The sequence below is a fragment of the Lissotriton vulgaris genome, chromosome 7 (assembly GCF_964263255.1).
Source record: "Lissotriton vulgaris chromosome 7, aLisVul1.2, whole genome shotgun sequence".
Lineage (NCBI taxonomy): Eukaryota > Metazoa > Chordata > Amphibia > Caudata > Salamandridae > Lissotriton > Lissotriton vulgaris.
In genome coordinates, this window is record NC_141695.1 from 1,668,691,481 (window position 1) to 1,668,763,569 (window position 72,089).

At 46.1% G+C, this 72,089-nt stretch overlaps 1 protein-coding gene across 2 annotated transcripts; it reads right to left on the bottom strand.

Moving 5' to 3' along the window:
* Nucleotides 1-2,638: 2,638 nt before the first annotated feature.
* LOC147706256 (targeting protein for Xklp2-B-like) lies at nt 2,639-56,795 on the bottom strand. Of its 2 annotated transcripts, XM_086929047.1 has the most exons (18): nt 56,745-56,789; nt 54,808-54,907; nt 46,899-47,012; nt 45,594-45,702; nt 45,324-45,500; nt 40,075-40,125; nt 39,574-39,696; nt 33,607-33,737; nt 33,374-33,522; nt 25,716-25,899; nt 20,210-20,348; nt 19,822-20,035; nt 19,631-19,726; nt 19,375-19,542; nt 19,100-19,246; nt 18,798-18,909; nt 16,286-16,455; nt 2,639-3,365 (listed from the first exon to the last, which is right to left on the bottom strand). In XM_086929047.1, exons 2-18 carry the CDS (start codon nt 54,830-54,832, stop codon nt 3,258-3,260), a joined length of 2,217 nt encoding a protein of 738 aa, XP_086785173.1. In that variant the 5' UTR covers nt 54,833-54,907; nt 56,745-56,789; the 3' UTR covers nt 2,639-3,257. The 2 variants fall into 2 exon arrangements, with proteins under 2 accessions (XP_086785173.1, XP_086785174.1); XM_086929048.1 differs by lacking the exon at nt 54,808-54,907 and having other exon boundaries at nt 56,745-56,795.
* Between the last annotated feature and the right edge of the window lie 15,294 nt (nt 56,796-72,089).

Below are 72,089 nucleotides of genomic sequence, written 5' to 3' on the forward strand. Positions count from 1 at the left end.
TTCCTGACCTAGAAACACTGCCATCTAAAAATATATATCCTGTAGCTTTAGGCACCATCATCCTGTTGTGCACCTCTTGGGTTTAGAAATTGTGTGCTCTCGGGTCCTGCTTTTGTACACCGATTACTCAGACTGTTAGACTATTAGGAAGGCTGTACTCTTGGTATGCAAGACGAACTGGATTAAGTCAGGTGAATACTTTGTGATCCACCAGTGACACCTCCATTGAAAGAACCCTGCAAAGCATAAGATACAATTTGCAGCACAAAATCATGCAGGGTTTTTCTCCCTGCAAACATCCAGTACTCACCCTCTCACTAAATTAGAGTCACATTTACTGGAGCTCCCTCATAGGCACCAAAAATGTCAGTCCTTTTTCCAAGACTGCTGAATACTGCTGGTAACTATGTAAGTAGGTTTGCCAAGTGTTTTAAGTCCCAAAGCAGAATAAAAAATTAAAAAACGAGCAATGGTAACGCCAATAGCTCTCCCTTATAAACCCAAGTGCTAAGCTATTGCCAATTATGGCTTTTTAGGAAAATATGTAAAATAATCAAAACATAAAGGAAAGTTTTCTAAAGGTATCTGGACTCCTTCATATTAAATTCAATGGTTTCCAATTGCTATAAAAGCTGTGTACTTTTCAAATTTCAAGCAGGAAAACCGAAAATCACTGCAAAAAGGGTTGAGGTTAAAATAGGGGACTCATTCCACGTACTTAACATAACAGCTGGCTGAAAATTGAAAACATTAAGAAAAATGGTTGCCATTTACTATTAGACTTGGAACTGGCACAAATGTTTTAACATTTTGCTGCTGTTCCATAGCCCCAGAAAGCTTCCGGCAGAAGAGACCTTTTTACAGTCGCTCCTCTCCCTTAAACTGTGGTAGAGTGAGGGCTTTCTGTGCCAGGTCCTTCGCTTTGGTGCAACATGGGGAAGATAGATTAAAAAAAAACATTATAACTTCTGATCTTTGGATAAACATGGCCCTGTTGCTGTGCTGAACAGAACAATTGGGTGGGGGTGGTGACAAACTGAAGGGTGGCAAGGATGTGAGGTATAAGCAGTATGCGTGGAGAGCAAGAAAACACTCCAATGGAATGCTAAAAGAAAATAAAGTAGTAAATTGATGTGAGCTATGGAAGGATGCAAGCCATCCATGGATGGTAAAGAAGCTTTTGTCTGGCAAAAGGGGGAGGACCTGAGGGTGACCATGGGGGAAAAAAACGCATTTTTAATGCAACAGGTCTCGCATTTGAAAATGCCTTCTATATATCTATTTTGATATAACAGAAATAAAATACTGTAATGTACAGTGCCATTTGCTCAAACTTGTAAATGCGAGACCGGTTTCATTTCAAAGCAGCTGCCACTGTCCCGGGCTGCTGGAAAATGAAAGCATGCATGGCGCGCTGAATGTGGCAGGAAAGCATGTCGTGCCTGCAGTAGGAGGAACTCTTTAAAGAAAAGTGCTTACAGACTAAGACATACCATGTAACGGAAGTAAAAGGGCCTGTCCTCGTGAGATTAAAAAGGGAGACAACAATACTAAGAAGGAACTAACAAACCTATTAACAAATCAGAATCCAGCATTTACAAAGGACAGTGACAAGCCAATGAAAAATATGGGCAGAAAGTGGGCGGAGCTTCAAGTCCATACTCCAATAAAGCATGCCTCGCAGAGCAGCGCATGTGCTGCCCAGGCTCGACCTAAAAAGCAATAAAGAAGCCAGCAACAGATTGGCAAGACAACAAAAAATAAAAGCAATGGCAGATCGAAAGCCTGCTTAAAGTGTTAATGCTGTGCACAGTAGGTCTTCAATATATAGCTAAAATACCTAAAGCTGCACTTCTGTCCAGACACTGTTCTGAGGTTACACAATATTATCCCACCTCATTACCAAAATCCACAGGTCTACGAAAAATAATTAGTTGGAGAACACCCATTCTAAAGGTGAGATTTGCAGAAAACCTTCAAAATTAACAGTATTTGCTTGACAAGATTTAAAAAAAAAAAAAAAATTAGACTCCACTCCATTCTACAAAAATGCTTGCACCTCAGGGCATGCTGGACTCGTGTCTTTGCAGCCCGATGGGGATTTGCAATGAAACCGCATCCTTCGGTCAGACAGTCAAATGGGATTGGTCCATGGAGCGATGCAGAACCCGTTAAGGAAAAAAAAGATGCCCCTGGGGGTAAGCCGAGATGCAAGGGTACCTGCTTTCAGTGTCTTTCGCCTCAATCAGAAGAATTAGCTGGCACCCCATTTTCTGGTCAAAAAGTAGCACATTTTTCCTTGCTTTTACCATTTGGATCAGGCCTTGCCTAAAAGAATGCATCCTTTCCGAAAAAAGGCATCCTTCTAGTATTTGTATTCAGTGAAGGGGAAAGCAGTAACCTTTAGAAATAAAAGTGGGCTGCCAGAAATGAGCCCCACTCTATTCAACGGGAGTAACTGCATGGAGTGCACAGAAAGTGCATGACGAGAAGGCCCATCTGAACCATAAATGGAGCGGTCATATGACTTAACCCCATTCAGACAAAAAACATCACCCAGCTGGGTAACATTACTAGTATAGCCTAAAAGGAAACAAAATATGATCATTTAAATACAAAGCACGACTCAACAGAAAGTAATGTGTATTTACTTTATTAGAAAAATACAAGATACTATGATACATTTCAATTTGAAATAAAATGTAGGGTTCGACGATCATGGTGCATTGTAAGTGTCCATGACATCAGAAAATATATATATATATATACAGAATTCTCAGGTACACTACAAATAACTATATACAAATTCACACAATATACAGATGCATGACGTGTGCTGGCAAGCAGAGCCCGCAAATTCTAGAAATCGAGCAGTTCGATAAGTGAGACGGTAACAGCATACACAATTGTACAAAAGCCTGCAGAATGTGCACGACGCTCCGTTCTATTCAGACCACACACATGGAAACTACACAGCAGTATACAACCTATGCAATTATATACAGTGCAAGCAGGTAGAATGTAAAACCTCCAACATAGCATGAATATCTTACACAGTGCAATACTATACGGAGTAAGCAGCCAGGATACATTACATATAACTCATGCAGGTGGTTACAGGAAGTGCAAGTATATTAAAGTGCAATCAGTACACAACATTACTAGTCCCATTGATTGGGCAGGAACATCAGAGCAACCCCAGATTGACCACCTGCAAGGTCCCAAGGATTTAGGAGTAGCTTAGAAGTTAGTGGTCTTCACTTAAAGCGATCTGAGAAGTTGGGCGACTTGGGGACGGTCACTTGCAACTCTCTGGTCTTCACCTCCACAGCCTTGTACTTCTTCACTGGTTGAGCTTTGTGAACCTGCAGTTACGAGGGCGGACAGCGAAACAAACACTGCATTAGACAACCACAGAGTGCAGCAGAGTGTAGTTTTAAAGCAGTGATTTGAATGCTCAAACTTCAACATTGGTCCCACAAAATAAACTCCACTCCCAAATTAAGTAACCCCAGAGTGCAGGTTGTATAGCTAGACGCGTACCACATGCACTGAAGCATGGACCACACAATACACCCCACAAGGGGGAATCATTCTGTTTACCATGGAGCCAAAGACCGGTTCACCAGTGGGAAGGCCAGGGCACCAGATGTGACCATGCCATCCAAATGCTGCTTTGGGAAGCCTATGTGATTGCTAGGCTGGTTTACTGGCACAACAGCAGATACTTACACTGAGTAGGTTACTTATTGGAATGTAAACAGTGAATCAATAAAAACAATTACACCGCCATGCGTTTATCCATCTGGTCGTTTTGCAGTTGACATTTCATGGCACATTCAGCATGGACAGGATTGCCAGTAACCTGGTCTTGGTGGAGCTAAAACTATTATATCAATTTGTATACAAACTCAGCTACTGCTCATCTAGATTCTTAAGAAAACTAACCTAGCACCCAACAGATGACATTACCCCTGAACTTAACCTGATAATTGCAACTGTGGTAGGATTTGACCCATTCCTGCTAAAAGCACGTTTGTATTGACGTGACCCAAGGAAAAGCCAGTGGTCTTGTTCTCTGCATGCACATGGACGTTCCTGCAGTCTCATAGCATTCTGGGTGCATAGTTTCAGTTTGGTCTATTTTGGGCCTGCACTGCAGCCGTTGTCAATTGCATTCACCTCATTCACTCCTGGATGTGAACATATGGACCCAATTCAAAAGTAAGAGACAAAGAACTTTTACCAACGGTTGGGTGGGACACCTTGCATGACTTTTACCCAGTGTCTGATTGGTAATGCGGGCACTCAGGCAATGCCAGAGGGGCCTCTATCCGAGCTCCAGCTGTGGGCTGCTTTTTCGAGCAGCCGGGGGTGGTGGGGGGGGGGGGGGGGATTTGGGTGGTTTCTGCGGTTGTTCGATGCCGCCAGCGGCCCAGTGGGTGCCTGAGCGGCCTTTCTGGAGGTAGATGGGGTCCATTACCCCCCTTTTTTTATCAACAGGCCAAAGGGTCACTCCCTTTCTTTCTTTGGGATGGCCCATTAATTTATGCATATTGATGGGGGCAGGGGGCCTGAGCAAAAGTAGCCTCACTTGTTTTAAGGTGTTTCACCAGTGTAAACCAATCTGTTCCTTTTAACCCCTATCCCTCCCCCTTTTAATAAACGTTCGCAAAAGCAGTGGTTTGTGGAATAGCAATAAGCAAACGTGGGCCACTTTTTTTTTTTTAACGTGTCCGGGACTATTTGTTATGCCAATCCAACCCTGCTTGTACCAGGATACATTTATCACCCTGGTGGATGCAGTGGGAACGTTTGCCTTGGGGACGGGCCAATTCTTGCGGTTTGCAGCGACTGCCTGTGGAAAATGGCCCTCCTTTCCTGCTGTCCCACAGGAATCACAGATGTTGAGAATGTAACTAAATATGGCTCAGGGCCGGAGACTGCGGCCAATCCTCCGCAGCGCTCTAAACAATCAGACAGACTTGTCGATGCACAACCAGTGACATGGGATTCTCGGGGTCCTCCTTTCTGCTAATGAATGGGAAGGAATGCACAAAGGGGTGAAGGGGGCCTCTAGTAATTCAAAGTTCAAGTTGCTCCAATACCATGTCGTGCAACAGGCGTACTTCACCCAGTCTAGGATACATGCAATTTACCACGTGTCCCTCCTCCTATCCCAGTTGCCAGGCAGGAAGCGTACTTTCTACACAAGATTGAGGTGTCCAGACTTGGATCATTTCTGACTGACCATTGGAGTCCTTAAATGCAGTCACAGGATGGTCCGTTCCTCGAGATGTGGGCCAGTGCCTGTTGGGAATGATACAGGTACCAAAGAAAGAAAAACAAAAACATGTTTTTCCTCCTGGGTTTGGTTCTCGCAAAAGGGGGTGGTTGTCTCCTATTGGCACCAAAGTGTCTGACTGGTTGCAAGATGTGGCTGAATGGGCAGTATCAGAGAAGTGCCATATGCGTTGCTACCAAAGGGACAAACTGGCAGATGACTTGCAAGCCTGGGTGGCAATGCTTGCTGAGCTGCAAGAGCCCCTAGATGTCCTGCCCCATGAGCTGCGGGTGGGTAGAGGGGGAGGGTCAGTTGATTGGTTGGCACTGTACTAAATAAATGCATATATTTTCTATTATACTGAGGTTCCATAATCTTGTCTCAGCTTTTAAATGGAACTGTTCTCTTTATGCTCTATAACCCCATTGTGTATTCGAGTGGAGCATGTTTTTTTCGTGGCGAATGTTAGTTTTTTATATATGCAAAGGATACAACATTATGATTAACTTGTCCTACTTAAATGCCAATAAATGTATTAAAAAAACAAAAAAAACTTATCATTGGCTTGATAGTCACAACTACACTATCAAGCTTAAGCCATAGTAGACTTTTCCTCCAGACTACTAGAAAACTTTAGACCTTCATCTGCCTTATACGATCTGCCAAAATGTCTGGTCTATATTTAGGCCTTCACTGTTTAGGCTAGAAAGTGCAGGTGTTGACGGAAGTCATGAGCATCCTGGACACAAATCAAGCACGTTCGTGCCCTTCAAACAACCAGTGGTACAGCCGTGCTCAATGACTTAAGTTGATCAGAAGGAGACGATGCCATCCATCTGTCACTTTAACTCGTTCTGCCCACGCTTGGACTGGCCTATAGGGCAATCGGGCAGTGCCCGACAGTTTGGTCTGAGCAGACAGGTCAGTGTGTGATTCGGTTTAGCAGTTTGTGTGGCTGTTTTTTCCTGTTGATTTCCCGGATATTACCACAAGCACGGCCTGCAGCAAGCTCAAATCCATGCAGTCTCCCATAACCTGCAAAACACTAAACAGCGCATCTATACAAGTTTAAAACTTGTCTGATTTCCTATCTGGTTTGTAAATTTGGACACTTATGTTTGGTGCTCTGGCCTACTTTATACTAGCCTGACCCTAGCTACCAAAGCACAATTACTTTTTTTTAAAAACCCTACATTTCAGTTTTACAATACTATAAGAGCAAAACAGCAGATAGCAGTTTACACAATGGCAGGTACAACACACAAGGCTGAAGACAATTTTTATGGTCACTGGGATAATGGGTGATCAAACAACTTCACAAGTAGAAACGGAGTTCTTCCCGCCAAGGGGTCATAAGCCACAACTGCTGCTCAGGCATTGGGGATCCCTATCTGGATATCACCCCCTCGATCATCCAAGTAATCACTGTCCAATGCAGTCTCATCCGAATCAGGATCTAGGAAAGTGTCAACCAGGGCTCTCCAGTCAGCTAGTGTGTCATTTAAATTCTCATCCCACCTACTGAGCTTCATGTGAATCTCCTTCGCTACGGCCCACTCTGATACATTGGGACCTCGGTGCCCTCTGCCCTATCAAGGTGATAGCGACCCTCTGTTGACCTACGACCAGTACAAACTAAGATTTTGCAGTGCATCTTTCTGCCTTTCAGCAGCCTCATGTAACAGAGAAAGCAGCATTGAGGGGATAGCGTTCTGTTCAAGTGCGTGGTCCTAGTGCTGCTGTCTACCAGTTTACAGAATTCCTGCACCAATCAGCACCGCCAGGTTAAGCGCAGGAAGCCTGCTCTACTCTTGCCACTTCACAGGCAACTATCTGGTCATGTCGGGGGTCATTCGGTGCATGTCCCTGGGGGTAGGCTTAAGTCCTATGAAGAAAATTGTAAAGTACAAATTTGTGGTGGGCATTACAAGAGTGTGGGTCAATTTGCTAACTTGTGTCCAATCCCTGTTGTCCAATGGGGTATCTTGAACCAGGTCCCAGACCACCCCCACATGTCCACCTGTACAGTAGCGAAATGAAGGGACGACCGTACCACAGCTAAGGAGGATCCCAAGGGTCAATGAAGGAATAGGTTCTACAGGGTAAGTAAGCCAGACCGCCCGGCCGTTTCAGCCAGGCCTGCATGATGAAGCCACTTTCATATCAGACTGCCTGCCCAGTATATCAAGCTGGGGCAGAAAGACCCACACGAGTCAGAAAGGCTGTAGAGCTGTACAGGCGTTTATTTACATGGTAAATCGGAGGGAGTGGCTGCTTACATTTATAAAGTAATAGAGAGGAACAAACTCTTCCCTTCTAAATTTGACACTTATTTTCCATCTGCTCCCCTCCAAGTGTATTCATTCGTGGTCTATAAACGATCTAACAGGTGACGGGTGCAACAAAAACCCCAAAAAAGTGTCCTTAAGCACCGGAAAAACACTTCCCCTGTCGTTTTTAGATTTCACCTACACAGCGTTTGAGAAAATCTATTGTTTGTAATATAATCAAGAGACTGTACATCCTGCCTCTTTCTTGGCTTCTCATTGGTTCCTGTGCGTGCCATTTACCTTTCCTCCATTTCTATTGGCTGAAGCATATTTTCCTGCATTTACCAATGTTTATTCCTAGTCTGCTTCTCTTATCAGTTAACCGCTGCCGAAATACTGTTAACATACGTCTTGGGGGAACTGTTTTTTCATAAAGTTTTGCCTTTTACTCTTGCAGTATATTTATATAACAATGTATCACCTGGAGAGATTAAGTGATTTGCATAGAAACATGAGATGTTGCGCGGCTCCGCCAAGACTAACCGCTCGAGTCAGTAGCTGTGGCTGCTGCGCCACATTCTCTCCACTCCAGTATTATCAGGGATCTCTTTCCTTATCCCAGAGGATTGATGAAAACCGCTCTATATTCATTACATAGGCGAAAGAGATGCATTGCCAATGCTTGTTTTATATGCCACAAAATATAGACCCTAATGACTTACATCTTTTGAGAACCCTGGAATACAAGAAAAAGCCAGATTGTCAAAGCCAATCTCTCGCCTTTTGGTTTTGCCTAAGGTTTCAGCATAGCAATAAAAACAAGCATTGGCATAGCTAATCAGTCTCTTGTTTGGGACCTTATAAGTATTTAGCCATGCAGCACACGTGCAGCCGACAACTCCCTTTAAGTGAAACAAACAGCTCCCTGAAGCAAAGATGGGGACAGGTTGCATGCACCCAGACCGTGCCATATTTGTGGGTTCAAAGGTCAAAAGAGCTGTAGAAAAATAAGCCTTGTTCCCAAAAACTACTTCAAGCAAATGACAGCTGGAGCATGCCATTTTGACGGTGGATACAGTTTGACAGCCAGCCACATACAGGCTGTCAATTTACCCCACTGTACCTGGTTAAGGAGCAGGGCCCGGTCTAGAAAGATTTTGCTGTTAGGAGTGTGACTTAAGTTTGTCCAGGAATAAACTTGAGCATTTAAATCACAGTGGTGAGCGGTAAGGTACGGGGGTGGCTTCCCTAACAAAAGCTGTGACTGGCTCTTCTCATGATATTAGTCCACATAAACACCAGGACTTCGCCAGCAGCTACGTCAACCACCACAGCAGGAACCAGAGTATCAACAACTGTAAACAGAGGCAACCCTGGCTGCCACCACATCAGGGGTGACGAGAGCAACAGTTGCTAACAGATGAGACAACAGCAGTGACCAATGAGCTACTATTGCAAGAACAACAAAAGTAGGGACCACAGTAGCAACAACCACCACCAAAGCAGTATCCGCTCCAAGTTCGGCAGGCAACTCAATAGTGACCACAGCATCAATGACAGACCACAAATGTCACCATATTAGGGAACAGAGCAACAACCCCAGCACGAACCAAAGGGATCGCCCATCAACTAAAACTGCTGCCAAATCTGCAACAATAATAGTGACAATAAATGTCAATCACATCAGCAACCATATGCTACACAGCAGGAAAAAAGAAGCAATCACAGAAGGAGGAAACACAGCAACAACTGTAGGAACCAGCAGTGCCCACAGCTGGCCACCATGAAGGGGCAAACAGCACATTGAGTGGCAACATTTAGTGTAAGAACAGAGACGACCGTTACAAACTGCTTTAACGGCAGGGGCTTCAGCAGAGACCACTTATTCACCCACTGAGGAAAACCGTTATGAGCAGATTGCTTAAACTAATCTCAACCACTAGTAATTCTCCTGGGTCACATTCCGGTCCCTTACTTTGCATCACTGTGCCAGTACATACAAGGCCCAACCATACATAAGCCAGTGTACTTTCTGCTCAAACAGGTGCGGTCAAGCCCAAGGTACACACCCGGTTCCCTTCGACAGACTAGTTTTAGTCTAGTTTGGGCCTTTTGAGGTGTAGAGTCAGCCCTACAGCAGTCAGCACTCGACCCACCTATGGGCGAACCCACGTTTTCTATTACTGGAAAATATGGTCAGTAAACAGATCAAAAAGGCTTCCGGTTTGGCAGGGTATTGCAGAAAGGTAAAGGGGTGGGACTGGGTATTTGAGAAGTACGCATCACTAGACTATGTATCTATGTTGCACGTGCCTATACCTCCGGATGATGTTGTGAGGATATTAAATCAACTGCTAAAAAGTATGCTGTACCCGTGTTGAAAAAACCCACACAAAAATATTTAATAAAAAAAAAAAAGGGTTGGTTTGAAAGTGCTAGCCATGCTGGTCGACAACCCATATGACCGACATCAGCAACCTCTACCCAAGTTGAGCATGCATTTACACAACCCCTGAATACAGTCCGGAGGCACAGCAGTCAGTGCGAACATGAGTGAAAGGCCTATGGGCTAACCGTTTATTGCTGTGGGAGCAAATCATTTTTTCTTATCTTCCAGGTGGCAATCAAAGATTTATACTCAAGATAAGTGGCCATCAAAACAAAGATCGATTGGTAAAAGAAAAAAGGGGAGGACAGGAGTGGGATATTTAGCAAATATGAACATACCAGGATGCCTGGGTTGTGCTGGTCAGAGACCGAGATTGATGGCTTGAAATGTGGCTTCTTCCGGACTGCCCGATAGGGTTTAAGGTTTTCAAACTAGATTGCAAGTTTGTTATGAAGGTTACATGCTACTAGAGTTCTTTGGCATAGCAAGCTTGGAACCAAATTCTGGGTATAAGCTTTGCACTAAAGTCCTTTTCCGGAGAAAAGCACTGGCCATACGAATAGTTCTTGCTTTAGTGTTAACATATGTAAATATATGCATGCTTATTACAGGCAAGCACAGACAATGGGAGGGGCTCAAATGGATTTACAGCTCTAAACCTACATTTATGGCCAACACTAGCTACATTTGTACCTGGCAGGTGTTCACAAAAGGATTCTAGCAGGCGTGAATAGTGCTGTGGAGACGTGTGTAGTAAGAGGTCCCAAGCAAAGGGTGGGATATGGGTTGTAGAAGAACTTTAGTATTGAGGGTTTATGTGAACAAACCTGTACATCTGCGGGCATTCACAATCTCCAACCAAAACCTTTCCCACCCTGAAAATGGTTGGTGATTAAATTAAACAGAGCTGAAGCAACTCCCCTCGAGGGGTGGGGTGGTAAGAAAACAGATTACCCCAAAACTTAGTTAAGGATTGGGCATTAAGAAAATGAGTTTCTACATAGTGAAGTGTTTTCTCAGGAAGAAAAGTAAATGACATGTGTACATCTGGCTGCATTTGAACATGGTTTAATTGTACTCAATGCAATTATGTACCACTGAAAATGAAAGACGTAAAAAATATCAATATTTCCTCAGAAGCAGACCTGAAGTCCTGTGCCTGGCAAAAAAGTGCAAGAGTACATTCAAATGGATGTTTACAGTTGTTTTATGTTATGAAAAAATTTCTTAAGCGCACTGTCACCGATTGGTTTCTTGGCGCTGCGACCAGCAGTGACAAACAGATGAGGAGAAATGAGTTATTGAAATGCTTGTCTGAAGAGCCAGGTCTTCAGGGCTTTCGGGAAGGACAGAAGGTCTTGACAGTTCCGGATCTCCAAAGGAAGGGAGTTCCACAAGCAGGAAGCAAGTGTGGCGAACCTACGGCCTCCGGCGCGCTTAAGTTTGAAAGAAGGCGTCTGCAGGAGGCTCAGGTGGAGTGAGCGTAGGTTTCGAGATAGAGTGTATCTGGAGATTACTTGATTAATAAATCTGGGGCTTTTACAGTAAAGGGATTTGAATATTATGCATCCGGTTTTAAAGGCACAGCGTTGGATGACTGGGAGCCAGTGCAGTTTCCTAAGTAGGGGGGTGGCTGCCTGTCGCCTTGGTTGGTTCAGAATTAGCCTCGAAGCATGGTTCTGTACCATCTGGAGTCGTTTGGATAGGTAGTTGGGAAGACCTAGGTAGATGGCATTCGCGTAGTCCAGATGGGACAGGACGGTAGAGATCACGACCTGGGTGATTGCCTCAGGCGTAAGTAGAAGACGGACCTTCCGGATTTTTTTTAGTTGGAAGAAACACTTGGAGACCACCTGACCTACCTGACCTACCTGTATTAGATCATCCATTTACTAACAAGGCTCATCCATAAATTCAGTTCAATGTCCCTCTGCAAGCATCCCACATGGATCTGGTGATATGGAGCTCTGCTGCAGCCAGTTAGCAAAGTTGGGAACTGGAAAAGCAGACAGGGGAGGAGTTGCATGGCACCATGCAGAAATAAAGGCGTATGTTGAAGTGCAGCCCTCACCTCCGCTTCAATTTAAAGTTTAAGTGGGGCCGGTAGAGATCACGACCTGGGTGATTGCCTCAGGCGTAAGTAGAAGACGGACCTTCCGGATTTTTTTTAGTTGGAAGAAACACTTGGAGACCACCTGACCTACCTGTGCTTTCAGTGACAGATCGCAGTCCACGGTGACTCCAAGTGTTTTGGCCGACACGGAGGGTGTTGGAGCTTGGCCCAGTTCAGAAGGCCAATAGTGTGGACCCCAATACTTGGCGCTGTCGCCGGTCAGGACTAACTCGGGTTTTTCCCGGGTTCAGTTTAAGCTGGTTCTGGTCCATCCATGTTTTAATAAAACTCATGGTGGACTGAAAATGCAGTATGGAGTCTTCGTGTTGTTGATGGTAAAAAGCAGTTGTAAATCATCGGCATAATTGAAGACTCTCACCTGTTTGTCTTAGAGTCTGAATCAGGGGAAGTATGTAAAGGTTAAATAAGTGAGGTGACAGGGAAGAACCTTGTGGAACTCCGCAAGTGATGGGTTGTTTGGCACCCACTAGGTCTCCAAGACGTAGTGATTGATTGCGGTTTGTCAGAAAGGACCTCAGCCAGCCGGCCGCTAGGTCCCGGATGCCGGCCTGTTCGACACGGTCGACCAAGATGTTATGGTCGACCGTGTCAAAAGCGGCAGATAGGTCCAGGAGCACCAGGGCCTGTGGGGAGCGTCTGTCAGCGCAGTCTCGCAGCGTTTCCAGGACTGCGGTGACTACTGCTTCTGTGGGGTGTGCCGGTCGAAAGCCTGCCTGGTGGGGGTCGAAGCAGGAAGACTCCTCAAGAAAGTTAGAGAGGCATTTAGCCACGTGAGCCTCCAGAACTTTTGCCAGGTAGGGCAATAGGGATATGGGCCGAAAGTTAGCTTTACAAGCTGGGTCTGCCCCGGGTTTTTTTTTTTTAACAGCGGAATGACTGTGGCCTCTTTAAACGCTGAGGGGACTATGCCGAGAGTCAAGGAATTGTTCAGGCGTGTGAGGGCAGGGGTTGGGTATATCGAGAAGCATTCTTTGTGTGACTGAGAAACCTGCCTCTATGTCCCCCAACTCTGCATTAAAATTTAGCAGGTTACACCATGACTATCCACAAAGCCAGTGCAGTATTGGCATATTTATATTGTAAAGCACTTACCTTAAAAAGGAATTACCCAGGTCTAATGCGAATAGGTGTCATAATTCCAATATTAAGAAAAGGAGACATGGCACTAATGTATTGTTATTGCATTTATATAGCACTTACTACCTGATTCGGCGTCACAGAGCTTTTTTTGCTATTAGAACCTGCTAGTGTGAAAGGAGCGACTTTTCTTCTAGTAAAGACTGGGGGTTGTAAAGTGCGGTCAAGGTTTTCCTCAGTCTGTAACCGGTGTGAGAAAAGTACCAGTTGTACAAGACAGCTTGCGCGAGTGCTGCCGGCGGTGAGACTGCTCTGAGGAGTTGGAGCGATGGTGAAGACTGAATCTTTACCAACTGCAAGTCGGAGCAAATTCAGTATTTAGTGCGGTGTGCAATGAGACACTGCGTGTGCGGTATGGTGTATGGTACATCTGTTTAGTGTTCAACTGTTACGGTGTGAGAAAGTGCTTGTACTTTGGTCCATCCTTCACACAAATTACACAGGAAACAAAGGCGCTGTTGATAGAACAAAGGTCACAGTGCTACACACCGCTGTGTACTTGCTCACATTTGAGAGAGAAAGACATTTTTTCCGAAAAATAATTCGGGTGTATGGAATTGCCCCATGTGCTTGAATTGAAGTGGGTGTTATTTTGTGAACATGTCAAATACAACCTTTTCTTGCTTTAAAACCTGGAGTCGCACTTTAAATAGGTGAGTTGACACACCCTGCCGAGGAATTCAACTGCTAAGTATGATAGAAATCCTGTATTAGATCCATTTACTAACAAGGATCATCCATAAATTCAGTTCAATGTCCCTCTGCAAGCATCCCACATTGATCTGGGGATATGGAGCTCTGCTGCAGCCAATTAGCAAAGTTGTGAACTGGAAAAGCAGACAGGGGAGGAGTTGCATGGCACCGTGCAGAAATAAAGGCGTATGTTGAAGTGCAGCCCTCACCTCCGCTTCAATTTAAAGTTTAAGTGGGGCCGTTTAAAAAGGCGTGCTTAAAGTCAAAGCAGCACCATTCATAAATAAAACGGCATCAAGCATGCTGCATTTGACTGAGCAACGAAAACCCCTGCAGTGAAGGGACAAAGGGCCGTTTGAATCATCTGTCCAAAACATGAAGCGTGGCGTCCGTGAAGCAGCCGTGATGGTACACAAGCCGAGGAAAAGCATGAAGTACATAGGAAGTAACAAGACCACTAACTGAGGCAGTCGCCTCGGAGGGTCCGAAACACCAAAGTGCGGGACTAATTAAACATAACCAAACAAAAGCAGGTATTTAAGAAGGGCTCTAATATGAGGCAATAGAAAAGATGGGAGGTGCTTCCAACCCCTATTCAGATACAGAAGGTGTCGCAGAACAGCGCATGCACATCTCATGCAGACCTAAAAATAGTTACTGTTGATGCTGAACCGCAGCATCAAAAAGGATGCCATGATGTATATGCATGCATATTTCATCAAACCAGCATCATGACATGCACACACGTGTGTGCCATTTCTTAAATTTACCATTCCAAAAAGGTAAGATGCCAATCTTGGTGCTGCAAGTTAAAATATAGCGGTACAAAAGGGGGTGGTGATGGACGGAGCATCTGAATCAAACTCACACCCAGTCAAAAGATCTGGGTTTAATCCATCACCGTTCTTTAGCCCACTCTACCACCCCAGTTCAGACATGGCTATATGCAATTCAGTCTGACCCTGTGCCTCATGGGAACAGTCCAGCCCGAACTGCCAAACCATGCCTTCCCTGGACCGGAAGCAAGCTTCCGAGGACCGGTTTCTGGCATTCCAGCCGTCTTCAGTACGGCTTGCTTGAATCCAGTGGCAAAGTGAGCAAGGGACTCACGTCTGAGCATACCCTATAACACTTATGGCAGAACGGTGATGGATCAAACCCAGATCTTTTGACTGGGTGTGAGTGTTTGATTGGTTCAGATGCTCCGTCCATCACCACCCCCTTTTGTACCGCTTTTGGCCGCCATACGTGTGGCAGGGTATGCTCAGACATGAGTCCCTTGCTCACTTTGCCACTGGATTCAAGCAAGCCGGGCTGAAGACGGCTGGATTGCCAGAAAACGGTCCTCGGAAGCTTGTTTCCAGTCCAGGGAAGGCATGGCTTGGCAGTTGGGGCTGGACTGTTCCCGTGAGGCACAGGGTCAGACTGATTTGCATACAGCCATGTCTGAACTGGGGTGGCAGAGTGGGCTAAAGAACGGTGATGGATCAAACCCAGATCTTTTGACTGGGTGTGAGTGTTTGATTGGTTCAGATGCTGCGTCCACCACCCCCTTTTGTACCGTCCGCAAGTTAAAATATAGGCATAAAAGCACATACAAAACGAAGTAGCCTGGTTCCAAATTGCAACTGCAGTACCTCCCAAAATGTTTAAATATATTTCTAAGAAAGCAATAAGGGGCGTTGCAGCAATGAAGGACTGGGTGGGGGAGGAAGTCCATGCTACTGAGACACAGGAGCTGCTTGTTGAAGAGAAGCAATAGGCATGGAAAAACTGCAAGATCAATGGTGGATGGGAAGTAACAAGGAAAGATCATGGTGAATATAAGGCGGAACCAGCACAGTAGAGAAAGCAACCCCCATAGAGTACTAAAAAGTTGCTCGGTATACTTAAGTAGTGAAACCACAGGTCATCCAATGGAAATGTCGCACAGGAATGCCCCAGACGTGGGAAAACAAAGTTCTTAACTTGATAATTCAACCAACACGTGTTTATGGGGCCCAGGAGTGTTGGGCTTCTTTAAGGCAAGGTGGTCCTGGAGTGCCATTCTAAGAGGAAGATAGTGAAGAACATCTGGATTCCATCATTGAGAGGATGCTAAATGGTCAGGTAGATCGCAGCATGATATCTGTAGATTGTTTTCTGAACCAGTGTGCATTTTACGATCATATGAGAAGGTCACATCGCATCCCAGATTGGATTCTCTTGACTTCAGCAATATTTCTGGTTAGCACTGCATGGATTCCATTAGAACAAATTATCTTTGACACTCCAAGGGATAATATTGCATTTTAGCATAGTCATTTGGGCTTTTATCATTAAAATATTGATCACCAAGCAGGCATTGCTGTTACCCTAATTTTTTTGTCTAGACTTACCAGGTCATGTTTCCTCATTCGGGCCAGCTCTTGCTTCTCTTGCTCTTCTTTCCGAATTCGATCCTCTTCTTCCATCTTCTGCTTCATGGCCTCCAGCTCAGCCATCCGCTTCTCAAATTCCTGTCTCTCCTTTGCACGTTTCTCAGTTGCCAGCTCAAAGTCATCTTGAACTATGGAACCAGAAAGAAGCAGGGACACCACATTAAGCAACCGGCCACTTCCAGAGACCACATGGCCATCATTCAGCTTGAAATGGAAAAGTTCCTACAAGTGAAAGCTATCGCAAGATGAATGGCGTAAGTGATCATGCAGACAACCCCCGCATAGGACACAATACTGGTCTAGGCTACATAAAGGGAGCATGTGGGGAAAGTAGCAATAATTCATCACTTCCACAGGGAGCTCCAACAGTAAATAAATATTGGTGTTATACCCTCAGAGAAATGCGGTTTGCTTAATCAGCAAGTCAGCAGGTTAGCACTAGAGACCCAATGAGTTGTGTGCTGATAGTTGTTTGTTACCTAAATTGAAGGCAATTCCAAGAATTAGACGAGGATGGCTCACTCACATAATGTGAAATGCATCATTTGCCACCTTGTCCCACCCTGGTAAGATGCTACCATCAGGGTACACTACCTCAGAATGGGGCTTTGAGGAAGTTCTTAGCCATTTCTTCTCTGGACGACTGATTTAGGTCCAGTTTAGAACTTTTAAAAAACGATTCAATAATCCACTAAAGTATCCATTAATTTGGTGGTATCCCTGGTTGATTAAAAGAGTATCAAGGGGTAAATACAGGAGGCATACTTAATGACCTGTATGAGTCACTGTACAGATAATTATGCCAACATGTTTCTGCCTCTAATCAGCAGTCAGTCTAAGGCATTCGTCAGGGCTGTGTCTATGGCCCCTACACTGCAAATAGTAAGTGATGGGTGGGCTTAGATCTAAACAGTACCTAACTCAACTAGTATCATAATTAGTGATAACCTAGAACTATTTAGCTAGTGCTAACTTGCCCCATCTAACGTCTGTCTGCATCAGACAGGTGTTCGATGGGACAAGTGAGGTAACAAGTGGGTTCTTGACCTTGTGAAAGTGCGACTACAGGAGAGACCCATTGTGAACAGAACATGAATCATCTAACCAACTAGTTCCAGGTTACCACCAATTAGGATACAGGTTGAGAGGTAGGTCCTCTGCTTAAATCTTAGCCCACCCTGCTCTTACTATTTGCAGTGTAGGGGGCATAGACAAGGCCCTGACAAATGCCTTAGCCCCATGGCTGATTAGCAGCAGAAACATGTTGGCATCAATCTTTGTACAGTGACGCATACAGGTCATTACACTCAAGTATACATCCTGTATTTACCCCTTGGTAATCTTTAAATCAATTGAACGCCGTTTGCATCAGAAGATTAGTGATCTCTCTGTACTCCGAAGACACGTGTGAACTCTAAACGCTATACCGGGCAGTTTGGAATATACTCCCACTACTATTGTTGGGTACAATACTTTCTTCCTGACTTGAGGATCGGCTAATAAATTACGTATACAATTGGTAACCCGGAGAATATTATCGAACGTGGAATTACTCTTAAATAATTATAAGAGTGGATGCAGAGGACAGACGAAGGCACACCTTTTATAACCTCAATATATTCTATTCTAGCCATATGCCCTGACGAAGTCTTTTGGTCACCAGACCAAGACGAAACACGTGTTGGCAGCGGCTAATGTATGTTCTCTTGGTGAAGACTGGATTAACTTAAGAATTGTAAAATAAATGAAGATAATCTGACTCATTGGATTTAATAGATGGACTTTGACATGGATAAATTTTTAGCTCAGGATATACCATTTGTTTTTCAGCTTTACAATTGTGGCTGGTCTTTTGGTCACATTGTTTGGTTCATGGTGGGTGACCAGGACCTTATCCTTGGAGCTTAACAGATAGTGTTTTTAAATACTATTTCTTCCGAGCGCAACTAACTCATTCACCTGTTCTTTGTCTAATCTTTAAATCAACCACGGATATCACCTATTAAAAGGACTTTAGTGGATTATATACTTTTTTTAAATCATAAGCTGGACCTAAATCATTGTCCTAAGAAATATCTAAGTGCTTCCTCAGAAAATTTCCATTCTGAGGCCGAGTCCACCCTAGTAGTAACACCTTACCAGGGTGGGACGAGGTGGCAAATGATGAAGCATGTCACATTATGGGGGTGAGCCATTCTTGTCCAATTATTAGAATTGCCTTTAATTTAGGTAAACACTAGCAGCACACAGAGCTCATTGGGTCTCTAGAACTAACCTGCTGACTTGTGGATTAAGCAAACCACATATCTGAGAGAATCAAACCAATTTTTGTGTTCGAGTAAGGGCAGGCGTGAGCCCCATAACGCCCACTCTGGTCTCCCCTTTTTGATAGTATAGCTCTACAACATTTCCCCAAAGCCTCCACTTCCCTAACCCTCCTCCCCAAACTTGTAGAGCTTGGAAGTCTCACCAGACAAAATCCTGCTATCCCTCTTTGGTACAAAGGGTTCCTGGTGGAGGACTGTGCTGGGACGAGCTTTGAAGCATGTGGCTTCCTTCTGCTGTTTCAGCTCCTCCTCGATCTGCAGACACAAGTTAAGTAATAACCTTCCATTCTATCAATTTACAAAGCTTGTGCATCGCCTTTAAAATAGTTTGCAAACCATCCCACTAGGAAAAATATCCCAGAATGTGCACTACAAATCTGAATCACAAAGTAAATAATGACATTAGTCTAAATGAAAGTTGCATGCTACAAGAGGTGGTACAGACCTTCTGCTTCCATTGCTGGGTCTTTTTCGCTCCTCTCTCCTCTATTTGGAGGTTAAAAGGCTCTGGCTGTGTTACAGGTTTCACCCTTTTCTCAGGAAGAGAGACATGGTCAAAGTAAGGCAGCAATGAAGCTTTGAACACCGGAACCTGTAAATACAAATTAAGTCTGGAATGTGAAGGGCTGACTACTCCAGTAAGACATCACGCTAACAGTATAGAAGACCCATCCACCTTTAAACACAAAAGCCTACCCACACACCAGCATTTGTCCTCACCTCCTCTCTCCTTAGATCTTCTAGTTTCTTTGCCGTTCGTGCGATACGCTTCTTATCCCTGGACTCAAAGGAGAACGGTATAATCTCAGTCTGCTTCTGCTCTGGAGCTTTTAGCTTAAATGGTGCACCAAAATCTGGCATTGGATTGGCTTTAATGACCGACACTTCCTACAAGACGAGTAGGACAGTATTAATCATTTCCACAAAGTCTAGAACTGTGAAATGTAGTTCTGAACATCAAATAACCAAATCCTACCTGCTCGTCATGGGGGAATGGAGAGACTCTGTACTTCAAAGCAAAACCTGGTGACTTTGGTACCGTAGGAAGAACACATTTTCTCTCTGGAACACCCTGTAATGCAATTTACTTTAGTTAAGTCTGAGGTGAAGTTCACAAGAAAACACTGAAGGACATATCCTCCAACATGCCCTCCTACTGGAACTTACCACCACCCCTCCAAAAATCTTAGTTGGAAAAGGCCTTGAATGAAATGTGAACACCTCTGTCTCCACGCCAGTCACCTCCCGCTCTTGGATCCGCTTCCCAAGGTGAAAGTTAAAGCCAACCGGCTTGGTGAGCTCCTTAACAGGCTGCTTCTTTGGGAGAATCTGTGGCCCCTCCAGGATCCTACGATCTAATTCCCGGGCCCGAAATTTATACCTAAATTGAAATCACAACCAGATTAAATAACCGCATTACATAGTTAAACCAATTTTGTAATAGCAAACGTGGATACTAGACAAAATAGTGCTAAAGTGGCTTAAAAATGAAGATGGTGATTAGGGAATTTGTACACCTTCACCCTCTTGGTTACGCTCTACATTATCAACATACTGTTGCAGTTTCTCCAGCTGCTCGGCCTCCACTTCAGCTGTACTTTTGCAGGTCACTGGGCGATGGCGCCTCTTTGTCTCCAGGTGAGGAGTCTTGGGAGTGGTTACCCTGGGTTTTACCCATTTCACAGGTGACGGTCCTTCAGAGAAAGAACACTAATGTCACAACTCAGATTATAAAATTGTGCTACTCCAATCCTCCCCATCATCCAACTTCTACTACTAAATCACAACCTGAAACCCATCCCAGCATCCGCCATAGCCTGACTACTGCCACTGAACGTTGAGTCCACCTATGACTCACTGTACAAACACCACCTGCAGAAACAGCTCTTGACATAGCAGGATTGCACTGCATACAGTCTCCAGTATCCCTCAGCCATTTACCCGGGTCAAAACAGGCTTTTATTTGATCAAATAGATCTATTGGCTCAACAAATGTCCTTACCTTTATGGCCCTACATCCCTTTAATGGCCTGCTGAACTCCCCATCATTTTAATAGGGGGGATGTAGAGGGTATGAAAAAGGTAAAAAAATATAAATAGAAATTTAAAGGAAAAATGTAGATGCAAATCTCAAAGGAATTCAGATTGATGGACACTACTTGAATTTAGTGTGAGGAGGATTTAGGAGAAGGAAAAATTATGAAAATAACCTATTGTCCTATCAGAAAGGCCGAATAGCAAATACAGCATCCTTATTGATGAAAGCTACATCTGGACATCTTCAAGATGTCAGACAATTCTACTCCTGGTCTTAACCACTACCAGCTCGGTCTCTAAAGTCACATGCATGAATGTTTTTGATGCAGGTGCGAGTCCCGAACAAAGAGATAGGAGAACAGACTCTGATATACCCAAGGTGTCACATGTTCATCTCCCTAACGGAAGCAAGGAGGGATAAAATGGGCAAACTAAAGGTGAACAATGTCAACTATGCACATGATTAGTCATTCTACTTCCAGTTTACACACACAGCTCTATAGATCCTCACCTGCACCATCACTTTGTGAACCAGTGTTGCAATAATACTCAGTTTGCTCATTCAAGTGCTTATAACATGAAAGCCACTACCAGCACATGTCCCTTCAGAAATCTAGCAATCATATTCTGATATTGTTTTCTTACAACTAGCCAATTAGTTTTGTGCTGGGGGGGGTGGGGGGGAAGAGAAGAGAGGCTTATAACCTTTAAGAGAGCACAGTCTTAAAAGTCTGTCAAAACAGGAACCCTGGGAGCAGTTTGGCAATATAATCTAAGAACTATAAAGAATTAGGATAATTGACTAACATCATTTGGAGTGGAAAGAACAATCTGGCAGGAAACCCACAAACGGGAAAACGAATCCTAGAGTCTTCTACAATTTGATATCAGAAAAACGGGAAATTCTAACTGTTGCAAAAGGAATTAAGCCATTCCAGACTTTAGCCACAATATATCATGTAAAGTGGACCTGCTTAGGCAGCCATACAAGAATATACAGGGCATACAGTTAGGACAGAAAAGTCCTCTGCATGGTAATAGGCTTGTACACCTACCGGTAGTGCCCAACTGTACAGTTTTCTGCATCCCTAATGCGAATTATTGTTGTCTTATGCAAACATGGGGCATTTTGATGTGCCATGACTGATTGTGATTTTGGAAGGGTGCCAAAATCTCTACCCTCAGTGCTGGAAGGCATCTGCCTTCAAAGAGTTAAGTAGCATGAGTGAGGTGGTGGCAACAAACTGAGGTGATCAGTAGGAGTAAACCGGTATTTTAACCTGTGCCAGTGTGGACTACAGGCTTACCCACCATTTTAAAGTTCTGCTGCGGTCTGCTTAACTCACCCTACATCAGATAGATGTAAAGCGCAGCGCAGGAGTACTGACTCTGCGCCGATGTTTGTGTGCCTCATAAGGGTAAAGTACCAGCACAGAGCAAAACTCTGCAGTGCATGTATGTATGGTTAGTGCATGTACCGAGTATGCACAGTACATGAGATGTAGTCCTGTTAAGTGCATGTGCAATGAAACCATTTGCTGCATGCATGTGTGCTTATGAGAAGCGCAATACATAAATGGTGAAATGTTGGGCAGCACAGATGTGTGTGCTGGCAGAGTGCATTCGCAAATAACCCACCCTGGAACAAGACAGGTGATACCATACTGAACAGTGCGCGTAGACTAAATGTGTGAGCGGAATGTATGTGTAGTTGTGGTGGCACAATGCTTTGAGGCAACAGTACTGGAGAGATTGTGTGCTTTGTACGTACACAGAGTGCAAGTGTGTCTGCAACGGTACATCACATGGAAGGCGTTGGATTCCATTTTGGGAAGCTCAGGCCTGCCTGATGGAGAAGGAGTCAAGGAATCGCCCCCCCTTCCCCCAAACAGATACTATATTGCTGCATTTCTGTGAGCTGGGTGGGACACACTGGAGGGAGTGAGAAAGACTCCCCTTCACCTTTTAAAGAGGTTGCTATTTGATTCAGTGATAGATCACAAGGAAGGGGCCTGGACGCATCTCAGGAAGGAGATGGAGCTGATAAACAAATCAGTGTGGGACTGGGAGTCCAGGATTAATCTTTTGATGCACATATCACTGTGGCTGACATCCATGTGTGAACTTTAGTCACTCATGCCTGGTGTTGGGACAATATGGTTCAGAGTATTTCCTGCCGTGATAGCCTTTAAACAGGAAAGAGAGAAAAGTCTCACTTCATAAGAACCAGCAGCCTAAAATAAAACTTCAAATGTGATTTAGGGTTTGAGTCGGTCTGGAAATGGACAATATGAAGCGGAGGTTGAGACCCCAGACCTGCCGAGACCCCAGACCTGCCAAGAACCAGGTGGGCTGCATGATAAGGGGAAGCTGTACAAGACTTCTGCTTGTGACCAGGACTGGGTGCCAAGGCCTACTAGTCTGTTGGGTGAGGGGACACTCTGGGAAACCATACCACCTACCTGGGAGCCTGGAGCACGAGCATTTACGTGCTTGAAAAGACCAGTGTGCCCTGTGAGGAAGTGTAGGGTTCCCTACTGGACCTTGCAGAGAGGACTCCCTGTAGGTGGTATGATATGGATGTGCACTGATCGGGTTGTTGCCCAGGTGCAGGATTGATCCTACGACTACTGTATTCAAGGAGAGCGCTGCCGTGCATCAAGCACTGCGGGGAGCATCAATCGTAGACTGCCTTGTTCCAGGGACCCCGGTATGCCACTGACACGCTGAATGCTTCCATCCTCTAGGAGTAGATTAGACATGAATCAGTCTTGTTGGGCCACATGGGATTCATTGCTGAAGGTGACATTATAGACACTTTGGCTAATCTTAGAAGGAGTGTCTTGTAGACTACATAACTTTCTGTTGAATGCCCAATTCTAACAAAACAGGCTGAAATTGATCACAAAGCAATATTGAATCACCCTGCGTTCTTTCTTACAATATCCGGTAGTGAAGAGCAATATATTCAACTACTATGAAATGCAGTTAAGAGGCACCGTTATATCAGAGGCCACCAGATTATATTTAATCAGAAAAGCAAATCCAGGAAAATTATAGGCTGAGCAAGGGTGAAGTTTATAACACAAAGTCATACAGAAAATGCGTTTGCGACTAGGGGTGGGCAATAAAATCTGCTCTGGCAGGGAAGTTTAGCTAACTCTGTGCTCCGTCAGAAACACTGTTCTGGCAAAACTCCACCAACCACTGTGGCAGAGGTTTCTTGTGCACGGCTCACCAATGTAACTGGTGATCCAGAATCTGCATCCCTAGAGAGCTTTTCGGACACCAGCAGGTCTCACGGCAAGATTTCCCAACGCGGGCGGTCAAGACCTATTGAGTGGAGAAAGCTGCCGCTCAGGTAGAAAAACTTTGAGCAGCAGAAAGCAGCAGCACCCTTTGGCGTGCGGTGCTAATGTTCCAGCACGAACAAGCTCCTGGTGCTAAAAATCAGTGTGAATAGCACCAAGTGCTGAATACTGCCCACAAAACTTAGCAGAATTCATTCTGCTGAGTAAAACTCTGCGACTTCTGTCCACCCCTATTGGCAACAAGAGCAAGTAAAAAAGTAAAAGCCCACCATTTGAACAATGGTGCATACACTTTATTATGCATAAAAAGAGTATGGCGGCAGACAAACTCGGGAAGATAGTGGCAGGCAAACCCCAATAATTAACAGAGTTCTGATAAGAAGATATGAAAGGCGACATAGCAAACTAATAAAAGCATCACTGAAGCCTTTAATTACCAGAGGTTCAAAGGATGGAAGCTAATGAGAAGACAAACCAACCCAAATGGTAAACAAGTACAGCTCCTTACAATAGAAGCAGAACAATTATAACTCCCAATCAAAATAGAACAGATAATAGCTAGGATAAGCAGATTGGTTTAGAACCTTAATACATTTTGTTCCACATGCACCACAATTCCAGTGAACATATTTAACTTCAGACACAAGTAGTGACAAAGCTATAATTTCAGTCTTCAAAGTAGGCCAAGCCCCACCCTTCCCACTTGACAGGTCAAAACCCCACCCAATTTCATTCCTAAAACTTGACATGACTATAAGTATTCTAGCTTATAGATTAAATGCAACCAGTGCTGCATATTATTGCCTGCCATACACAAAATAAAGCAAAATGTTTGATAGATTCAACTGGAGATACGTGGTAAAAGTGATGAAAAAGTTATAGGACCTAATTTACAATTGGGTGCTGGAAGGCTGTCAAATCCTTAATTTAAGGGCAAGCAAACTGTTTTCTAGCAGTTCCATTTAGGATTACAAGCAGAAGGCAGAGCTAGCACCTATATTATTCATGTTGATCATGGAACTCTTTGCCAAAAACATTAGCAGAAACAGATAAGAGACCTACATAAGGAGCGAGACCCTGAAATTGGACGTGTGCAGATGTACTGCTGATACTTGCTCAACCAGAAAGATTGTTCCTTGTACTGCTGGAGGAAGTGGCCCAATTGGGAGAAATATCTGGATTTACAGTTCACCTAGACAAATCACAAACTGTGAATCTATCCCCAAGTGTCCATTTGTAAATTGAGAACGTTCTTTCCATTGAATGGGCTGATAAATATTTGCGTAATCAAAACCACTCCCAAAGATGGAACAATTGGCAGAAGCCAACTACACCCCCTTAAAGGAATGGCCGACTTGTCCTCCTGCCACACGAAAGAACTCCTGATTGGGCTGCCTCTCTGGTCAAAATGAACCTTCTGGAAACACCCTCAGGAGACCTATCCCACTGCTCACGTGGGACAAATCTCTAGAACAGCAGCACATTTCCATCAATATTCAGCAACTGCCCATGGCAATCACTGACCAGTCAGCATGGTATCTGGCTTAACATGTTACAACTGTTGTGTGCAGCAGTAAGCCCATTAGAAATAGTAGCCCCATTGCTTCAACCTGCATGACCAACATAAGTGAGCAAAAAAATAAAAGGCTGCAGTAATGATAATCATTCAGCTAACCTAGCACAACAAAGTAGTTCACAGGCATTGAAACTCACCAGCAATCTGTTCCCGCCGGCTCCGGAGGTGATAGCGACAAGGTGTGCGCTTGAAAAAAGCTTCAACCTGCTGAGCAGTGGATACAAAGTCGCATGACTCCCGCTCCTCCTCCAGTTTCCTCTTGTTTCCCTTTGGTAATTTGAAAGGCTTTGGAACTATTTTTCGTCCCTTAGGTACAGGAGCCTGCAGGAGACAGACAGAAAGGTGCTAGCCAGTGGCAATCAGGATGGCTTCTGCACAGACTACATAGAACATCCAGTCTCTCCTCTAAACCCTGCCCACCCTTCCCAGTGGGACAGACATGGCAGGAACTTTACCCGTTAAGTCAGTGAACTGCGACCATCAGGAGTTGCAGATGTGTGGAACGTCAGCACTTGGCGAAAAAAACAAAAAAAAACAGGACTGGTAATACAAGGACTTCTACAGAGGAAATTTTATAAGCGCTGGTTATCAGTTATAACAAGGATAAAATGTGTATCGAGACTCAAGGCTGAGCTCCAGACAAGAAACTGAGGGCCTCTTGTGGGAACACTAGCTCATTCTTGGAGGGGAAGTTGAATCTTGCCAAAGTAAGATGGTGTATACCTGATGGAAAACAAACTCCTCACTTGACTAGGACCTTAACTGATTCACTACATGTTCGTTGGCAGTACTGAGGTTAGACGTCAAGTCTAAGCCTGTAGCAGCAGCACAGATAAGGAACAAGATTCCTCTGGGATCAAATAAAGAACATTGTGAAACAAGGGTGGCCAGTGCGAGCCAGAAAACCATCTCCCACCCCTCCAGAGTGAAGCACGAGGCATCAAGGACCTACACCGAGCAGTTGGCATAATGAAGATTTTAACTTGGTTAGAGATGGCATATCTTGCTGTATTGCTGTGCAGGAATTGGCCTCTGACGGGCATCATACTGTTGCTCATAGAGGTGTTGGCCAAGGTACCTGTAGGCCGTGTGGGTCATGTCCTCCCCCACCAACACAGTAGTTTAAAAGCCATGCATGTAGCTGCAGCCCCAAAAAAAAAAGACTTCCACAGCTCACTAGTTAGATAAGGGCGTTCATCTCTTGGGGTCCAGCAAGGGATTCCCTCTTCAGCATAATTATTGTTGGAGTGTTAGACTGGCCTGGGTGGTGCTTGAGGGACGTGACAACGGAATAAGAGGGTTCTTACCCACGCTGCCTACTCTACATTCTGGGGCATGCTGGGAGTCGGGGGCCTGGAATGAGAGGATGGTTGGACACTAGCTCTTTTGCAGGCTTGTCTCGGTGTCCTGCCCTCAGCATGTGCAAAACCTCAAATCTACAGTTTTTTTGTTGTGTTTTTTTTAATGAAAACCTTTATTGCACTTTTTTACAATTACACAGCAAGTCGCATACAACCCCGAAGGGCCGGCCGCTAAAATAGAAGAAATAGCAGTGACAGCCATGCGGAAATGAAGTCCATACGTTACATAAGCAACTCTAGTGAATAGGCACATCACTAAACAAATTGAAGGTCATTAGTTGAGATCACATTACAAATTAAATGAGGTTTTCATTTTTTGTTTTTTTTAAAAAGGAACCAAGAGAACAAACAGGAAATCACATTGCGATCTTTGGGAAATAATATTGCAGGTGAGCTGTATGAAAGCTCCTTAGGACAGTATAAGTTTCCATGTATTATCCAGGGATCTCATCCGGAACGGGGAAGGACTTTTCCCCCCCCCCACACCTCTACCCAAATGGTGTCCCTATCTCGTCCTCCACCCTTCACTCCATCCCTCATCATCTGATTCCAACGGATCATCTTCTGGCAGCGGATCGCAGATTTCGCCACGGTACACATTCCATGGGGACCACACCCTATTCCACTTGCCTGGACACGCACGGCTCAAGTACACAGCCCTTTCAGTTATCATCGTTTTGTCCATATTCATGCACCACTGTGACTTCGTTGGAAGTTCTGCCGCCCCCCAACGCTGAGCAATATCTCGCTTCGCTACAATCATTCCCAACGCTACCCAAAGTCGACTATGTCTGGGCAAATCTGTTGGTTCCCACACGTTTAGGAGACATCGCCTTGGTTCTGGGAGGACCGAGATCTCTAGGGCCTGAGATACAGTACGCAGTACCTGTCGCCAGTAATTTTGTATGCGTGGGCAGTCCCAAAACGTATGGAAAAAGGTGCCCTCTTCCCCACAGCCACGCAGACAAAAAGGGTGTGGTGTTCTGTGGATGCGGTGTAGCAGTGTTCTTGTGTAATATACCCTATGGAGAACCTTGAGCTGGACAAGTCTCATCCTAGCCGAAATGCCCACCTCTTTCGGTGACGCCAGAGCCTCATTCCACTCGTGTTCATCTAGGGCGCCCACCTCCTGTTCCCACCTTTCCTTCAGGGGAGCCAGCGGATCTGGCGAGTTGTTCAGGAGCTTACGATACGTCAGTGAAGTTGCTCTTTCCACCATTAAGTCAGTCAGGAGGCGATCCTCCAGCGGGGAGGACTCAGGAAGAGTCGACCCAGAGGGGATGGCCGTGAGCAGGGCATGACGAATTTGTACGTATCGGTATGATTCGTGTGGCCCCAGGTCATATAATTCCCTCAGGCGGGTGAACGAAATTACGTCACCCCGTTCCCACATGTCACCCACCGTGGATATGCCGATGGAATCCCAGAGGGAGAAACCCTTGCTATTTCTCAAGTTGCCCAAGGCGCGTGCATCCCAGAGCAGGGTGCGTTTGGTGATTTTCCCCTTCCAGCCTAACGCAGCTGTCGCCGCGTGCCAGGTTTCCACAGTGAGTTTAGTGGGTCCTGAGAGGAGTCAGTTTTCTCCGGTCATAGAGTGGGGCGAGTATGTTGTTAATGCCCAGCTGCGCCCTGTCTGCTTGAAATGCCGGATCAGACTGCGGGGCGTGTAGCCATTGGTTAATGGGCTTAAGTTGTGCTGCCCAGTAGTACAAGTGCAGATTCGGCAGTGCAATGCCCCCATCATACCAGCCTCTAAAGAGTTTAGCCTGAGCTATGCGTGCCGGCCGATTGCCCCACAATAAATCTACAGTTTTATGCTAGTCATAGCTAGGCCCCAGCAGTGCACCCAAGCAGCCTGTCCACCTCTCCTCATTTCAACGTAGGACCCGTAAAAGAGGTACCCACCTGAGGCTTGGAGTGAGGAGCTAGAGCACATGGGGGATTCTGAACAATGCAGCATAACCAATAAGTTGCATTTCCGATACTTGGGAATTTCGAGACCAAGTTGAACAATCTAGACTGAGTGAATGAAAATCATGCTGGGGGGCATAATCTGGGAATATGCCCTTGGTGTTCCTCCATTAAGCCTCCTTTTGAGAGCCCACTTGTTGATCGATCAGGAGGCAGAGGCACAGGGAGAATATGATTTGCCCAAGATAAAACAATTTGGTAAAGGAGGATATCAGAAATTGTAATCCAGTGGTTCTTGTTCCAAAGCCAACATTTTCTAAAGGAAACATATGTTAGTAGTTATAGTAGGACACCTGTCAAAGGCAAGGTGCAACTCAAAGAAAGCAATTGAATGAATCTGATCCCAGAGGTAATGGACAGAGGGCACGGTCCTCTTACTAGCAGATGTCCAGAAGGAACATCCATTTTTATTGCTGAAAGGAAGGTCGCGACAGTGTTTGAGCACTAAAAGGAGCACCTGGACGGGCAATTTAAGAAGAATATTAACAGGGAGGTAGTACTATGCTCTGCAACACTGGTGCTGGAAAAGGTGTGGAACTTGGGGTTGCATGTTTTGCTTGTGCACATGCTTTTAAGATATTCTACGGTCAAAGAGGTTTAGAAAAATAAGAATCTTTTACAAATCCAAATTAACAGCACTTGCTTACACGGTCGATAAACTAGGAGATCATGGTCATGGTTAGTGTGAAACTGCACACTACAGTCAGATGGGTACAAACCTTTTGACTTGACCGGGCCATGATGGGAGAAGTGTGACAAGGCAAGTAGCAGAAGCTCTTCTTACAATTTGACCAACCCATGGTGTAGTACGGAACGGGTGTACATCAGGTGGACCTGCAAAGGATCCATACTGTAGGCCCCTACATTGTTTCTAAATGGGCATCCGCGTAAAGGCAGGCTTGGGCAGCAAAGGGCCAGCTGTTGGATCAGATCATGCTTTATGAGCAGTAATTGGATGAGAGATGGTATGGTGAAGTATCTGGTGATCAAGCATGGATAAACACGAACACATGCACTTAGTCGAATTGGTCTAGTCAAGCTGAACTGCCCAAATGAGCCACTGAAGCCATTTCCAAAGGTATGCATTTCCTACTGGGTGCTGGCAAATGAAGTCAAGGCTTGGTCTGCTGTATGTGGTTTCAGCTTGGCATACATTTACCTGGACTCTGCACTTCTGGGAATCAGACCATTGTGTAGGACATTGAAAGGTTTAAAACAGTTCAAACAGCCCATTTTCTTCTTCAAATACAAATTATGTACATTCTGTACAATATTAGGGCCTTGACAGTTTCATGGACAAGGTACTCTATCAAAAACATAGTGGGTGTTTTGTCCGCCGCATTACAAGTTGATTATAGTCAAAGGCACTCTACATACAATAGGACATCACCATGTTTAGACGGAGTACCATTTTTTGCCAAATTCGAAATAAGGCTTGGTGTGTGATACAATTACAACTGCCTAAAAAGGGACTTTTACATGTTGCTAGTGCTAAAATGAACCATTGTGTTAAAAAATCATTGGATGTGCAAACGACTTATTTTGGTAGCTTATGCTGCACACACTTGAATGTGTCTGTTGCCTGTTATTGTTGCACATCGCCTTAGCTGCAGTGCAGAGGCCCTTAAGGGGGTCTGCCTTATACCAGTCACGTGTGCCTGCACAAGGACCCCCGCCCTCAAGTAAGAGGGACACGACACGTCACCAGCCCAATTTCAATCAGTGAGTAACAAGAAAATACATTTCAACAGCTGGTCCTAGATTTGGGTGAAGTCTGCAGTAAAGGAGGCTCCACACAACTGAACCATAACACCCCCCCCCCCGTTACCAATGAAGGAGCTCTTCTGATCTTGTTTTGCAGAGGACATGTACACTGAAGAGCCAGCGAGCTTTTCCATGACCAACCGCTCTTTTATAAGCAAGTGCACTACTGGGTAAAACACTAAATGGAGTATTCAGCTTTCCATCAGTTACTTCACCTGCGGCGCTTGTGTTGGTCTTCAGAGACCCTGCACTCTGTACAGAGCAAATGCCACCACTTCTGCTGGCACCAGGCCAACACTGGATTAAACAAGACTTGAGGCATGCCAGAATAAAAGCATATATACCTTGGAGTAGGCTCCAATACAAGACCCACTCAGTAGCCTGGCACCAGGCCAACACTGGATTAAACTAGACTTGAGGCATGCCAGAATAAAAGCATATATACCTTGGAGTAGGCTCCAATACAAGACCCACTCAGTAGCCTGGGTAATCACTAAAGCGTCTCTTGCCAAGACCCTTGCTCAAGACCTTTATGGAACTTTAGTACCATGGGAAACCCCAGAAGTTACAGGGCAAACCAAGCTCTAGCTTTAAAAAAACACGTAGGAAAAAGATTAAATGTGCTTGCAAAGGATAAACCCCTTCGGGAGAAAGCAGGCACATCATGATGTTACCATTTTGGGGTTCACCCAAATGAGCTTAGTTTTGGCTCCTTGTCAATAGCACCATCCGAATACTGAAGCAACTTCACTACTGCAGCACTTTCCGATCTCCCACAAACTGCACAGTCAATGCATGAAACTTGCATCAATGGTAAAGTCCTGGAGGCTGATCGCCAAACTAACAGTGATCATCCCTGTTCTAGATGGATGCTCTGTACTACACAATCTTGCTGAAGCGTTCAATGGCGCAAGCCAAGCTGGGAGAGCATTTGCAGCACTAAGCCCAATCTCAGAATGCTGGGCGTGGGGGGAGTGAGTCTTCAGACTGTACTAGGGTCTACTGAAGGGACTAGTCTTAAGAATGTCTACGGTCATAAGCCTCTTCACTGAGATAAAAGGCGATCCAATGTCTCTACAGCACTAGTTGAAAGTTTTCCTTTTTAGATCGAGCCTAGCAGCACGCATACGCGGCTCTGCAGGGAATGCTTATTAACTTTTGTGGGTTTGGGCGACACCCTTGCTGCCAACTGGTTTGTTCTGAAAAGGTTTCTGTATGGTTCATTGGCCATGTGTCCAACCTTCTCCTGTCTTACTCCTCCCCTGGTGTAGTGACCTCTTACTGGTATTTTTTCTCTGGAGTGTTTTTCCTTTCAGGTTCACCTACTCTTTGTTGCAAAGTGTATATGCACGCTGCTCGTGTTACACTGTCCTCATCTGAACACTGTCTGCGCTCTTACACCTCCAACTCAGTCTGTTCCATCACTTCCAAGGCCTCTCCTGCTGTGCTTTCACGTCCTCCCAGTCCCTACCAGACTGTTGCACGATACACCACACTTCACGCAATGTTCTTTAAATTATAATGGCCATTGAGCACTTCTTAGAAGTGACTGCATCTTTCAATCCTGGCTTGCATGTAGCTGATTTTTCACTCCTCCCCTCTCCCATGCTGGAAGTGTCCAGGCCCCCAGAAGCTGGTCCTCTGGATGGCAGATAAACATGGGGGACTACTAGGACCCAGAGCACCCTAAATTAAGTATTTGGATTGGGCTTGTGTTCAGAGTGCATTTGAGCAGCTGCCCCTCTTGAGCCCTTCCAGCATTCGCCAAGTCGTCTCTCCATTTGCAAGTCTGAGGCACAGAACCCCGTTCCCAGCCCGGAAGGGGCCCCTCTACATACCTTGCAGGGAGGCCCCCTCAATTTTTGTTATGCCAGTGGTTGTGCGCGCAGCATTAACCAACTAAACCAACCAACTAAACACCCCCCATGTATGGGTCGTTGTAATTACTAACAGAGCCGATGCAGGTTTTGTAAATCATAGAAATTGTGTAATGCGATAATGTGCCCATTAGTGTCAAAGCTTCTGTGTTAAAGAACAGACATTGCAGCACCCAGCATAATGTGCCGTATGGCTAAATACTTCCAAGGTAGAAAAAGCAAGACCTATTGCATTGCAAATGCTTGTTAATTATCTCCACAAAGACTAGTGTAGCCAGACAACTTGAGGTTCTCTAAAAGCAGGCTGTTCGGCCAGAAATTGAGTGAGGCACATATCTGAAAAAAATACAAGCTGAAACCAGGAAAGATCCTACAGCAGGCTGGGTGAATTGGTTTTGAAGCTGAACTTTGAGTAAGAAAAAAGGCTCATCCATGGCAAAGTGTGCCCCGAGTAGAGGCCTTGAGGAGTCTGCTTTTATTTACACCCGTTCCTGCTGTACCTGTTTGTAGAAGTGATATTTTAGAGCATGCAGCACCATTAAAGTCCATTCAGGGATGGTCAAAGACATTGGCTGCTTTCAATACTGCATATAAAAGTTAAAGGCTAACTACTTGGTGTCAATAAGTTGGTCTCCCACACGACCAGACTAGCATTACAGCTTGGCATTTTTCATTTTGATATGCGTGGGCTAACAACTGAGTGCAGTGTTGGCTACTGCTTAGTATGCCAATATGGCATGCTAAGATATTACTGTGACTCAGGTGCACCCCCCCCCCCCCTTTCCAATATCTCCCTGGGTAGCATCCCCAGGTACTACTCACTGGAGAGGAGCTTGGTCTTCTGGGCACAGTCACGTCTACCTCTTTGGAATCCTTTGCCTTGCTCACTGAATGTCGTCTGAGTCGATCGGTTTGGAAGTGAACATCCCCCACAGGTTTGGGTCCTGGGATCAGTTTTCTCGGAGGCTCACCTACCAAAAAAAGGTTTAAAAAATTTTAATCAGGAAACCACTCTATTCTCGCCTTCCTCCAGCTCCACCAAGTGCCCAGCTAACCTGTCCCTGCAATGGCCGCTTTAAAGCTTTCTTCGTTCTTCTTGCGCTGCTCCACCACTTCTTGCTGCATATGATAAATCTTCTCTAGCTCTTGTTCCTCAGTGCTCTTTGCTTTCATCATAGTTCTTCTCCTACAATTTAGAGACAATTAGACAGTGTTTGAAAATGGCCTTCCCTTGCCTAAGAGTAAACAAGAGATTTGAAGAGCCATTCCTACCAGATAAATGTCCACCCCAGCCTGACAGTCACAGCTTTGTTCACCCATCCACTGGACACCTCAGCATAATTTCCGACAGGATTCAAAGCAATGGGTTCGCTGGAACCATCAGGGATACAAATGGTCCTAACGCATCAGGTCTACCTTTCTGGCACAGCCTGAACTAAAGGCATGCTTCCAGAGAACCAAGCTGGGCATTCGCAGTACAGGCCCTTCTAAAAAGGGTCATGGTATTACAGTTAGCAGTTGTGTTGCTTTCCAGAGTTTGACACTCCTTTAAAGCCATCCAGGGGGTGCTGGACTAAACCTCTGGTGCAATAAACATTTCAGGTGCAACCTCAATACTGATGCACGTCTTCTATGGTTTTTATAAAAAAATTCTAATAAACATTGACCAAAACAAATACCCGGGGCTTGAAGTTGCTAAAACCACTCTTGGCTGACCCAAGAGTGACCAATTGGCAGCTCAATTCTACATGGACTGCTATTACTCCATATTGGTAAATTGTCAGTTTTCAATACAGTAACCATTGCAAATGACTTCATGCAATTGAAAAGGAAAGTTAACAGATGCTTATAAGTCCCCCTATTAGGACCCGGAAATTTGAAAATAAATCCATTGGGTCACTTTAAAGAATGAGCAGAGCTGTACTGGAAGGACAATTTGTGATATGAGGTTTCAGGAGAAAGTAAAACTAGCATAAAAAGGAGATCGGCACTAAAAGCAAACTTATAATGACAAGTTAATGTCCAGCATAGTGCTGTTCTTTGCATAAAGCAGGACCTTAACCACATGGCTGCCCTAAATACTACAAACATGAACATACACATACCAGTGACTCTGGGCACTCGCGTAGGAGAGATACCTTCCCTGCTCGGTTATATCCAAGGCCACCTACACTGGTTCAGCCCTGCATCAAAAGCAATAGAGTAGCATGAATCAGGCTCGGTGCAGTGTGGGTTACCCACAGTACAAACATTTGCTTCGTTTTCTCTTCCTTTCTGTGAAGGAGGAGTCATGAACCTTTTCGTCAGAGCCAGGCATTGGCTGCTTTTCAGCAGCATGTCCACCCAGCCTATCCTTCAGAGCTGGCAGCACTGGGTCATGCAGGAATGAGGTAGAAGATGCAGCTCTACCACAGAAGACGTAACCTTGGGTGTGTGTGGGTGGATAATGGAGATCTGGGGATTCGGACATCAGCCGTTTGATGGAAGGTGCAGTTCCTTCAATTGCACCCCTGTCTGGGTCTGTCTTTGGTTGATGTAGCCCAACTGGGGCATTGAACAAATGGTAGTTGTTGCCTCTACCAGACCCATTACAATCGGAAGAGAGTCACAATTGGGCCTTCTGAGGCAGTGCAATTGCAGCCCAGACCGAGTATTCAGTAAGCATGGTGTCCTGCCACACGAATCAGTGTGCTGGGGCAGGGGGGCTTCCTACAGGCCCCGGGATCCTTCCAATGCACTATTGATGCAGACTGCACAATCTCGAAAACAAACATCCACCACGCATGCTCTGGACTTCAGTTTCCTGGAGTCTCTCCTACTGCATGGCCAGGCAAGCTCAATCCCCCGGGCTGCTCAGCCTCCAAGTCATGTCCCCATGCCTCTGGAAGGCCAGCTGTCAGGCAGAGACCAGCCCTAGTTCCACTAAAGTGAGTATTTTACAGAGGACTCCCTTCCTTGGTCATAAAGGACTTCGATGAGGAACAAGGGGGTGGTCTGGGTCCCACTTTTATAAACTTCTAGAGAGGGGATGTGGATCCATGGTCTTAAACTGTAGGACAGTCTTTGGGTGGTTCTTTCAAGTATGGCCTTCATACATGGCCTTTGTGCAGAGTGAAGCTTCTTATTGCAGGCAGCCCTGGGGCATTTGCCATCCTGGAGCACCCCAGACACAAAGAGGCATGAGATTTCCAGACCAGACTCATGACCCAACTGAAGGAGTAATCCAAGAAAGACCATGGCAGGTCTCACCTAGAAATTACTCCCCTCTGACAGACTGCAGTCCCACACCTCACACCTATCCAACCATAAAAAAGCAGTGCTTAGAAAGACCAATCCGCAGCTCTGCTAACAAAATGTCTTATGGAATTTCTAAAGGTAGCCCTGTTTCCATCGCCTTGCTAGTCTGATCTCCTCCTTAAAGCTACAAGAATGTAGCTAAGACAGTTCCACTGTCTGGGAGCATTGTCTTCACCCGCCATCTTTTGTGAGGCTAGTGCCACCAAATGGATCTCATTAGACCAAGTTATTCAGGTTCTCACACCATGCATGTTAGACATTCCTGTTGTCTCAAAGTCTGACTTTGTCCATTGAAGCAGACCTTTGCACATGTGGACCAAAAGGTATCAACCTGAGAAATCAAATAAAAAGGTCTGGCTATACTATTAAAGACACTAGGCTGTCACCACCTTCTTTATGTACTATATAAATGACAAGAGTAGCCCTCTGCCCACAATGAGGGCATTCTTTGAGCACCACTCCAGGTTACTGGAGAGGTACAGGACCTCTTGTAGTGAAGAGCAAGCCTAGGCACCCATGCTTGGATTAGTGTGCCTCGAGTGCCAAACAAAACTTAAGAATACAAGTGTAGCACATGTAAAATCTTCCTGTGGACCCCAGCAGACCAGCATAAGGCAGCCCATTTTCTGCACTCAAAACCTCAATTGGTCACCTACTTTGGAGTCCCTCAATCGCTTATACTTACAAAATAGAATTCAGGCCCGTGAACTTCAACAAGGTGGTGGAGGTGTCAGAAGAACAGACCTACAAAAACCCATGGCCTCCTATGGTTAGCGTGGCTAGCAAAGGATGCAAGCTTTACAAAGTACAAGGGGACCCAAAGGGTAGCTAAGTACCATGGGTATAACAACGTTATAAGGGAACAAGGGTTACTTAGCGTATTTGAGATTAAAACTGATGCAGTATAGGAACACAATGGAAGCTATACGAAAAACAAATTTCCAAACCCAGCCGGGAAAGGAGTTTATTTTCTGGAGACAATATCCAATCTTACAATATAAACAGTATAACTTGACACAAGCCTGTGCCGTACAATCCAGAAGGAAAGAAACAAGGATAGCAAAAAAGTGAAAGGGGTGTTTTTCAGGCAAAGGAAGAAGAGCAAGGACAGGGTACTGTAAAGAGTCAACAATTAATCACAGTATCGCCTGAGAGTTGGGTGTACACATTCATAAATGAAAATAATATAGGTGTGACCCCACTCATGGGTGTCGACGTTTCGATCCCTTAGCTCAAATAATTACATGGGATCATCATCAGGACTTTTGTAATAGACAAAAACATGCCTGAATGAAATCAATAACGCCTGTTAGGAGAAAAAGAAACAAAGAAAAAAACAGAGATTTTTCAGAAACTCAAGAGCGTTTTTTGCATATATGCCAACCTTTGTAACACTTTCTAAGTAAGTGACCACGTGCACAGTGTTTGTGTCCTACTTAAAAAACACAGCAACAATATTTACACGTTCCTCGGATTCGCAGTGTCATGCGTGAATTATTACGTCAAAGAACGCTGTGTTGTGAAGGTGCTTAGTCACGAGGAGGAGAAATTATAGTGGAGTGAAAGTCTACTGTGACTAAGGGCGGTGTAGCTTGCAGGTGCATTCCTGACTTAGTGGGAATGGATGGTCATACCTCAATGAGGTCTAGGGCAAAATCTGCAACGGTGAAGCGTCCTTTACTTCAAGATGTGGTACTGGCTCTGCAATGGGGGCAAAGCACGCAAACGATTACGGGTCATGGTACCAGGGGGGGGAAAAATTGAGTGGTGTGGGGTAGGATAGGGGTGTACCTACCACGTGGAAAACGCGGTTGAGAGCCTTAATGGGGGATCCAGTGGAAGGTTCTTGCGGTACTAAGTCCCTCGAAATTCGTTTTCAACTGCGGCAGATAGCAGCTCTGAAAACAAAATAAAGCTAAGCTTGGTCGTAAGGAGAATGAGGGCGCTTCAAACCGTGGGCTAAGAATTTTAAATGTCATACCTTGGTTCACTTGTTGTGTGAACAACAATCCGTTTTTAGTGATGCAGGCTGCGGTGGCCGTGCATATCGGGAGCCAACAATGTGGCGGTAGTGGCGCTGTTGGAGAAAATTGGGAAAAGGGCATCCCATTACTGAAGAGTCGAGCTAGTGAACGAGTCAGCAGCAAAGCCTACGATTGCCACTTACCGCGTCTGAATACGGGCGCGTCTCTCGTGTGCTGCTCGGTCGGTGCCTGATGCTGAGCAAACGTCACACGGTTTGAAGCGCCCTCATTCTCCTTACGACCAAGCTTAGTTTTACTTTGTTTTCAGAGCTGCTATCTGCCGCAGTTGAAAACGAATTTCGAGGGACTTAGTACCGCAAGAACCTTCCACTGGATCCCCCATTAAGGCTCTCAACCGCGTTTTCCACGTGGTAGGTACACCCCTATCCTACCCCACACCACTCAATTTTTCCCCCCCCTGGTACCATGACCCGTAATCGTTTGCGTGCTTTGCCCCCATTGCAGAGCCAGTACCACATCTTGAAGTAAAGGACGCTTCACCGTTGCAGATTTTGCCCTAGACCTCATTGAGGTATGACCATCCATTCCCACTAAGTCAGGAATGCACCTGCAAGCTACACCGCCCTTAGTCACAGTAGACTTTCACTCCACTATAATTTCTCCTCCTCGTGACTAAGCACCTTCACAACACAGCGTTCTTTGACGTAATAATTCACGCATGACACTGCGAATCCGAGGAACGTGTAAATATTGTTGCTGTGTTTTTTAAGTAGGACACAAACACTGTGCACGTGGTCACTTACTTAGAAAGTGTTACAAAGGTTGGCATATATGCAAAAAACGCTCTTGAGTTTCTGAAAAATCTCTGTTTTTTTCTTTGTTTCTTTTTCTCCTAACAGGCGTTATTGATTTCATTCAGGCATGTTTTTGTCTATTACAAAAGTCCTGATGATGATCCCATGTAATTATTTGAGCTAAGGGATCGAAACGTCGACACCCATGAGTGGGGTCACACCTATATTATTTTCATTTATGAATGTGTACACCCAACTCTCAGGCGATACTGTGATTAATTGTTGACTCTTTACAGTACCCTGTCCTTGCTCTTCTTCCTTTGCCTGAAAAACACCCCTTTCACTTTTTTGCTATCCTTGTTTCTTTCCTTCTGGATTGTACGGCACAGGCTTGTGTCAAGTTATACTGTTTATATTGTAAGATTGGATATTGTCTCCAGAAAATAAACTCCTTTCCCGGCTGGGTTTGGAAATTTGTTTTTCGTATAGCTTCCATTGTGTTCCTATACTGCATCAGTTTTAATCTCAAATACGCTAAGTAACCCTTGTTCCCTTATAGCAAAGGATGCAAAGCATTTGTTAGTACAGTTTCTGGGGGGGGGTTCTCAAGGTTTACGGTCATTGGTGAACATGTGCAAGTCATGGTTATAACTAGGTTACAGTTTTATATGAACATTTAATCAGTTTCTAGATTAAACACTTACCAGCCCTACAAAAACACACAAAAACACTGTCAGATGTATCCATTCTCTAGGTCACCAAATAGTTATCCATTACGTCCCAAACATTAGACTGAGTTTATGGTCTTCAAGTAATCCTCTAAATTGGTGTTTAAGAACATTTCCTGAATGTTTTGACTGGCTCAGTATCAATGTCACACACACAAAAAAAAGACTGAATATTGCTCATCCTCAGCCATAACCAACCACCTTAGAGAAACACTTACCTCAGGACCATCGGGGTGATTGGAGTAGGTAGTCTGGCCTTGGGCTTGGTAGAGACACTAGCCTCTTGGTCCTCTGAGCCTGTGTTCAAAGGACCTTCCGTTGAACTCCCTTTGCTAAGTGTACTTTAGAGGAAAGAAGATTGCAAGTTAATGTCCAATGACCAGTGGCTCCACCACATCCTACCAGCAAATGCACCTTCAGCACATGCCACCAACACACCAGATGAACCATCACTTGCCACCAACCAGCCAGAGGCATGCAGGATGCTGCACCACACGCGAAAGCCTTCACCGCGTGCCACCCACGCGCCAGAGGCGCCACCAACACGCCAGAGGCAACACGTACCACCAACAGGCCAGAGGCTCCACCATTTGCCACCAACACACCAGAGGCTTCACCATTTGCCATCAGAATGCTAGAGGCTGCTTGAATCTAAACATTGGACCACGTTTATATAAGTGTGTACACCGGTTAAAAGTACCTTACAGTCAAGCCCTTACCGTCTCAGCAGCTGTGGCTTAATTTCGAGCTTTGGTTCATTCCCCTTAACCCTGTATGAAGAAACTCTTATTACACCACAATCCACTCACTGATCACAACACATACAATGCTAGCTGCAAGACATCTGCGCCCTCAAGCTACAAGTAACGGCCATGCATTACTTGTTGGAAACCAATATCCTGACTTAGTGAAGCATAACATTTAGATGGTAAAGCCACCAGCTTGAACTAAAGCAAAATTTGAAGGATCTAACCAATAATGCACATAGCTGACCTGTAGTGCTAAAGTTTGAAACAAGTTTTAGGGATTCCAAAATAGCACAAACTGCACTTCTAAGCAGAGAAATGGTCTCCTTGGATTGCTTGCCTGCAGCTACATGTGCCCCCTGCAATCAATTATGTATCTTCATTTAAGGACATAGAAATGTGTCACTGAAACATCAGAAAAAAACTACCTGGAAGCCCTCTAAAACTAATACATTTGGGTAGCTAGGATACTTAGGAAAATTACTTATTTGGAGTGTGTTATACAGTATAGATTTAAATCTTCATGATGTACATCAAATCAGACAGTCCACTCAGAGATTGAATTACATCACTACAGCAATACAAAGACCAAAATGAGTGGTGAATTTATAAAACATTCAAGCGGTCCATAACCAAATCTAATGTTGGCAAGTTTCAAGAGACTGATGCATGTTGATGTGCAGGGCCCAGCAAACGTCAAAATTGTATTTGTGTGGACTGTAAACCTATTCTCACTTACTTCTCTGCCGACTCCCGCCCCGGTCCGCCGCGTCCATTTCTGGGCGTTTGTTTGCGGAGGGTGAGGAGGAGCCTAGCACTTCCGGGCTCGGGCGGATGGTCAGCGCTCTAGTTGCGCTGTAGGCTAACTGTATTTAACCATCTGTCTCTTTCAGTCGCGCTGTGGAGAGGAGTCTTGCCGGTGGCAGTGGCAGGCTCTATCCGCTCGCGCCGTTAAACCTTACAGCTCACTCTGTTGTAGCGCTGATTTATAGCGTTCTTTTAATGTTAGCGAACTAAGCCTCATTTTAAATTGTATTTGTGTGGACTGTAAACCTATTCTCACTTACTTCTCTGCCGACTCCCGCCCCGGTCCGCCGCGTCCATTTCTGGGCGTTTGTTTGCGGAGGGTGAAGAGGAGCCTAGCACTTCCGGGCTCGGGCGGATGGTCAGCGCTCTAGTTGCCCCTACAGCCTATAAATGTGTATTGGCCAGCGACCGCGCAGCGGACGCGTGCAGCGGGCGCGCCGGAAGCGCGCCGAAGTCGAGCCAAAGTCAAGCCCGTCTGCGCCCGTCCGCGGCCGGACGGGGCGCGGGGCCACAAACCCTTGTCAACCACAGCCCCCTCGATTACGGTATGATAAACAAACTCTGCTTAATCTACGTCCTGACCCTACGTCATCCTGCTTACACTCTATGAAGGCGCTATCTTTACACTACTGTTCTGTGTGCCATTTCACTCCTAGCACCAGCTCTTCCGATAACCCCCACAAAAGCGTACTAAAAGCTGCACTACTTAACTGTCGATCTCTCAGCAAACATAGTACCCAAATATATCACCTCCTTGAGGATGAAGCTCTTGAGATCTTATTACTGACCGAAACCTGGCTTGGTGAACATTCTGATCCTGACATCATCGAGGCGATGCCTCCAGGCTACTCCCTCGCCAGGCTCGATAGGCAGGATGGTAGGGGTGGTGGAATAGCCATTGCCGTCAGAGCCCCTCTGGAATGCTCTCTATCTCCTTTGAATATTGATCACTGCGAAGCTGGATCTTTCACTATCACAGTGGGTCCTAAATACTCCCTATCTGGCATTCTCTTATATAGACCCCCGGGCAGACTGTTTGACTTTACCACCAGCCTTATAGAGGCCACAGCTCATCTCGCTCTAAGGAAATCTAGACTCCTGGTACTGGGCGACATGAACATACACTTTGACGACGTCGGGGACAAAGACGCCGCCTGCATAAAAGCAGAACTACTCTCTCTGCAGCTAGATCTTAAACATCAGAGCCCTACTCATAGACAAGGTCACCTGCTCGACCCCGTATTTGGTAACTGGAATGGAGTAAAAGTGCTTCCTCCAATTCCCGTTCCCTGGTCTGACCATTATGCAATTCCCCTACATATACTAGCGACTGAGACTGAAGTCAAGAACGAAAACTTGCAGACCCATCAATGTCGCAAGTGGAAATATTTTAACCTAGACACGTTTACCGACAAGCTTGAAACGGCTGGACCCCCTAAAGGCTCCGACTGTGAGACCGCCTATACTTGCCTAAAAAATGTTATCCTAACTGCCCTTGACGAGACCGCTCCCATCCGTAGATCAGTGGCCAATAAGAAACTGAGAAAACCATCCCCATGGTTTACATCTGAACTTCAAGATGCTAAAACCGCTTGTAAAAGACTGGAACGCGAATGGCGTGTCAATTTCTGCCCCACAGCAAAAGACCACTATAAGAAAGAGCAAGCGAGATATTACAAACTGATCCGCTCCGCTAAAGCACTACATTATAAGACCCGTATTGGTGAAGCAGAAAACTCCTCTAAGGAGCTTTTTAAAATTTTTAAAGAAATCTCGGTAGTCACCAACGAGAGCAATGCCCATAATGACTCGGTTGCGAAATGTAATGATATTGCCAAATACTTTGCCAACAAAATTACTACCATCTACTCTAATTTCTCCACCGACTTGCCATCAGGCTCTGACTTCACTGAAAATCTGGAGCTCATCCATGTTAAAAAATGCCTGACAAGCTTCTCTGTTCCTCACACTACTACTTTAACTAGTATGTGTAAAAACATTAAATCTGGTTCTCCCCGGGACCCTGCCCCCCCCCCCCCAAGATACTAGCAGCCAGTCTGGAGGTCCTTGAGCGACACTTCAGGCACATCCTCCAACTCTCCTTTTCCACGGCTACCCTCCCTATGGAATGGAAGAAAGCCATTGTGTTGCCTATAAAGAAAAAACCTAACATCAGTCAGGACACTCTGGAAAACCTTCGGCCCATCTCGCTGCTACCTTATTTGGCGAAGGTGGCTGAGAAAATAGCTAACAGCCAACTCATGGCCCATCTAGAGTCTAACAATGCCTTCCACAACTCCCAATCAGGGTTCAGGTCAGGTTATTCCACCGAAACCGCCCTTTTGAGAGCGACCGAAACCCTACGGGCAGGTGTAGATGAAGGACAGACTATGGCACTTATAATGCTGGACCTTAGTGCGGCGTTCGACACTGTGGCACACTCCATCTTGCTACAGTGTCTGAACAAAGCCGGGGTCATCCAGGAAGCATTGGGCTGGCTGAAAGCCTTCCTCACCAATCGCTGCTTCCAGGTTCAGAGAGGCGCTTTTCTCTCTGAAAGCATTGCCTTGGAACAGGGGGTACCTCAGGGCTCTGCCCTGAGCCCTACCCTGTTCAACCTGTACATGGCCCCTTTGGCTGAAGTGGTTCAATCGTTCGGCATTGAATTAGTTTCATATGCCGACGATACCCAACTTCTCATCTCCCTATCCCAAGCCCCCTCTGCTTCTGCAAATAACTTTAAATCTTGCATGCAGGCTCTGGCAGGTTGGATGACCCAACACTGCCTGAAGCTCAATGGTTCGAAAACAGAGGTTCTGGTTATGGGAGGCAGGGATACGAGCTGGACAAAGGAGTGGCTGAAGTGGTTCAATCGTTCGGCATTGAATTAGTTTCATATGCCGACGATACCCAACTTCTCATCTCCCTATCCCAAGCCCCCTCTGCTTCTGCAAATAACTTTAAATCTTGCATGCAGGCTCTGGCAGGTTGGATGACCCAACACTGCCTGAAGCTCAATGGTTCGAAAACAGAGGTTCTGGTTATGGGAGGCAGGGATACGAGCTGGACAAAGGAGTGGTGGCCTTCGTGTCTGGGGCCGTTACCCACCCCCTGTGAAGCGGCCAAGAATCTGGGGATTTGGGTTGACCCCAAACTCTCCTATGACTGTCACGTGAACAAGGTGGTCGGAAAATGCTATGGGGTCATGAAGACCCTGAACCGCACCCTTGATCTCCTTCCTCTTGAAGCCAGGCGCACTATGACACAGGCTCTAGTGACCTCTAGAATAGATTATGGGAATGTGCTTCTGCTTGGAACAACACAAAATAACATCAGGAGACTTCAAGTCCTCCAAAACACAGCAGCATGTCTAGTCCTTAGACTTCCCAAGAGAGCACCATCCAAACCTGCTCTAGATACCCTCCACTGGCTACCTATAAAAAAAAAAAAGAGTTCTCTTTAAAGCACTCTTAATGTGCCATAGGATCATCTCCCAAAAAGCTCCTCCTTACATGAATGACCTAGCTATTCCCTATGAGCCCAATAGAACTCTTCGCTCTGGGGGAACTGGCTTGCTCAAAATACCCCGTATCAGGAAAGCCAGAATGGGTGGCCGTTCCTTCCGGGTTATGGCCGCCAGGGAATGGAACGCTCTCCCTATGGAGATCAGACTAGCGGACTCGGAGACCACCTTCAGGAAAAGCTTAAAAACCCACCTGTTTTCCCTGTAACACCCTACTCTGGTCTTGACTTCTCTCCACAGCGCGGGGACACGCCGTGATGGCGTCACCAGGCGCTTTATAAGCTCCTTTGTTGTTGTTGTTGTTGTTGAAAAGGCCAAGAATAACCCAGTGAAGACCGATACAGGGGCAAACCAGTACGGTGCCACCACAGGAACAGGACTGCTCTAAAGATCCTATGAGCAGAGAAGACATAAGCACACATTTTCCAGACACCAAGGTTAGATCGCACGCCACACGGAATTGGTCTGCACATGGCTTTCAACAAGCACAGGCCTCCAAGGAGTTAACTCCACCTTTGCACAAGGAGGACTTCCACAGATCTAGTCCTTGCACTAAAGTTGATGCCTAGAGGTTAGCCAGCCTGCAACCAATTATTTACACCCTAAAAGAGGTGTATCTAACTTAAGCCCAGGAGGTCAAGACCCAACTCAGATTTGGAGTATAAATGTACACATTTAAACCATACTGGAATATAGATAATCTGCAGCTATGCAGAGATATGGCATTGGTTTGGAATCCTGGACCTAAGTAGGAGACAGCAGTCAAAAGAAAAGAGCGGAGTGCCTACGTCCCCACACAAGTCCAGCCAATCATAGTTGATATTAGAAACCTGCTTCGCCTAACTCTGGTTTAGGTCAACTATAAAGTACTTTCCATTACTAGTAAACTTACAGCTTCGGTTTTTTATTTGGTGGGTGCCCAGCAGCAACTGAAGTTCTGTTAACCAATGGGGAATTAACTGGTGGTGTTCGCACTTCGACAGTAGGCAGGAAATGAATAGTGCGTCTACCCTCTCGGATCTTCGCCAGCTGCCTCCTCTTTTCCTGCATGGAGAGTCTCCGGGATGCCCTTTAAAAAAATTAAATAAAGCAAGTCTCAAATGCTGTATCAGAAGACATTGGACAGCCCCATTCAAAATATACAGGTCCCTGGTCACCTCACCTTCTTGGCAGCACCTCAGCGGGTCCAACATCAGGCACATTTGTCAATCTTGCACGAAGACTTCCAACGGAAGCAGCTAGGACTTCAAACTGCTCTGCATTGCTGTTCTCTACGGAGTTAAAGCCAAACCCATTGAACAACAGAAACCAACAGTTAAGATGAGGTTGCATGCTAGATTCATGGAGCTATTAAATTTTAGGTTAATAGTATGTAGAATACTAAACAAGTTAAGCTAAATTGAAATGGATACGTGTTTTCCACCATGAAAGATAAGCACAATACAGTATAGGTAAGATTTCAACTGAAGGCTTCTGGCCAACCATATCTACATTTCTCTCCTTACATTTGACGTTGGTTAGAACAGAATTCCTGGAAGTTAAGCTTCTTGTTTTCGAAGGCCATCAAGGGAGGTCTAGATTGGCAACATTTATATTACCCATGGTTCCCGGATAGATGCATAAAAGATCCAGTTTCTGGACTGCAGGACCACCATGCAGAGACAGTGAATTGAGCATTTTGAAACCCATTACCCAGTACTCCTGCACCAATAAAAACTGAGAAGGCTGCAGCGTACTGAAAACCATGCAGTCCAAGCAGCAGTGGCCAATGTGGCTTACGTGAACATTAGCCTGGTATTCAGGAAGGCCTGAAACTTTACTGAGATTTATACATTATTGCCTTGGTTCAGCGTTAAGATCAGGAGATAAAGATTTGACGACTGTTTTCTTGTCCAACCAGGAACACCAGGCAGCAAAAGTTACAGGCAAAAGCGATACAGCTATTATAGTGAAAGAGGTAAAAAGATTAAGTGTCTGCTTCAAAGAAAGTATGGAAATATGGCTGTTTAGCTCAGCCTCTGCAGTAAGTCTACAGCCCTTGGATGCTGGTTAGGGTTTGAAGCTAAAGGAATGAGCTTTACTCTAGTGATTACCATACAATGGTCAAATTGGGGGTGGGGGGTAGGAGGGGGCAGAAAGACCCACAGCTTGGTTAAACAGTTGGAAAGACACCCACTAGGTGGGGGAAGATTAGTGGTCAAGGATACCTTCCGAATTATAAACACCCTCACCCCTCATTTGGCTCCCTTACACCACTGTGGTGACTAGATCCTGCCCACTCCTATACAAACTGCAAGATCTCATTTTAAGTTTTATTTTTTCCTCATGTTCATGACATACAGGCCCACCTGCAGACTAACTTCAGAGATCCTGGTCTATAACACCAATCATTGCCATCCTAATTTGTAATGCACCATCATGTTTCATTAAGGGGTAGCAAAGAGCAAAAGGAACAAACAAATCCTACCAAGCTTAAAAGGTGCAACAATAGCTTGTGGAAGATTAGCTTTTGGGGTCCTCTTCGGCTGCCAGTGTAAGCCATCATGCTGCGGCGGTGTAGCCCTCGTGTTCATAGTGTGATCTGCAGTAAAAACAAAGGATACTTTGTTTATTTAAAGTGGCCACTTTAAATAAACATTTTGAACGCAACATGTTTATTTAAATGGCATAACAGATGAACTAGTTCGACTTTTGAATATATTGTAATGGTACATATTTTACTTTACTGTGAGGATTTGGCTGCATGATTGGGGTACCATTTGTTATTACATACATTTTTACCAACCACAAGTAGATTAAGTTCCATTTTCCAGTCCTGAAGAATTGCCCAGATCAATAGCAACACTTAGGCAAGAAACAGGTTGACCTACACACTACTTTATGAGCTGGATAGGACCATTACTTCCACATTCAGCCACCCATTGCCCTTTAATCATGAGAACCCACCTAATAAATGTAATTGGTGTCATGTGAATTCGTGGTATTAAAAATAGCCAAGAGAAACCCAATCTACACACGGAGCACCTCTAATCCGCATCTCTTAATCTAAAGACCTCTGGCAAAGGGCCACCTCGACCAGCACAACAAGGAGCTGACCTATGATGCAGCATGACACCAACACAGGTTTGCAAGGGCTCTTGCTTATGAGCAATCAGAACCCAAGATCGTTTCTCAGTTTCCCTGATCTAGATCCTCCCGTGCTACCCTCCCCCAGGAACTGCATACTTTGTTATACATAGTATCCTATGGAGCCTGTATAGTGGACCTTAAAGCACTCCTAGTCCCCCTCTGTTTAGAATTCCACTGCAACTGCCTGAGATATCAGCCCCCAACAAACAGCCTATGAAAGGAGAGTGCCTCCACTGTTCACCACTCCACAGCTGTGGCTAGATACATTTACTCACCTGGAAAGAAGGTGAAGGTGAAGCTGAAGTGATTGTGACCAGATACGCTTGCTAGTGTTCAGTAGCATAGATTCCACTGCAGGACACAAAAGCTATTGATGTAGTGTAGGAATTAGGATCTACTTTTATGGTTACCCCCACTTTTTGCCTGGTTCTAAGCGGTATTATGACTAGCTTGACTGGAATCCTACTAATCAGGACCCCAGTCTGCTTTCTCCCTAAATTGCTGTGTTGAGTACACTCCAGATTGGATACTGGGGTACCTTTGTCAGTCTTTAGTATATGGTGCACAGGCATAGGTACTCCAGATTTCTCCCATGGGCTGAAGCATTCATTATGCCACCCATGAGAGACCATGCAAAATGGAACTACAGGCCTGCCATTGCAGCCTGTGTAAGTTGGTGCATGCACCACTTACTAAAGATATATGTCACTGCACTTAAAACCTATAAATCACCCCTATAGCAGGCCTTTGCAATCCTGAAGGCAGGGTGCTTGGTTCTAAGTGAGCAAGAGAACCCTGCAGCCTACGGAGTCCATTCTCACGGGTTATCAGTGAAGCAGCCATATGCTATATAGAGGAGCACCGCATCTCGAAAACTGCTGCAATTAATCCTATCCTGTGGTATAAAACACGCTGGAATCATACCCCCCACACTGTATACGGTTTGGGGGGCGAGGGGGGGGGGGGGGAATTGACTCCAAGAACTGGATGAGCCCTCTATTAGGCTTTAAGTGTCCCAGTACCAGTCTTCTAGACCGAGACAGCACAAAATGGTTGCTGCCGACCAGAAACACATTTCTGCCCTTCTGCTGCTAAGCCAAGCTTGAGAATAGAAAGGTGGTACAGTAGGCATCATTTTACAGGAAGTTGTGACAACCCCCAGACAGGATTTAGTGTATTGGGACTGGGTGGGTGCACTTGCTAGTGCCAAAATGTCTGCATGATGGGCACACTTTGTGTCCCCGTGCATAGTCTAGTTTAAACCAGTTCTGGGAGCCCTTGGCTCCCATTCCGGCACAAAACTGGAAAAGGGACATGGGAGTAACCTCCCCCTAGGAGGGTCCCCTGAATCTTCCCAACCCTTTCCCTAGGCTACTTAAGGTCTTACCTGGGTGTAGGTCCCTAGATTAATCGCAGGATAAGATTCAGATCAGACACCACTGCACTTCTACCGTCTAGGGACTCGACTTCGCTGGACTTAGTTTGGGCCTGGCAGTCTCCCTTCCAGGTTGCTGCATTGTCTGTGCATCATACAGGAACCTTCCAAGACATGTGAAGCATCAAAGACACCTGAAGTAATCTCCCTTGAGTGAAGGAGTCACTCCCCTGCATTTGACGGCACCGCAACTAAGTCGACCGGTCCGCGGATCCTGAGCTCCTCCGGACTCAGTGGGCGCTGCAACACAAGTGGTGGTTTTCCACAGCTCCAGAGGCCTGCTCCATCCTTTCACCAAGTTTAAGGCCAGTATCCCTCGTGGGGGTTGCAATGACAGAACACCTGTGCACCTCGTCCAACTTGCCGTTGCAAAGGCTTGTTGGTTTTTTTGCAAAAAGATCTTCGGGCTCCAAGTACCCCCAACCTCGAGCATCTCCTGTGACCAGTATCTTCAGCCACACCGCATCGTGTGAGTCATGGCCTGCATCTGTTGGCGAGCTGCTTTAGGTCTTCTCGCAACTCCAGTGCCTCCCGCCTATGGAGGCACTTGAGGGACACACTTGTTACTTTTAGGCTCCCCTAATTGCTCGGGCCTGCCCTGACTTCCCTGCCTTAGGTGAGTGCCATGGACCTTTCTGGTCTGGACATTGCTCCTTTGATTCCTGCGTGGCTTGCCTTTGCCAAGGATTGTTGGTGCTCCCGGCAGACAGACCCCTCAGCACTCTACATCCTTTGTGGCACAGCTCGTATCCTGGTCCTGGTCTTCCTCAGCATCGCCTGGTCCTCACAGCTGCAGAGTCAAGGTCATCGTCATCCTCCTTGAAGCACCTGACAGGCATTTGTCTTCCAAGTCTCCTTGTCATGCCCGAGTGACACTGTCCCCTCTGCTTTCAGGTTCTCCTCTTCAAGAATCCAGGTTTGAATTCCCATGGACACTCATTCTTCCAGCAGTGGCACTTTCTTGAAGTCCATTGGTTTCGACAGCAGTTTCTGACACCACTTCACACGTATGCACCCGGCTTCCCTGGTGAAGGTAACGTGGGTACTAGTCTATCCACATGTGGGGTGGCTCTCCAACCTTCTGTCTTCCAAGGAGTTTCTTCAGGGTCCTTAATCTAAGAATCCAACTGCGATTTGCACTCAGATTTGTAAGGTGCACGCCGTCTTGTTTTCATACTGCACATGCTCTCCGTGGGGTCTCTTTCTACTCACCTTGGGTGGTTCCTTGTGGTCTCAGAACTTCTACGTCCTCTTGACACGAGTCGTAGTTCTAATACCTCTTAGTATATGGTTTGGTCCCCCCAGGTATTTTGTGCTATTTACTGTGCTTCTGTGCTAAAGTATTGTGTGCATTGTGTTCATCTTAGAGTTTTGAGATATTGGAATGTACTAGAGTGTATTATATCATAAATACATTGTTTTATAAATACTTGGTGTAGTTCTTTTTCACTCAGGATTCACTATTCGATTGCATTCTGATAAAATAAGTGGCTTTACACTCCTTCTGGACTAAGCCTGAAGGCTGCTCTCCACAACTACCACTTTTAGAGGGCGCTCTGAGGTGGTCTAAGACCTCTTCAATCACCATAAGGGCTGCCTGGACTGGGGCAAGGTGCCCACTTACATTAGTGGACATCTTATACCAGGCCAGCTTCTCACACATAGGTTTTAGCCTAATGGGTATTAATAGCTAAATGTGAAAAAAAGGTTTCAACTAATGCCCATATTAGTTGTCATAGTTGTGAGCTGTAGCAATCCTTTGGAACAGGAAAGACTGCTATACCAATACATACACAAAAATGCAATGTCACCTGTGAAGGTAGCATATTAATATATGGGTAATCCAATATGGTGGTATGCAGCATAGAAAACCAAAGTTGAAAATAACTTTGAAGAACCTATAGTGGCAATACATCTGTGGACTTTTCACAGTTGGCGGCAATGTACTTGGATGTCCATTAAGTTATGCGGAGCAGCGCAGAGCCTGCCTGTGCCATTCTTCAAGGCCATAACTACAAGAACTAAGCCACAATGAGAACCAAAGTTACACTGCATCGTTTCCAAATGGAATATTCCTTGTTCCATGCCATTTGGGAATACTACCATCCTTCAGGTTGATTTTATGCTGGAACCTATCTAATTTTCAAATTTAATTATTGAAAACCACCTTGCACTCTGCCACTCCTTTCCAGTCGGTCATCCTTCACCACCAAAACCTGTAGGTCTGATCTGGTTCTCAAAATAATGCAGCGCACGGCCTGGGGTTGCCAAAGCAAAATACGGATGCTTCCTTTGCATGCATACCTTGCAGCCCTAAAAACAGATTGAAGTAACTGAATAGCACAATATTGTCAGAATGGAAATCTAGCAGAGTAGGATTTGGTGGCATGAGTTTTTTTACCTGTTCAAACCCAGTTTAAGAAATCTGGAATTACGACCCTGGCACCTGAATTGGCTACACACCTTCACCATGAATTACAATTAAGCAAAATGGCGCCCTACGTCTCTTATTAGGTCTTACCTAGCACATTGCACACCAATTATTAGACTAAAGAATATTCTGTAGCAAAAGATTTGCAACCATTTGTAAAATTAGCTGATGAACGTTCGGCGGAGAACAAACCTTAAGAGATTTTAAATTGTTTCTCCTTTAAACATTTGTCAGCATGTGGTGGACATAAAATTGGCAGGGGGACTGACCTTCAAAAAAGGAAGACTAAAAGCAAACTCGGCTCTGCTGGTCTGTGTGCCAAAGCCTGAGGTTATGGGAGAAACTTGCTTCAGGAAGTATTTAATTTTTAGTGTACCTGGTCCATAAACTTGGCGCGATGGAAAGGAAAGAAATTATTTTTCCTGAGCAGGAAGGGCACGTCTGTACTTTAAAGGTAAACCTCTTTAAAATCCCACCATGTACTCTTTCAATACACACTAACCTAGCCCACATACCGATCGTGGTACAGAATCTTCCTGCTGGATTTCCTTGCTGGCCTATGAAACTTTCTGCATGATCTGGCAAGGTGGAGTCCCATTTCAACGTGATGTCAGCTATTGGTGTTGAGGGCTGCAGTGATAAATCCATGCCAGCCTGTAAAAGCCACCATAACTGGTTAAAAAAAAACTGCTGCAACACAACTGGTGTCACCAATGCATTTCCAATGCCCTGTTGTATAGGATATCCACAGGCTGCCACTCGCAAGAGGATTCATTTAAAGACCAACAGCTAGATTCATCAAAGTCCCGATTTGCAAGTCGTTAATAGCGATTATTAAGGAATCGCTATTAAGGACTTGCCAATCGGGATTCATGTAGAAATCACACAAAAAAATTGCGATTCCAACAGCCTCCTTATTTGCGATTGCTAATCGCAAATATGGGTGCGATTTCAAGGGTGCAGGGGTGTCCAAAGGACACCCTGTAGCACCCCTGAAATGGGAATTTACACTGATGTTGTGCGTAACATGCAACTTAGAAAAATGCATTTAAAAGCATTTTTCCAAGTTTTCCCTATTTACCACGAGGTTTGACTTCGTGGTAAATAGCGCTCTTAAATTGCGAATTCGCAATTTTTAAATGTTTCATGAATAGCATTTAAGGAATCTCTAATAGAGATTCCTTAAATGCTAATCCTCGCAAATTTGCGAATTCTTTATTAGTTATTTTTGCATTTGGGATGATGAATCCCAAATGCAAAAATTGCACTCGCAAAGGGCCAGATTCTCAGAATCTGGCCCTTTTGCGAGCGCATTTCGCTTGATAAATCTGGCTGTTAATGCATTATAATTTATAAGCTCTGTGGCATGCACTTTGCCCAAACTGGCATCACTGACAAACATCGTCTTTACACAAGGTCGTGCTCTCCAGGCCTCAGATCGGTTCCTTATCCGAATCAAAGTTACAGCTCAGCTGTCTTTTCTCTGGGATCACAAAAAGACCTTAAAGTTGATGCAATACTCTACAGTTTGAATTACGCTGAAAATCTGTCATTTTACCAACTGACGTTAGGGAGCATGATTATTAGAGTGGATAGCAGGACTTTCAGTACTCAAGCATCAAGACACATCAGGATCATTCAGCACAAAAAAAAAAAAAACTTAGTAATACAAACAAATCTGTTAGTGTAGGACAATTCGACGAGTAGCTTGTGAGCTACCTGTAGCTCTCCGGCTATCTGCAATTAGCTCTCATGTGTGCAACCCAGCCTGCTAACTTAGCTTTTGCTTGGTTGGATTAATATACATACCCTAAAATTTGAGAAAGTGTATTTGAGACAAAGTTGTGTGCGTTTTCAAAAGTTAGTTTATGTTTGAAGAAAGGAAAATGGTAAAGTTTCCAAAATATAGCAAGAGCTCATACTGAAGTGAAAAAACATGTGGTGTAGGGAGGGCTTATTAAAATTATAATTAAGTTGGTAAGGGGCACGTTGCAGCTATGGCTGTTGTGTTGCCATGTAGAGGCACTCAAAACTGACAAGTCTTTTTACATTACTGCTGACAGCCCTGACTTACGCACCGAGTGATCAATGATAGTAATCTTGCATATGGTGGCGACGAATGTCATCTTGCCTGATGTGGTCATGTTTACAACACTAATACAAGTAGCTTGGCTCGGTTTTTTAAGCTTGAGTAGCTCTTATTACAGAAAAGGTTGGAAACGCCTGTGCTTGAAGTTACCATGAGAACGGATTGTAAGAGGCACTAAAGACAATGCAAGGAGCACATACAATGCAATAGTAACTGCTTATAAGAAGCCTAAGCATTTCAAAAGTATACAATTGTTAATTCAAATATAAAAAGTAAACCCCTTACTCTGGGGAGTGACTAATTCTGTGTGCCCAATGCATGTTTGGAATATTTAACACTGTAATTCACATGCTGGGATCGTGGGAGCTGGATATGAGCCAATGCACCTAGGGAAGCAGCCCAAATAAAAAATAAAAATAAAAAAAAGTGAAAAGCCTGAGCAAAAACAAAACTGTCACAACCCGTGAGTGCTCCCAAACTGCTAACTGCAGGATTTGTGCACCTGCTCCCTGGGCATTTTGCCGTTTCTTGCCCCCCATGGAAGACCCTAAGTGAAGACTGGTAGAATGTTCGACTTCCAAATTGATTTGAGACCCAAGGTGGTCTGACAAAGCCTTCACAAGCTCACACAAACAGAAACCAAGTACTTCAGGTATTGAAGGAACATAGAAAACTAAAATTGTTTAGAAATATAGCAGGACCGTAGGAAACGTAATAGATTATGCAGTATAACCTGCAGTTCTAAGGACACTGAATAAGTAAAAATGAGAAAGGGAAGGAATAGGAGAAAAAACCTAATTTACTGGGTATTCTTGGGTGCATTAATTTCATGTCCATTCGTGGGGGGATAACGGGACAGGAGGGCCACTGAAGTATACAATATAGATCAAGTTATGCTACAGATTTGACTGACATGAAGCACGAAAATGCAAATTATGCTAAATTTCCTGTGGCTGTATTTGGTCACTTTTTTCCCCTTTTAACACAGAACAAGGCTGTCTAATCAAATGCTGGACCTCCTTAGTAGCAGCTTAACACCTGAACACAGCAATCCGCAATAGAAAGGGGACCACTTAACCTTCGCAAAACCACCCCTCATATATTTTGTAACTTTTCATCTATATGACACAAATGCAATGCTGATATTGAAGCATTTTTGTTGAAATCCGAAAGCTATGCTGCAGATGTGGCTAGTGAGATAAATCCTTAATCATGCGGAAAGCACTGCAGAATCCGTTTCTCCTGCATTACCCAATACACACTTTCAAATGATACATTAACCTGAAGCCTACCTAAGCATGGACTCTGCCCCGCCATAGCTCTATTTTCTGAGTCTCCTGCGTGAGTTGCTCTTCCAGTGTTTGCTTTGCTCTTCCACAGCCCAGGTATTTCCTGTAAACCATGGCCATGAGTTATAATGAAAGAAAAAAAAACGACAAGCATAAAGAAGCACATCTAAAAACCTGAATGGAGAGCAAAGGTAGTCACACAAACACAAGAACTGCAAGTCTTCCGAAGTGTACTTTAACAAACGAGACTTCAGGGTGTGAGGTGTATCGCTCTCAGCCTTTATCTGGAACCTTTAGAAATGTCCCTAGGAGAGGGCAAGGGGTACAAGTACCCCATTTCGCCCATCCAGTGAGTGGTTTGGAAGGGCTTAAAAAGTGAGGGGAGTTCTAAAAGGGGCATCACCAACAAACATGCCTTAGGAATGCTTTCCAAAAGGAATGCATATGTAATAAAGGGTGTGGCTTTAAAGCAATAAAACCCATCCCATAAGCATTCTGGTGCCACTCGGAGGGCCCCCAACTAACAGCCTATGCAGCTGTGGCAGGATACCCACACTGGGGATTCTCATGGAGATCCCGCTACTAGGGCGGAGATCCTGCTATGACTGCGGAAGCCCTTTGTGAATAGGGCTTCTGACTTTTCGGTTACTCTAACCAAACATCACAATAACTCACGCACCTAAAATAAGGCAGACCTATTGGTTTTGCCAATACTTGTTCACAGAATCAGACAAATGATAACAACAACTTTGCTGTGAACAAATGGAATTGAAAAGGTTTCAATTCTGAAAGTATTAATTAAAGATGACTAAGGTCTTTTGAAGAAAGGGTGGAGGCCTTAAGAATATTGCAATCACTCCTGTTCTCTTTCCTCTGTAGCCTCTCGGAGACGCATTCCTTCGCTCCCCATTTCTTTATGAAATCCTCCATCTGCACATTTCACACACCACCTCTTTCCTCTTCTGCATCATTTTCGTTCATTCCTGCATGCACTTCCTTGCATCGCCTCTTCACCCTCCCAATACTCACACTAAGCACATTTGGCTGCAAGCAGTACATTTACTTTTCCACAGCTGTGTACCTGCTTTACCCACTTCTGCTTAGAAGCTCAATTACAATCGGCACTTCATGGTCATTGCACTGTGCGAGCAGCAGAGTGGCCTAGGACCGGATGAGCTTGTATTCTGAGCACCTTTAGGCCCCACTGACCGGCACTGAGAGAAAATTGAACTTCGTTTAGCTTCAGGGCTCTGAAATTCTGCATCACACACCCATCAATCAACAACCTGGTTTACAGCCTATACTACTGACACCCAAATCCCACCCAGTTAAATACTATTAGTGTAATTGCTGCGTGAAAAAAATCCAAAAAACGTGAAAAAACACATTCTTCGGAAAATAAATTTAGTTAAACATAACATATAAACATGAGCTCTCACGGATATGGGTGGTGAGTGGACTGTACAGCTATTTTTCAGACACTGATAAATAGTTTCTTTGGAAAGTTGAAGGCCACGTCTCGCGTCAGTTTTTAACTAATGCCGGTCTAGGGTCCGAAGGGACCCGCCCCTCTTGAAAACTTGAGACCGAGAACTAATTTGTGTGGCTTGCAAAGTCTGGTTTTACTCCTGGAAAAAGCTATAGGAAGAATTAATTTGACAGAGCAGGTGTCCGACAACAACCTAGTGTACTAAATCATCCGTCGCCCCCAACCTTCCCCCACGCTGGAAGGAACCCTTTAAACCGTCTGGGGTTCACGTTCACAGCATGCCCTGGGCGGCAGATATTGCAATGCCAGAACCCTGCCCCCCATCACACGAGCCTGGCCTTCGGTCGTAAAATGGTCCCCATAATTGGCGGCCCCTCAATTCATTCATCTATGTTCCACCCTCAACAGTACACCTGTTAGCCCCGCCCAAAATGGTTACCCGCTCTCTTACAGCGTTAAGATCCTTCTCGATTATTGGTCGATCAAACAGACAGAATACGCCGCTTTAACGGAGTTTCGCGCGGTTCTATTTGTAGTCTTCAGTACGTCTCCATCAGCCAATCGCGGCGCCGTGGACTATTTAGCGCCGTTTACCATTGGTCAGCCGACCGTGCGAGTGACATTTTTTATTTATTTTTATTTATTTAATGCGATTTTCTATAGCGCGAACATTACCCGAAGGTGTCAGAGCGCTTTACAAAAGAACCCGTTGCGATACATAAGGATTTAGGATTACATGAGTTACATAAAAGGTAAAAGCAAGAAAAAAATTGCAAATGTACAAGTTGCAAAGTCACACAGGGAAGAGATACAAATAGAAACAAGCATTTACAATGCAATGGTCTCGGAATTATCAAAGGTAGAGCTATTGGCATTGCTCATGACATTTTTTTTGTTTAAATCTTAAATAAATGACATTGTCATTTACATTGCCAATAGCTTAATCGTTAAATACATGGCATTGTCATGTACAATGCCAATAGGTTAATCGCTCGCAAATGCATGACCTATTGCATTTACACCCACACAGAGCCACACACACACAAAGCCACCCACACACACACAGAGCCCCACCCACACACACACACACACAGAGCCCCCCCCACACACACACAACCCCCCCACACACACAGAGCCCACACACACACACATAGAGCCCCCCACACACACAGAGCCCCCCCACACACACACAGAGCCCCCCCACACACACAGAGCCCCCACACACACAGAGCCCCTCCCACACACACACACACAGAGCCCCCCACACACACACACAGAGCCCCCCCACACACACAGAGCCCCACACACACACAGAGCCCCACACACAGAGCCCCACACACACAGAGCCCCCCACACACACACACAGAGCCCCACACACACACGCACACACAGAGCCACTACCACTCAGATATAACATTGTAGTCCTTCTTCTACGTCTACTAAACGACCCAGTTTTTGGCTTTCAAAAACCTGGTCACCGTATTGTCAATAGAACACATAATGCATGGGCAGAGGGGGCCACCATGTAAGGTGTGGGCAACAAGCAACGTACCCGACTGGCGGAAGCGTAGTGCCATGAAACATATATTGGCTTATGTCCGCAGTTCCTGTTACTCTGTAAGAATGTATTCTTTCAGTGAAACAACCTTACCTGCAGACAACTCGCAGCTCCGCCGCAATCTCCGCGTTGCAGCCCAACTCTTCTACCACTGCGAGTTCTTCCTCCTCCGCATCGACTTCCTCCTCTTCCTCCAAGGCGAAGTCCCGGAGTAGCAGCACGTCTCACCACAGCGTACCCAAGGATCTCACGTGAAAGGTTTTGCTACTTACATCCTGGACTTCATATTCGGTAACAGTGCACCGTTCTCCTCGTGTGCTCTCCTCCCCTCTCGTCTTCTGGTTCTCTCACTTTCCTACCCCCCCCTTTTCTTTCTAATATCTAACCCCCCCTTTCTCTCTTCTCCCCACTCACTCTCCCCTCCATCTTTCCCTCTCTTTCGCTCGGCGTGTGATTGAACGTCGCACGCTCTCTCTCGCCTTGTTTCCTCTACTCGTGGCCCCCTGTGGTCCTTTGTGATCTTGCTCTCTTTCTTGTTCTCCCCCTTTCTTGTTTTGCTTCCTTCGTTCTCCTGTCACTGTATATCATCCTCTGTTCCCTCCCTTCCTTTCTCTGTTTCTTTTTCTCACCCCCCTTCGCTACTTCTCTCTGCCACATCTTTCTCTCTCCCACGCCATCTTTTCCCCCTCTATTCATTCTGTCCCTTTCTCATCCTCGTTTCTCCCCCTGTCATTCTATCCTTCCATCTATCTCCACCTCTCTCCCTCCTCTCTCGCCCCCTCGTTCCCTGTTGTTGTTACTCCTTCGCCCCCTCCCACACCCCTTCTGCCTGTTTCTGTTTCCCCCTCACCTCAAGTCTCCATAAACTCACTCAACCCATGAGTGCTTGTAGCAATGTTTTTTTAATGTTTTCTGTCGTTTAGTTGCTCTTTTGACCCTCACAGGTTCCGTAGGGGCTGCTTCCACCTCTATTAAATGTAGAGGCCCATGGGCCACCGAGGGAGTACGAAGGTGAAGCCGCAGCCCACGGTAGTGGCGCACAGTAGAACCGCGTGTGTGATCCTGGGCTGGTAACAGAGAGGGGGAGGGGCCTGAAGGTCAGAGCTTGGGTTCACTGGCGCAGGAGTGTGTGTGTGTGTGATCCAGGCATACACAAGGGGGCGCTGAAGTCTAGCAGTGAGATGCACCAGCAGAGCTTTGTCTAGGGTGCAGTCATGAGATAGGGAGGGCTGAAAGTCATCATTAATGCACATTGCTGGAGCTGCTGGTGTGATCCATTAAAGATACACAGATGCTCGGGGTCTTTCTCTGTACCTCTCTTTGTCTCTCTGTATCTCGCTCTTCCCCTCTCTTTCTATATCTCTGTATTTCTCTTGTCTGTGTGTCTCTCTCTTGGGCGCCATGTACGAGCTGCAGGCGGCTGCTGGGGACTCGGAGATCGACGTGGAGAGCCTGGAGCTGGACGAGGAGAGCGACGCGCCCCCAAGCCTCAGCCCCCCGCCGACCAGGGACACCTGCGAAGAGGAGGAAGACGACAAAGAGGAGGAGGTGCGGCCGGGGTTTCGCACCGACAAGGGCTGCGGGGAGCAGAGGAAGCTGACGGAGGTGGTGTCCTGCCTGAAGGGGCACATGCGCTTCTGCCGCTGGCGGGACTGTCAGTGTGCTAACTGCCTGCAGGTGGTGGAGTGGCAGCGGGTCATGGCGGCGTAGGTGGCGATCCGGGTACAGCAGGAGGGGGGCGGGATACAAAGACACGGACAGCGGGAGGGGGGCGGGATACAACGGGAACTAAGACACGGACAGCAGGAGGGGGGCGGGATACAACGGGAACAAAGACACGGACAGCGGGAGGGGGCGGGAAAAAAGACGGCAGGAACGAGGAAAGCTAGAGCAGCCTACCTCAACCTTACCAGCAGCAAAATGGCGGCCTCAAGCTTCCGAAATTTTTCGGATTCGGGGACGTGTTTTGCTGTCCTGAGTGACGGACGACGTCACGAGCTAAAGAACAGCAAAACTTACGCCCCCGAATCCGAAAGAGACGGGGCTTATTTGGAGTGACTCCCTTCTCTTCCAATGGCTGGCCTCCGTTTAGGAAGCCAGCCAATGGAAGCGAATGGAGCAGAGAGGCGGGTTTAAACTGCCCTACTCCAAAACATAAGATCTCCGGACCAGAAGCTGCGCTTTGCGCAGCTTATAGGTCCCTCGACCTAAAAATTGCAAATGTACAAGTTGTAAAGTCACTCAAGGAAGAGATAGAAATGGATAAACTCTAATAACCACATAGGAATGGTAGTGAGTACAAAGGTCTGCTACATACTCTGGAAAATATTGTTTTCCATACATTTTCTTCTAGGAAGAGAAATGTGCCTGGGGTCCAGCAAAACGAATGACTGATAGAACTTCTTGAGGTCCTCTTGTAAGGTGAAAAAGTTGTTGCCGTGCTTCACGAACGCACAGCACTGCTGGTTTAAGCACCCACAACACAGCACTGCTACTAGACAGTTGAAGGGGAGACAGTTCAAGGTTCGTTCGCCCCAAATTAATAGGCATATGTAAGCAGGAGATTAATAGATAGCAATTGTTAATTTAGTATCCCTGTCTGCTTGCATTGCAGTGGTCCAGTTATTCAATTTGAGAAAAGTAAATTTTGTTTGCTACTGGAGTCACCCACTGCCATCATTGGAACTTCCCATTTCAACCACTGGCCAGTATTTTAAATGAGATTTAAAAAAATGGTGGTGGCTCTGGAAGGGGCGTGGCTTATGTAATTAAGGGTATGGTGTAAACACATAAACTCAGTTTCTATGATTACCATAGTATGCCGGACAACCAGTATTTTGGTGCCTCTCAGAGCTTTCTGTTATTAGTTACTGCCTGTTATGCCTATGGCAAATAGTGGCGCAACAATAGAAGTCTGTCTGGGCAAGTTTGTTTATGGTGCCTCAGCTGTGGTTACGGGTCTTAATTTGCAGGGATGCCTCCTCCACTAATACGTAGAAGCGTTGGTCCCCTATGTGAAAAAAGAAAATGATAACACCACGTTAATAATGTTACATTATTATCATTTTCTTCTTCAGTAAGGAGCCTGCCAGGTTGAAGCGGGTGGCGCTGGGCTTGTTAGAGCCTGGGAGAGGGAGGAGGACTGGTTTTTGCTGCACCTTAACTGCATGACGGTTTGGTCGGCTGTCTTGGGTTGGCCAAACTGTCATGCACACTTTGCATGTTCTCCACAGGCTGTATTGTACAGCCTGGGTGGAGAACATGCCCAGCCTCCGAGTCCCAAACCACGGCACTCAGTCCAATCATAACGCTCCTGTAACACTGAGCTGTAATTGGCATGGGGATCCTGGGTGTTACCTGTTCCTGCATCGGAGGAGAGGCGGCGGATGTCAACCAGCGACAACGATAAGTCTTTTTTTTTTCTAAACTTCCTGTCACCGTTCCCAACCAGCCACCACTGTTCATTTCAGTTTACACAGTTCACCTCCAGGTTTCTATGGCCTACCTCTCTTCTGTTTCCCTTCTGGGGTCCAGTGGAGAGCTGTTCTTGTTCTCTTCAGATGGTGTGTCCTATCCATCTCCATATTCTTCTCATAATGATAGTGTCTATACTTCCCTGATTGCAACTGATAAGCAGTTCCTGTTTGGAAATGGTTCATGGCCAGAAATTGTGCAAGATTCTTCTCAGGTTACTGGTGAGGAAGGTTGACAGTCTGGTGATGTTGCTTTTTGTCATTCAACAGCATTCTGATCCATACAAGAGTGTGTTCAGAACACAGTTCTGGTAAATCCTCAGCCTGGTGTTTGTGCTGTACTAAGATGACACATTTTTTTATGGTTATTGCACCCATATACAACACAAGAACAGACATATACCTAAAATTCTACAGGCTTTGTCAACAGTTGTTAGCTGTTTGAGATAAATGAGTGGCAACAATGATTTTGTTGACAATAATTAACATTGGAATGCTCTAATTCTGAAATGCTGAAACAGTGTATTAGACATCCGTGAGGCCTGTGGAAGAGTTAGTGGTCTTCAGAGTAACTCAATCACTCCTGTTATATTTACTGCTTGTTAAACATATATTCCTTTTTAGGTCTCGCGACCTATCGATGTGCGCAAGCGCATCGAGCGGAGCGAGAATTCATGTGGCGAAAACATCTTCAAACCAAAGGGCTTTCAGCCCCACGGTTTTCATGCTGTTCACTTGAACCACGTGATTAAACATGCACGCGCATCGGCAACATTTCTCAATCACCCTCCCACAGGCACGCCCCCCCACCAGGCTCTCCCGCCCCCATCAGGTTTCCCTCCTAATCCGCCGCAACATTTCTCAATCACCCTCCCACCTCTCCCGCCCCCATCAGGCTTCCCTCCTAATCCGCCGCAACATTTCTAAATCACCCTCCCACAGGCACGCCCCCCCACCAGTCTCCCGCCCCCATCCGGCTTCCCTCCTAATCCGCCTCCCCTCGCTCGCATTCCCGCCCCAGGCTCTCCCGCCCCCATCCAGCTTCCTTCCGCCATCTGCCTGCCACACTAGAGCTGCGGACGCCTCAATCTCCTCCCACCTCGCATGGCCGTCCTTTCTGCCCACCAGCACTTCAGTTCCGCCCTGAGAGCATGGTATTATCTTCTTATTTCCATCACGTCCATCGCTAAAAGAGAGGAAGGCTTACAGGAAACATCCTCTGCAGCGGGGCTTATCTCGACTGGGACAGTAATTCAAAGTTAAATGACGCCCCCCCACCAGTCTCCCGCCCCCATCCGGCTTTCCTCCGAATCCGCCTCCCCTCGCTCGCATTCCCGCCCAAGGCTCTCCCGCCCCCATCCAGCTTCCCTCCGCCATCTGCCTGACACACTAGAGCTGCGGACGCCTCAATCTCCTCCCACCTCGCATGGCCGTCCTTTCTACTCGCCAGCACTTCAGTTCCGCCCTGTCTAAACCATCCCTCCTTTCTCGTCCTTGCCTCCGCATCAGTCAATCAGATGCTCGTTCTTGTTTCTTTTTACTTTCAAACTACTTTTTTCGACTGGGACAGTAATTCAAAGTTAAATGACGCCCCCCCACCAGTCTCCCGCCCCATCCAGCTTCCCTCCTAATCCGCCTCCCCTCGCTCGCATTCCCGCCCCAGGCTCTCCCGCCCCCATCCAGCTTCCCTCCGCCATCTGCCTGACACACTAGAGCTGCGGACGCCTCAATCTCCTCCCACCTCGCATGGCCGTCCTTTCTGCCCGCCAGCACTTCAGTTCCGCCCTGTCTAAACCATGCCTCCTTTCTCGTCCTTGCCTCCGCATCAGTCAATCAGATGCTCGTTCTGGTTGAATATTGTGATACACTCTTTTTACCACCTCAAGTAATTTTGCATCAGAAGTTAAGTGGTAGAAATTATATAGCACGCGTTTTGCCATTGGTATGGCCTGGTAGAACTGTCTAGAGTATATTGCAACATGTCCATCACAGAAAACATTTAATGTGGTTTCTAATTGTGTGTTTTGCTTCTGCATCGTCAAGGCCGGTTAAGTCATGCTCATTGATGGTGATGTGTTATATGTATTATCACTGCGTCTGCACAGGTCCGGCTAACTCCCGTTCTTCACAGGAGCTACTTCTTTATTATTACTGTGGTTGTGCTTTTTTATCCATGAACAGTGTTCAAGTCCTGTGAAACTTTGAAAGAGCGCATGCAGAAGGAATCACGTCTAATATACTTCTATGGCTGCACATGACTATTTTTTTTTTTTAACCGTAGCTACCAACTTTTTTATTTTATTTTATATTGTACCTTTACGTAGTGCGAACACTGCCCAATAGTACTGAAGCGCTTCACATGAGCACTAGCTGCCTTACACAAGGACACATTCTTCTTTTGTAGGCACAGGGAAAGTGATGTGCCCAAAATCACAGGATATTGAGCCAACGCCATCATTTATAAAACACCAAAAATTAGCGGAGCTTTAGGTTTAGCCACTTTACATGTAATTAATTGTGTTTAGTGAGGAAAGCCTTTTAAAATGCAAAATAAACAGCGTGATTGTTGCTGCTTTCTCATTGGAAACAAACACTACATTTCCCAGCGTGCATTAGGCTGTTCCTCAGAGCTTGGTTTTTGCAGGCGCTTAAACACATCACAACGCGTGCTCAATTTCAATCACAAAACGTGAAAAAAAAATAATCAAACCATAGCTCATTCGAACAGCTTCTTCAAACGATAGGTTTGCGAGCACAAAAAAATAGGTTTCATTCATTGACAGAAGTCCAAAACTAACAACTAAAAATAAATGCGTTAGCTACCAACTTTTTTTATTTTATTTTATATTGTACCTTTACGTAGTGCGAACACTGCCCAATAGTACTGAAGCGCTTCACATGAGCACTAGCTGCCTTACACAAGGACACATTCTTCTTTTGTAGGCACAGGGAAAGTGATGTGCCCAAAATCACAGGATATTGAGCCGACGCCATCATTTAAAAAACACCAAAAATTAGCGGGGCTTTAGGTTTAGCCACTTTACATGTAATTAATTGTGTTTAGTGAGGAAAGCCTTTTAAAATGCAAAATAAACAGCGTGATTGTTGCTGCTCTCTCATTAGAAACAAACACTACATTTCCCAGCGTGCATTAGGCTGTTCCTCAGAGCTTGGGTTTTGCAGGCGCTTAAACACATCACAACGCGTGCTCAATTTCAATCACAAAACGTGAAAAAAAAAATAATCAAACCATAGCTCATTCGAACAGCTTCTTCAAACGATAGGTTTGCGAGCACAAAAAAATAGGTTTAATTCATTGACAGAAGTCCAAAACTAACAACTAAAAATAAATGCGTTTTCAGGATTCTGTACTACAGCTCCTAATGAAAGCCGATTGAAAAACACAGCCTCGACAAAATATAAATCACCCACAGTGAAAACAAGCACTGGCGTTGCCAATAGGTCTCGCAGTAGGAAAGTTGGAGCTATTACAATTGCAAATAACAATGCCTTTTAGTTTTGTTTTCATTTTTAAAACATAAAGGGCTTTGTCATTTACAAAACCAATAGCTCCAACTTTCCTACTGCGAGACCTATTGGCAACGCCAGTGCTTGTTCTACATGTCCCCTCCATCAGCTTATCTTACACCTTATCTCTTTTCTCTTCAGTACCCTCTTTTCCACTCTCTCCTGAATGCACTTTCTTGCATCTCATTTACTTCACCACCCTCCAAACACAGAATGCACCCACTTGCCTAGAAGCACTGAATTTTCTTTTACTTTCGTCTAGTCAATATTTTTACAACTGTGTACCTTCCTCATACACATTTACTCAGAAAACAGGTGTGACTAGAATACCCAACGTTACTCTGTGCTGTCTTCAGAGAGGTCAATGGATTTATGACCATGTATTCTGAACATTTTTTGACCCAATAACAGGCACTGTGGGAAACTCATACTCCCTTCAGCCTAAATTCCAGAAGTCTCAATTGTGGACCGCTATTAACACCTGAAGGCGACTTAGTTCAAAGTATTTAAATTGGGACTAAATCGCTGACATGGTGTGGCATTTTGGCCAGTGAGGTTGGATGGAATCTGGTGGGCTGTACTGCGATCCAGATTCCATACAACGACAGTTGGCCCAGGCTTTCTACGGAGCAGTCGTTTATTTGTTTATGGAAATAAACCTTACCTTAAAACCACTACTGGCTCATGAGGTGTCTTCATGTATGGAACATATACTGGCGACAAGGATGGAATTTGACTCAAGAAAGCCTGGAGCACTGCTGGAACTCGGAGATTTAAATTTCTGATAGATCAGAGGGAAACTATCGCTGTTTGCGGCTGCATAGAGGTTTGATCACATTCTATTGTCCCAGTGGATCGCAGTGTATCATGAAGTGATCTCTGGATGTACTAAAGGAGCTGCAATGATTTTGGATAGCAAAGAGATTCGGCTGAGGGACCGAATGAGGGGTACGCGTTCATCGTGAAGTGTTTCAGTGTTCCTTGTGACGTAGCAGCTCGGTTACTGTGGCAGCCATCTTTGGTGAGTGCGGCAATTTGTTTGTGTTTTTCACACCCTAAGACTACGCATCGAACACAGTAAAGCAGGCATGGTGGAACGCATCGTGTCATTGCGGTTCAACCAGGCGCGCAACACCCATTGGGCTCAAGGGGCTTCAGCACCCACCGTCGTGTGTGTCACCCCGGGCTGCGACAGCTTTGCGGACTGGCAAGCATCTTATTGCAGCCGCACCCGAGTACTTAACAGGTCTTTAAAAGACCATTTACTTGTAAATGAGGCTTTTGTTGTGTGTTCACCCCTTCTTAGAGCCACTCTGTCTATGGTTGGAAGAATTAGCCAACCCCCCACCGAAATATTTTTCAGCCCTCTCCCCGAAATTTGGCTCTAGTTGCCCGCCTGGGTTCAACCGAGATACGTTACTCAGCGTACATTCCCGACATCTTAGGTAGGGCGATTTTTGCCAGACAGGACATTTATCGTGCAGCTGTGTGTACTGTACTGCTGCTTGTATTCTCGCACTGAATAGTGGACAATGGAACCAGGGTACAACGCTGACTCACACAGCGTTGCTTGTTAAGGAAAAAAATTGGAAGTAAGGAAAATGTTAATTCACTGTGATTCACACTGGTGTGGATACCACAGCTGCAGTCATTCCATACCAATCACAGTGATCTGCGCACCTGACAACCTTTAAGAAACTTCTTACAACCTCTTTAAGGTTTAGTTTTGTGTTACAGAGTCCTACCACCTGTTCGTCTCAGCGCCAGGACACTCTTGTTTGAATAGCCGCGTGTTATATCAAATCCCTATCATTCATTCATTCACCTGTAATGACATATACCACAAGGCACACCTGTTTGGAAAAAAGCCAGCGAATCACGTATAGTGTTATTTTTGTGATACCCATATGAGTTTACTTTTGGTGGTGAAAATTGTGCGACGGTGATTCGCACACCAAACAAAAGCATATAATTTACAATTAATAACTTGTTTAGTGAAATGTGCACATTTGCATAAATATTTATGTGATTAGTTAATTTCAAATAGAACTCATTTGAAGGTAACATATATGCACTTGACAAGCTATTATTGGTGTGGGTTAGAAAAAAAATAAGAAAAAATTACAATAAAAGGTTAACTCACACAGCAACATGGATGGTATTATGGCACCTTTATCTTATCCAGTATTTGGGTGTCTTTCATAGATTCACATGCCTGAATCATTCCCCGTCGCCAAGACGGGAGCCTCCGGTACATAAAAAAGTAAGGTCCTATAGACATACATAGAGAAAAGAGGCCTAAGGGGTTCCCCTTAGTAGCCTTTCCTCGTCCTTATGTAAAAAGGACCAAACTCTCACAGTTAGCCAATCAGCTCCGACCTCCCTCTAGAACCTTCCTGGGAGGAGCCTCAGTCCCTCAGATTTTCTACCGCACGTCGTGCTAGGGAGTCTCCAGCCTGAGCTCTCCTCAGGTTTTCTTCGAAATCATCGAACTTTCTTTGAAAGTACTTCTTCGATCTCAAATCTTCAATAGACTGCTTCACTACACTGTTCTTACAGTACGTGTTGCCCTTCCGCTGCCTTATTCCATGTCGGAATCGCAGAAAAAGGCCTCTTCCATGTCGGAATCGCAGAAGAAAGCCCTTTTCAGGGCCTGCTCTTCATGTGGAAAGAAACGGATCCATGCGGATGATAAGCACGATCTGTGCTTGTATTGCCTGTACCCTGACCACGTCTCTGACAAATGCAGGGTGTGTAGAGCCTTCCCTAAAAAGACTGTGAAGGACAGAGAGGCTCGCCTTCTCGCATGGCTCGACAGGCTTAAGGACAGAGACACTCTGGAATCTTCAGAAGGCAGTGTTTCCAGGTCCTCGGAAGTTTCTAAAAAGAGGCCCAGGGTACTTTCCCCTGGCCATACAGACACTCCTCCTAAGAAGGCACACAAGAAGTCTTCAGAAGCAAGATCTACGACATCTTCAGTGTCTGTTCGAGACGATCGAACTTTCAAAAAGCCTGCTCCGTCTACCACTAGACATGCCCAGAGGACTACCTCGTTCACGACCACCGTGTCGACGACGTCAGCGTCGTCGCCCTCAGCGGCGGCAACCACGACTACGTCCTCGTCCTCAGGTAGACCTGTTTCCTCTATCATTCTGCTGAAATCGTCGAAGACGAAGACCCTGTTGGCGACGGAGTCCCCGCCGACGACGTCAGCGTTGACGAGCCCATCGTCGTCCAAGAACACACCGTCGACAAAGAAGACGTCGACGGGAGGCTCGAACACGAAGCCGTCGACGAAAGGCCCGACGCTGAAAACGCAGGTTACAACGGCGGTGTCGACGAAGGCACCGACTACGGGCTCGCCGTCCATGGGTGCATCGGCGACGACATCTTCGACGTCGAAATCGTCGCCCACGACAAAAGTGCCGGCGACTGCCCCGTCCTCGCTCAGGTCATCCTCGACGACGGACACTCCGTCAACGAGCGAACCGTTGACAGGGATGGCGCTCACGGAGCCATGGAAGAAATCCAAACTAATCGAGGTGTCGGCCCTCTCGTTACCACCGTCAACGGCTCCCTCGACGGCAGCGGAATTGCAGTCCACGTCTGAAAAAACTACCAGGGCACAGATCCCCCGGAATCTACGTCTCCAAGCAGAGTGAAAAGGCAGCCACCTCAGGACATCTTCCAAAGTGAGGAGTCTGAGGAGGAGGACCAGCCAGGTCCCGCTACCTCTATCTCGGACCTTAACGTCAAATGCCAAAGTACTGATGAGGAGCATGAGGAGTTCACTTATCAGGAACAATCCGTACACACTAGTGTCCGCACGGAGGTCACCCCAATGATATGCCTGCCGGCGACCCTTGTCAATGACCTGCGGTACCTAGTACAAGATTACAAACAACGCTTCCCAGATGCGGACAGTGGGATTCAGACACCTGTCACACGTGCCCCGGCGTCCGCCCCAAATCACCCTCCCGCCCACGACAACCGCGAACAGGTCCGGCCTCAGGTGGTGAGACCCCGTGACAAGGTCCAACCTCAGGTGGAGGAATCCTCAGAAGATGAGGAGGAGGAGGGAGAATTAGAGGAAGGTGAGGTCCAAGACGTCCACTCGGACCAGCATGACAAAGATGAATATGGAGCGTCCTCCCCAGCTTCGTCGGCTCCAGCTTCACCGCACTCACGCCCAGCGGACTCGGTGCCGGCGGACATTGGCGGCTTTCACAAACTGGTGGACAGGGCGGCTAAGAGATTTCATATGGTCGTGGAATCGACTGAAACGGAATGCTTTTTGCATGACTTCAAAGAGCACAGCCAAAAGTCGGCTAAGTCTATTCCGATTATTGAGTTTCTATGGGACCAGGGCAAGAAATTAATGCTAACGCCCGCTTCTGTGCCCGCGGTGGTGCCACGCCTGGACAAGAAATATAAAGCCCCGCTTACGGCGGCGGCTTGCCTCAACGGCCATCCTAAACCGGATTCGGTAGTGACTCAGGCGGCCCAGAAACACTCCCGCAACCCATCCTCCCCGCTGTCCGCGCCTCCTGACAAGAAAGGCGGGAAACTGGACACGATAGGAAAGAGGTTCACGACTACGTCAGCCATGACAATCAAAGTGGCCAACTCCATCGCCCTGCTGGGGCGCTACAATCGCCAGCTCTGGGAGGACATTGCCCCTTACGTACAAGAACTGCCCGACGCGATCCAGGGTGAAGTCAAGGCTCTCCTTGTGGAAGGTCAGAATTCCGCTGCGGAGATAATCGATTGTGCTATCGACGCAGCCATGACTGGGTTCCGTCAGCTCGCTGGAGCTGCGGTTCTCCGCCGTCAAGGCTGGCTAAAAGCTACATCTTTCCGCCAGGAGGTTCAATCGAAGGTGCTGGACATGCCCTTCGACGGCCAGCATCTTTTTGGTGAAAAAATCGATGAGGCACTGCAGGCCATAAAGAAGGATACCGATACCGCCAGGGCACTAGGCACCCTGCAGTCACGAAACCAGTCCTTTCGAGGCGGCCGCTCCAGAGGTCAGTCCTCCTATAGGGGTTCCTACCAGAACAGGTCCTCTTACTCGTACAATAACAGAAATCAGTTCCAGCACAGGCAGCAACAAGGTAGACAATCTTCCTATGGCAGATCTACCTTCAGAGGCAAAAATACCAAGAAGGGCGCTGGCGGCCGCCAGTGACCGATTACTCCAGCCAGTCCTACAACCGTCTCCATCCTTTCAAATTGGAGGAAAACTGACCCATTTCCTCACCACTTGGCACCAAATTACCACGGACCGGTGGGTCCTGCAAATGATACGATTCGGACATTCTCACGAATTCACCAACATCCCTCCCAATACGCCTCCCCAGAGACGGCCGCACAAGCACCTACACCTCCTTCTCCAGGAACTGTCCGTCATGTTACACAAAGGAGCGATCGAAAGGGTTCCGGCATCCTTGAAGGGGACGGGATTTTATTCCCACTTCTTCCTTGTGCGACAGAAGGAAGACAAGTGGAGACCCATCTTGGACCTCCGGGCGCTCAACACCTTCCTACGGAGCTAATCATTCAGGATGGTGACAATCCAGGAAATCCTGGGCGCACTGGAAAAGGGAGATTTCATGACTTCCCTGGACCTCCAGGACGCCTACTAGCACATCCCCATCCTCAAGCGTCACAGAAAGTTCCTGAGGTTCGAGGTGGCAGGCAGGCATTATCAGTTCAAGGTCCTACCGTTCGGCCTCAAATCCGCGCCGCGGATTTTCACAAAGTGCCTTGCGCCGGTGGCGGCCTTTCTACCACCAAGTCTTCCCCTACCTCGACGACTGGCTGGTAAAGGCACCCTCATCCGAAGGCGCAGCCGAATCCTCCAACGCCTGCACCACTCTTTTTCAGAAGCTGGGGTTGACCCTCAATCTCAAAAAATCCTGCACTACTCCTACGACAAAAATTACCTTCCTTGGGGCTACCTTGGACACGGAATGCGCAAAGGCCTTCCCCTCGAAGGAAAGGATGGACAAAATACTGTCCCTGGCCACGGCTGTGGCAGCAAAGACACGCCTCAAAGTCCGGACTTACACCTCCTTACTCGGAATGATGTCTTCCTGCATACTCCTCATCCCTCACTGCAGGCTCAGGATGCGCCCCTTGCAGGAAGCTCTCACGAGACAATGGACTCAAAGTACTGGCTCGTTCAAAGACACAGTAAGGATAACGCCGAGCATTTCCAAAGGTCTTCGATGGTGGAGACATCGGAAGAATCTTACGACTGGCTTGCCGTTTCTCCTTCCTCCGGCACCTCTGGTCGTCACGACGGACGCCTCCCTGGAGGGCTGGGGCGCTGTTCTCCAGGACCTTCGGATCAGCGGCAAATGGGAGGATCAGGAAAACTGCTCCATATAAACCTTTTGGAGCTGAGGGCGGTATATCTTGCTCTACAAGCCTTCCTGCCACGCATCCAGAATTCCCCGGTGCTCGTCAAAACAGACAACACCACGACGATGCACTATCTGAACAAGCAGGGGGGAACGCGGTCGCTCTCTCTATCACGCGAATCGCAGAAAATCTGGAACTGGCTGGTGTTGCACGGAATCTCGCTCAAGGCGGACTATGTTCCCGGAAAGGACAATACCATCGCGGACGCCCTCAGCAGGCAGAGATCCCTCTCCCACGAGTGGGAACTGAACGACGACACTCTGGCTCACATCTTCTCTCAGTGGGGTGTCCCGAAAATCGACCTCTTCGCAACCAAGGGGAACGCCAAATGCCCAAGCTACGCAAGCTGGCATCCCCAACAGGGGTCACTGGGAAATGCTTTTTCCATCGGCTGGTTCAGCGTGTTTGCGTACGCTTTTCCTCCGTTTCCGATGATCCCAAGGCTCCTCCGGAAGATGAAAGCGGAGCCTTGCACCCTGATCCTGATTGCTCCGTTCTGGCCGAGACAACACTGGTTCCCGGATCTGCTTCGCCTCTCCATCAGACCTCCGATTCACCTGAGGCAACACCCGAACCTCTTAACGATGTCGAACGGACAGGTACAGCACCCGAGCCTCCGCTCGCTCAAGTTATCGGCCTGGCTCCTGAGCACAGAGAGTTCTGCGACCTGAATATCCCGCAGGACTGCAGGGAGGTTCTGGCGAAAGCGAGGGCCGGTAGTACGAACAAAACCTACTCGCTCAAGTGGAAGAGGTTCTGCATTTGGTGTTCGGACCAGGGCCTGCGGCCGCTTGATGTCACCCCTGAACAG

Excerpts from the sequence above, each read along its gene's own strand:
- LOC147706256 (XM_086929047.1), bottom strand. The coding sequence starts at position 54,832 with ATGGCGGGGCAGAGTCCATGCTTAG. Across the intron at positions 45,501-45,593 it reads GCTGAGGTGCTGCCAAGAAG|GGCATCCCGGAGACTCTCCA; the intron begins GTGAGGTGACCA and ends ATTTTTTTAAAG. Across the intron at positions 20,036-20,209 it reads CAGCTGGAGAAACTGCAACA|GTATAAATTTCGGGCCCGGG; the intron begins GTATGTTGATAA and ends ATTTCAATTTAG.